Genomic DNA, 55,605 nt, shown 5'->3' on the forward strand with positions numbered 1-55,605 from the left:
CCTCTGAACGGGCAATGCATGCCCCTCTTCTTGCCTCTCGACCACAATCGCGGCGCTAACCACCTGAGTGGTCGCGACGACGTAGACCAAGAGGGCTTCTCCATCAGCTGGGGGTACCAAGATAGGCGCCGTTGTAAGAAGCGCCTTCAGGTTCCCGAGAGCTTCCTCGGCCTCAGGTGTCCAAGTGAAGCACTCGGCCTTCCTTAAGAGGCGGTACAGAGGCAGGCCTCTTTCGCCGAGGCGTGAGATGAACCGGCTCAGGGCCGCGAGACATCCCATGACCCTCTGTACGCCCTTTAAGTCCTTGATGGGCCCCATGTTGGTGACGGCCGCGATCTTCTCCGGGTTGGCTTCGATGCCTCGCTCGGAGACGATGAACCCCAAGAGCATGCCCCGGGGCACCCCGAAGACACACTTCTCGGGATTGAGCTTGACGCCCTTTGCCTTGAGACACCGGAATGTCACTTCAAGGTCGAAAAGGAGGTTGGAAACCTTCCTCGTCTTGACTACGATGTCATCGACGTAGGCCTCGACTGTGCGTCCGATGTGTTCGCCGAACACATGGTTCATGCACCGCTGTTACGTCGCGCCCGCATTCCTCAAACCGAACGGCATGGTGACATAGCAGTACATGCCGAAGGGCGTGATGAAAGAAGTCGCGAGCTGGTCGGACTCTTTCATCCGGATTTGGTGGTACCCGGAGTAGGCATCGAGGAAGGACAGGGTTTCGCACCCAGCAGTGGAATCCACGATTTGATCGATGCGAGGTAGAGGGTAGGGAACCTTTGGACATGCTTTGTTGAGACCAGTGTAGTCTACACACATCCGCCATTTCCCCCCTTTCTTTCTCACAAGCACAGGGTTGGCAAGCCATTCGGGATGGAATACCTCTTTGATGAACCCTGCTGCCATTAGCTTGTGGATCTCTTCGCCTATCACTCTGCGCTTCTCCTCGTCGAATCGGCGCAGAGGCTGCCTGACCGGTCGGGCCCCGACCCGAATATCGAGCGAGTGCTCGGCGACTTCCCTCGGTATGCCGGGCATGTCCGAGGGACTCCACGCAAAAACGTCAGCGTTTGCGCGGAGAAAGTCGACGAGCACTGCTTCCTATTTGGGGTCGAGCCCGGAACCGATCCGGATCTGCTTGGAGGTGTCGCCACTGGGGTCGAGAGGGACGGCCTTAACCGTCTCCGCTGGCTCGAAGTTGCCGGCATGTCGCTTCACGTCTGGCACCTCTTTGGAGAGGTTCTCCAGGTCGGCGATGAGGGCCTCGGACTCGGCGAGGGCCTCGGCGTACTCCACGCACTCCACGTCGCATTCGAACGCGTGTTTATACGTGGGGCCGACGGTGATGACCCCGTTGGGGCCCGGCATTTTGAGCTTTAGGTAGGTGTAGTTGGGGACGGCCATGAACTTCGCGTAGCATGGCCTCCCCAATATCGCGTGGTAGGTTCCTCGGAACCCGATCACCTCGAACGTCAGAGTCTCTCTTCGGAAATTGGAGGGCGTTCCGAAGCAGACGGGAAGGTCGAGCCGTCCAAGGGGCTGGACGCGCCTCCCAGGAATGATCCCGTGGAAAGGCGCAGCGCCTGCTCGGACGGAGGACAGATCGACGCGCAGGAGCCTAAGGGTCTCGGCGTAGATGATGTTGAGGCAGCTGCCCCCATCCATCAGGACCTTAGTGAGCCTGACGTCGCCGACGATGGGGTCGACGACAAGCGGGTATTTCCCCGGGCTCGGCACGTGGTCGGGGTGGTCAGCTTGGTCGAAGGTGATGGGCTTGTCGGACCAGTCTAGGTAGACTGGCGCCGCCACCTTCACCGAGCAGACCTCCCGGCGCTCTTGCTTGCGATGCCGAGCCGAGGCATTCGCCGCATGCCCACCGTAGATCATGAAGCAGTCGCGGACCTCGGGGAACTCTCCTGCTTGGTGATCTTCCTTTTTGTCGTCGTCGCGGGCCCTACCACCCTCTGTGGGTGGCCCGGTCCTGTGGAAGTGGCGCCGAAGCATGACGCACTCCTCGAGGGTATGCTTGACGGGCCCCTGATGATAGGGGCACGACTCCTTGAGCATCTTGTCGAAGAGGTTGGCACCTCCGGGGGGCTTCCGAGGGTTCTTGTACTCGGCTGCGGCGACAAGGTCCGCGTCGGCGGCGTCGCGTTTCGCTTGCGACTTCTTCTTGCCTTTCTTCTTGGCGCCGTGCGGAGTAGACGCCTCGGGAATCTCTTCCGACGGGCGGCCCTGGGGCTGCTTGTCCTTTCGGAAGATGGCCTCGACTGCCTCCTGGCCAGAGGCGAACTTGGTGGCGATGTCCATCAGCTCGCTCGCCCTGGTGGGAGTCTTGCGACCCAACTTGCTCACCAGGTCGCGGCAGGTGGTGCCGGTGAGGAACGCACCGATGACATCTGAGTCAGTGATGTTGGGCAGCTCGGTGCGCTGCTTTGAGAATCGCCGGATGTAGTCCCGAAGAGACTCTCCCGGCTGTTGCTGGCAGCTTCAGAGGTCCCAGGAATTCCCGGGGCGCACGTACGTGCCCTGGAAATTGCCGGTGAAGGCTTGGACCAAATCATCCCAGTTGGAGATCTGCCCCGGAGGCAGGTGCTCCAACCAGGCGCGAGCAGTGTCGGAGAGGAACAGAGGGAGGTTGCGGATGATGAGGTTGTCGTCGTCCGTTCCACCCAGTTGGCAGGCCAGGCGGTAATCCGCAAGCCACAGTTCCGGCCTCGTTTCCCCCGAGTACTTTGTGATAGTAGCTGGGGGTCGGAAACGGGTCGGGAACGGTGCCCGCCGGATGGCCCGGCTGAAGGCCTGCGGACCGGGTGGCTCGGGCGAGGGACTCCGATCCTCCCCGCTGTCGTAGCATCCCCCGCGCCCGGGGTGGTAGCCTCGGCGCACCCTTTCGTCGAGGTGGGCTCGACGGTCGCGACGATGGTGCTCGTTGCCGAGGTAGCCCGGGGCCGCAGGCGCGGTGTTGCGCGTGCGCCCGGTGTAGACCGAGGCTTCCCGTATGAATCGGGAAGTCGCAGCATGAGGCTCCGAGGGGTATCCCTGCCTTCGGGAGGCAGAGCTCTCGGCCCGTCGGGCCGCAGCGCCTTCCAGGAGATTCTTGAGCTCTCCCTGGATTCGCCGACCCTCGGTGGTTGATGGCTCCGGCATCGCGCGGATGAGCATTGCTGCGGCTGCCAGGTTCTGACGGACCCCGCTGGACGCGGGAGGTGGCCTGACCCTGACGTCGTTGGCGACGCGGTGCTGGAAACCCTGGGGCAGGTGACGTATTTCTCCGGCCGGGGGCTGGCCTGCCCATACCTGCCCGACGTCCCGACGGATCGACTCAAGTGCTCCTGCTCCCTCGTCGAGCCTGGCCTGCGCCCCGCGGACTTGCTCGAGCTGTGGGTCGTGACCCCCCGCCGGAACGGGGACCACAGCTAGCTCCCGCGGGATGTCGGCGCGAGGCGCCGGCCTAGGGAGATCACCGTCCTCCGGCATGCCGAGGTGGTTGCCTTCGGAGGGATCCCCTAGCTCGACGTGGAAACATTCGCGGCTTGGGCCGCAGTCCTTGTCGTCAAGGCTGCGGCTACCGTCGGAACAGTCGGAGAGGCAGTAGTCACATGCGGTCATAAAGTCCCGCATGGCACTGGGGTTGCCAAATCCAGAGAAATCCCAACAGATGCTGGGGTCGTCATCTTCCTCGGACCCAGAGGGCCCGTAGGTCAAGACGTCCGTCAATCGATCCCAAGGCGACCGCATACGAAACCCCAGAGGGGTTGCACTCGCCTCAACGAGAGCGCCCGCCAAAGCGAGGTCGCTAGGCGGGTTGAGGCCGAGTCGAAATAATGTAGGATGGAAATCGGTCAGTACCTTTTGGTCGACGAGGAGCGACATAGTCACGTCGGGGACTGATTGCGCCGTCGTCTCGGGTACGAGGGCGACATCCTGCAGGCCCTCCGCGAGCTCGCTGGCGTCGTCCACTTGCTCGAGATCGGCATGTCGCGGGGGGACGGCGCTCGCCTTCGTCTCGGACGCGAGGTTGATGCCCGACGCGCCCCCCGTTGGGGCGCTAGGGACGTCGATTCGCTCGATAGCCGACGAAGCGCGGCCTCCCGTTTGGCCTTGGTTGCCCCGCCTCCTCCTCCATTGCCGGGGGAGAGGACGGGGCGAGCTCGAATGTCGTTCTTCCACCACGCGGGGAAGATGTCGTCGATTCCGCCGCCGGCGGGCGGGTCGTCGGCCGCCATTGTTGTTGTCGCGCGGCGGTGGAAGGAGTATCATGTCGTAGCTGCCGTCGAGGGACATGAACTCAAGACTCCCGAAACGGAGCACCGTCCCAGGTTGGAGAGGTTGTTGGAGACTGCCCATCTGGAGCTTGACGGGAAGCTGCTCGTCAACACGCAGCAGGCCCCTACCTGGCGCGCCAACTGTCGGCGTTTCGAGACCGGGGGGTCCCTAAGCCGACGAGTGAGTGTGCCGCGTGCCCCAGCCCAGATGGGTCGAGCGCGTGGGCGAGCGCGAAGGGGGGAAAGCGAGGTGGCCGGAGACGGACGTGAGAGAGGTGGAAATCCCGCGGCCTTCGTGTTCGTCCCGCGCCCAGGTCGGGTGCGCTTGCAGTAGGGGGTTACAAGCGTCCACGCGGGTGAGGGAAGCGAGCGGCCCCAAGAGAGCGCCTGTCCCCGTCCTCGTCCTCGCGCGGCCAACCTTTTTCTAAGAAGGCCCTGGTCCTTCCTTTTATAGGCGTAAGGAGAGGATCCAAGTGTACAATGGGGGTGTAGCAGAGTGCTACGTGTCTAGCGGGGGGAGAGCTAGTGCCCTAAGTACATGCCAATGTGGCAGCCGGAGAGATCTTGGCACCCTGCTGGCGTGATGTCGTGGCTATCGGAGGAGCAACGGAGCCTGGCGGAGGGACAACTGTTGGAACGGTTGTGTCCTTGCTGACGTCGCCCTGCTTTCGTAAGAGAGCTGAGAGCCGCCATCGTCACGGGGCTAGCGGGGCGCCATCATTGCCTATCTGGCGGAGCTAGCCAGATGGGACACCGGTCTTGTTTTCTGCGGCCCGAGTCGGCTCGGGGTAGGGTGATGATGGCGCTTCCTGTCGACGTGGCTGGCCTGTGCCCTAGGTTGGGCGACGTGGAGGCTCCTCCGAAGCCGGGGTCGAGTCTGTCTTCCATGGCCGAGGTCGAGTCCGAGCCCCTGGGTCGGGCGAGGCGGAAGTCGTCGGCAGAGGCCAGGGCGGTGTCCGAGCCCTGGGTCGGGCGAAGCGGAGTTCGTCGTCTTCCGGGGCCTTAGCCCGAGTCCGAGCCCTGGGTCGGGCGGAGCGGAGTTCGCCGTCTTCCGGGGCTTAGCCCGAGTCCGAGCCCTGGGTCGGGCGGAGCGGAGTTCGTCGTCTTCCGGGGCCTTAGCCCGAGTCCGAGCCTTGGGTCGGGCGGAGCGGAGTTCGTCGTCTTCCGGGGCCTTAGCCCGAGTCCGAGCCCTGGGTCGGGCGGAGCGGAGTTCGTCGTCTTCCGGGGCCTTAGCCCGAGTCTGAGCCCTGGGTCGGGCGGAGCGGAGTTCGCCGTCTTCCGGGGCTTAGCCCGAGTCCGAGCCCTGGGTCGGGCGGAGCGGAGTTCGCCGTCTTCCGGGGCTTAGCCCCAGTCCGAGCCCTGGGTCGGGCGGAGCTTCCTATGGCGCCTTTGGCAGGGCCTGGCTTCCTTTGCGTTAAATGCTCCTGCAGCTTGGCCGGTCGGTGCGGCGATTTAGTCAGGGTTGCTTCTTAGCGTAGGGGCGAGCCGGAGACGTGTTCGCCGTTAAAGGGGGGCCTCGGGCGAGACGGAAACCCCTCGGGGTCGGCTGCCGTTGCCCGAGGCTAGGCTCGGGCGAGGCGTGATCGAGTCGCTCGTACGGACTGATCCCTGACTTAATCGCACCCATCAGGCCTCTGCAGCTTTATGCTGATGGGGGTTACCAGCTGAGAATTAGGCGTCTTGAGGGTACCCCTAATTATGGTCCCCGACAATAGCATTTGACAACAAGTCCCAACAGTAACCCAAAAATATTACGGTTTGGTTGATTTCGGTTTGTTCGGTTCTGGTTCTAGTTTTTTCATTTTTCGTGTTCGGTATTTTGGTTTTTATGCCTAGGCCTAATTTTTTTACCATGCTAAGCACCGTATGGTTGCACATCTTGTAACACCCAAAAATCATATTTTTATGATTTATGGAAATTATCTAAATATTTAAAATTTGAATTGTCAACAACAACAACAACAAAGCCTTTTGTCCCAAGCACGTTGGGGTAGGCTAGAGATGAAACCCCGTATGAAAACCTCAGAGCTCAACCCCCAAAGAAAACAGGGGAAACAAAGGCAAAGGAGAACCGAAAACGACGAAACGGGGGAACACATAAAAGAGATAAAACCCACAAGAACCAGCAAGGTCTAAATGGGCACAAGAAAAGGTCAAACGATTAAGGAGGAAAAGCGGAACTATAAATCAAGGTTCTGGCACGTGAATTGCACACTTCCACCCCTTCCTATCCACGGCGAGCTCTTTATCAATATTCCACTCCTTCAGGTCCCTCTTCACTGCCTCTGTCCACGTTAAGGTTGGTCGACCTCTACCTCTCTTCACATTCTCGGGACGCCTAATTATTCCGATATGCACTGGTGCCTCTTCAGGTCTTCGTTGGATATGTCCAAACCATCTCAAACGATGTTGCATAAGCTTCTCCTCAATTGGCGCCACTCCTACTCTCTCTCGTATGTCATCATTCCGGACTCGGTCTCTCCTTGTGTGGCCACATATCCAGCGCAACATACGCATCTCTGCCACACACGTGAATTTAAAATTTGAAGTGTATTTCTAATAAAGTTATGAATTGGTACTATTTTCCTAAAGCTAAATAAATGGGAAATATATAATTTTAGCTATGTGTTTAAACTATTTTCTTGAATAAATAATATGGTAAAATACATCATTTGAAGCATTTGCTTAAATGGGTAAATTAACTAATAAAAATATACTTTGCATGCCATGCTAGAATTTTTATTGTTGCATTTAAATGGAGTTTGAAATTTAAATTTTGTTTGGAATGAAAAATAGAAGAAAAGTGAAAATAATAAAAAAGAATGTAGTGATAGAATGTATAAGCCCTTATGTTATCGTAAAGATGTTATTGTTGTAAATCTTTTCACTATGCTGTAAAATTTATATTTACTTAGTGTATAAATTATGATCTATCTTAAGGATGACTCAGCCTTTCGAAATCATAAGACTTTATCTATAGATATGCACTACCACCTAAAAGGCTATCTTCATCCGTTGCCTATTGTGCACTAATTAATTTAAAACAAAGTGTGAGGTATTAATGTATGTTTAACTGTTTGTGTTGCTTGTTTATACGTGACGTTTCCTAGGTAGAGTCCATGCAAATCAAGATATTGCAACAATATATTTAATAAAATCCTCCTTCCAACTCGTGTGTAACAACCAAAATTCTAATTTAAAATTTAAATAAAAATATGTCATCAGATTTATTTAAATTGGAGGTCTAATATGAGTAGGACTCTAGAAATATGATAAAGGTATTATTGGAATAGAAGAGACATATTAGAGTTCTAAATAGATAGGATAATATTCCAACATACAAGATAGAGTCCTAGGTAGATATGATAGGATTCTAACTAATAAGAAAGGTTATAGAAATTGGATTCTCATAGGACTAGGTTACCAGATTAGATCTATCATGTCACCTACCCATATGCATCCATGTAACCGCCCACCTCCTTGGACTATATAAGGTGAGGTGGGAGAGCCCCGAGAGAGACATCCCAGAACACAACAAATTGATAGTCACACAGAGGTGGTGAATAGGGGAAACCTAAAATTTACAACTTTAAACAATACTTGATCCCCTGGTTAGTGGTTAGAACAAGATAAACAATAATCGGAGTATAGGACTAAGTCATATTCTTGCAAAAGTATTGCTTTCAAAGAATACGGAATAAACACAAAGCAACAAAATTAAATATCTATGATGAATAAAGCAAGAAGACTTAGTTAAGAAGGGAAATAATCACAAGTTCTTTCTTGCAAGGAGTTGCTTCTATATATGAGAATTTAACTTGAGGCAACACAACGTACGTAATATCAACAAAGAATAGCGCAAGAGAACTTAGAGAGAGAGAAGACAAAGAAATCATAAGCAATAAACACAAGAGACACATGTGATTTGTTTTACCGAAGTTTGGTTCACCAAGAACCTAATCCTCGTTGAGGAGTCCACAAAGGATGAGTCTTTTTCAACCCTTTCCCTCTCTCCAACGGTCACCAAGACCGATGAGTGTTTCTTCTTCTTTGTCAACCAAAGACCAAAGTCTTCGCAAGGCTAACCACAAAGATAAGAGGCTCTTGCTAGCTTTACATGAATGTGAGTCAAAACTCCATGCTCAAATGATCACAAGAGGTAGCACACACTTTCTCTTAAGGATTCTCATAAGGCACTATCGCTCAACGCACACAAGTAGCTTTTCTTGCTTGATCTTCTCTTTTGTGACACTTGTAAGGCTTTGATGTGTATAGAAGTGTTGCACTAGTAGATAGGAGTGAATACCCAACTCTCGTGTATGATATGGATCAATGAATCATATGAATGGGCTGGTTGGGTGGCTTTTATAGCCCTAACCAACCATATAGCCGTTATGGCGCATCTGCCAAACTGGCACTAGCGGACGGTCTGCGACCCTCCAATGGTTGGATCTGACACTACAATGGTTATGTCTGACAACCCAATGGTTAGATAAACGTCTGTCTTTCCTCAGTGACGACGCACGAACGATCTTCCCTTTGGTCGCAGACAGTCCATGCCAGCTCTAAAAATCCTTTCAACTTGTCACATTCGGGCTAAAGCAAATCAACACATGCGCATAGTCTGCGAATTATAGTCGAACGGTCCACAAATTATAGCCGAACGATCCACGATTTATAGCCGGACAATATGCATTTTATAGTCCCTTTTCGAAGTCATTGCGATGGCATGGACGATCCGCTGGAAGGGGTAAGAGAGTTTGAAGCCAAGTGGTATTTTCAAAAACAAAAGGGCCTCGAACAGTTCGCACTTGGCAATTTTGGAACTTGGGTGTCAGGGATACGATCCTCGATCCCAGGGTCCCATCGGTCATGGAGCATACTAGGGGGAAGGCCTCTAGCAACTAGGGCACGCTGGTCAATCGGAGGAGATAGGTAAATGTCTACCCTGGAAGAACCCACCCACGGGCAAACCTTGCAGCACCGAGCTCATGGTCGGGCATGGCGGAGCCTAATTGGGGGGTCGGGCGTGCTGAAGGGAAACCACTCGAGCGGATCCCGTGCCTGGCACCGGGCCACAATGGAGGCACCGGTCTGCCTTCCACTCATGACCTACAAACCCCTAAGGCCACAGAGCACTCATGACCTATGAGCCCCTCGGACTGTGATGCATTTATGGCTCGCACATCTCCGGCAAGCGGCACACTCATGACCTATCGAGATTAGGCCTAAGTGCGTAGGCCACTGGCAGGGCGCAACACGACAAGCCACGCTGAGCCCCAGGCTATAGAGGCCAAGGGTCGGCATAGCTCGAATGATGGCACTTATGCCCCATGCTATCCACGTAGTCTGGCATAAAGAATATAGGACAACCAAGTGACCGCAAGCATGTGTGGCTTTACACCATGGTAGGACGCACAGTTTTACCACCACCCGGTGGCTTCCTTAAGTTTACACCATGGTAGGACACAGTTTTACCACCACCCGGTGGCTCTTTCTTAAGGAAGCCACCATAGGCCGACCCCCTACTTAGCCTATAAAAGGAGGAGGTCAGCCCTCGAACATAGGAGGTTATTTCTAGGGTATCCGAGAGTTCTCTCGCACACATGAGGGTCGTAAGGACGGATCCTAGGCAAGACGATGCCCAAAAGGACTAACGAACTGGAGGAGGACCCTGAAGTTGAAGCCTCGACGGTAAGCCACAACTTAGCTAGGACTCCATCTTGTAACCACCTCTGACGAGGCGCATCTTGGGAGAGAGTGGGACTTCGACGAGAGCTTCGCCGACTTCTCTGACGAGGACACCACCAACATCGCCGTCAACAAGGGACTTCTCTTCCCCAACATCGGCCACAAGTGCATCATGGCCAAGGAGCGCAAAAGGAAGGTACAACCTAGATCCACCCCAACTATACTACTTTCGATGATGAGGGTGATTCTATGATAATGAAAAAAGACATGTCTTTGCTCTTTAAAGGCCTCAGCTTCAAACAAATTGAGAAAAACAATGAATTAGTAAAATCCATTATCGAGAAGGATGAAGTCTTGGAGTGCCAAGAAGATCTACGCATTAAGGAAAATGAGAAATTTGTGAAGCTTAAAGATGCTCTAGCTCAAGAGAAGTAAAAATGCAAGAATTTGACTAATGAGCTAAAAACTTGCAATGATTCAATTCCCTATCTTAAATTTGAGAATGTCAATTTAATTGCTAAGATTAAGGATTGAATGATTGCCATGTTTCTACATCTACCGTTGAGCATGTTACTATTTGCACTAGATGTAGAGATATTGATGTTGATGCTATTAGTGATCACCTTGCTTTAATCAAAGACCAAAACGATCACATAACTAAATTAGATACTAAAATTACCGAGCATGAACATGAAATAGAAATTTAAATTTTCTCATAGCATGTTTTATAATGGGAGACGTCTTGGCATTAAGGATGGTGTTGGCTTCGAACCTAGGAGCAAAGGCATCACTAAACTTAATGCCCATGGAAACAAAATTCCTCAATTAGTCAATGGCAAGGCTCCTATGGTACAAGATAGGGAAGGTTATATTTTATATCCTGAGAACTATCCTGCACATAAAATGGCTACACCTAAAAATGCTTATTATATTGTTCATCATGCTTATATTTACAAAAATGAGGCGTTTAGCTCTAGGCATTCTACTTCACATGCGAAAACCGTTAAAATGCCTAATAACAAGACGGACGATGCATCACATGAGTCTAAATTATCTTTTAAGACTTTCGATGCATCTTTTGTGCTAACTAACAAATCAGCAAAGTAGTTGCCAAATATGTTGGGGACAGGCACAAGAGTCCAAAGACTTTTCTCTAGGTATACAAGGTGCTTGTTTTTAATGTGAAAGAACCCAAGACCGTTTCGGTACCTAAGGACAAGGCCTAAATCTGTGTTGTAGGTTTATGCATCCGGTGGAACAAGTTGGATAATTGATAGCGGATGCACTAACCACAGGACCGAGGAGAAGAAGATGTTCTACTCATATGAAAAAAATGATGACCACTAAAAGGCAATCACATCCGGGGATGGAAATCAAGGTTTGGTAAGAGGACTAGGTAAAATTGCTCCATTTCAAATGTATTCCTTGTAGAATGTCTAGGCTACAATCTGCTTTCTATGTCTCAATTACGCAAAATGGGCTATAACTATTTATTTACTGATGTTGATGTTATCGTCTTTATAAGGAGTGATGATTCATTAGCTTTTAAGGGAGTGTTAAAGGGATAAGTACATTTAGTTGATTTCACTGATGAAAATGTTGAACTAGACACTTGCTTAATTGCTAAGACTAATATGGGTTCGCTATGGCATCGCCGACTTACCCATGTTGGGATGAAGAATCTTCACAAACTTCTAAAGGGGAACACTTTTTAGGACTAACAAATGTTTATTTTGAGAAAGACAGATTGGAAAGCAGGTTGGAGTTCATCATCCACACAAGAACATCATGACCACCGAGAGGCCGCCTGAGTCACTCCACATGGATTTATTCGGCCCAATTGCTATCATAAGCATTGGCGGGAGTAAGTATTGTCTTGTTATTGTGGATGACTATTCTCACTTCACTTTAATGTTCTTTTTGCAGGAAAAATCACAGACCCAATAAACCTTGAAGAAATTCTTGAGTCGGGCACAAAATGAGCTTGAATTAAGGATCATGAAGATTAGAAGCGATAATGGGGTGGAGTTCAATAACTTACAAATGGAAGGATTTCTTGAGGAGGAGGGCATCAAGCATGAGTTCTCTTCTCCCTACACACCTCAGAAAAATAGTGTTGTAGAGAGGAATAATAGAACTCTAATGGATATGGCACCATGCTTGAAGAATATAAAACCTCGGATCGGTTTTGGGCGGAGGCGATCAACACTACTTGCTATGCCCTCAACCAGTTCGACTTTCACCGAATCCTCAAGAAAACATCATATGAACTCCTCACTAGTAAAAAACCTAATCTTTCTTATTTTCGTGTATTTTGGAGCAAATGCTTTATTTTGGTAAAGAGAGGTAGAAATTCCAAATATATTCCTAATCAGTAGAAGGCATTTTACTTGGTTATGACTCAAACACAAGGGTGTATAAAGTATTCAACAAATCTACTGGTTTAGTTGAAGTTTCTTGTAACGTTGTGTTTGATGAGACTAAGGCAACCAATGTTGAAGTTATAGATCTTTTAGAGTACTACAACTTTTGCTCAAATCATGTATTCATCTAAGATCATTTCAAAAATTTAAAAAATGATTTCAATTTTTTATAGTGGTGCTAGGTTAAGAAACCCACTAGTATAAATACATTTTTCTTACTTGTTTTTTAAGTCTATCGTCACTAGACTTAAAACACCAGTAATATACTTATATTGATGGTTTTAGATGTAGACTTAAGAAAACGATCAATAAAAAGGAATTTACATCGGTACTATAATTTTAATTTTGTTGGCGCCAATCTCTTCTTACTAAATTTAATCGTGAGTTTCTTCATGTGTTGCCTTCTCCAACGAGCGTAGCGAGCGAAAAAATGGGATGTGGAGGATTTAAACCATGCTCGCTTGGTATAAAGCGCTTGGCTTCTACTACTACAACTCATGTCTGCATGTGTCATATAAAGGAGAGATATTATAAATATATACATATACTAATAATTTAAAAATAAAAAATAAATTATGTTTCAATAAATATCTCATTTAAGTAATGTCTACCTATATAATGTATGGAAACCGTAGCAAAGAGCGAAAAAATTACAACCATCAACAATAAAAATTCAATTGTGTACGGGTGATTCTCACTTTCCGAAAAAACAAGTATTTTAAACACAATTAATATCATTAATGGATCATTAAATATATTTTATAATAAACTTATTGTAAGACATAAATCTAATATATATATATATATATATTATAAATAAATTAAACTTAAAAATTGATCAGTACGAACTTTATAGCAGACACCTCCGGCAAAAATGTGTGGAGGCAATGGAAGAAGCCCTTAAATGATGTGTAGCTGAAGAAATTGGAAATGGGTAGTCATCGTGTCATTGTATATATGGAATATGAGTGTGATTGATGCCTCATACGTAGGTACTGTCGGGAGGATCTGCATAGCGCGGCGCGTGAACATCACATGGGCGCACGTGCGGATCATTGTACTCCGATCGTGTGAGTCTATCAGCTGCTGCTAACAGTACCCGCCTGTTGAGAGAGAGAGACTTGAGCCGCAGCCACAACCGCAGCAGCAATTTAACTGATAGATCGTCGGTTCTACTTTTTTTAGTGTCGACGAAATTGGACCCTTTTCTTCTTATTATTATATATTTATTTATTTGTGGCCTAGCCGAATCATAGCATTAGAATCTAAACTAGTACTTATAATTAAGACCAGAAGAGACACTTATGTGCTGTTTGGTTTAAGGAATAAGCTAGTTTATCATCTTTTTACTCCTCACTTTTATGTTTGGTTTGTGAAATAGAATGATTTGTTCCATCACAATCTCGTTCATCATAGTTAGTTAGTACTAATATAAGGAATGAGGTCATTCCACCGAATTTGACAAATGAACCGACGATGCACCACCTTATCTTAGGTGGAGTGATTCCTCAAACCAAATACCCCTTAACTACTGCAGAAATCAATAAAAACCTTACAAGAATCAAACAAAATACTAAAAACTGCTAGTATATATGTTTGAGCATAAAATGATGAATTTGTGTTGGAATAAATGGGTCATCCTACTTAAGACAATTAATATCTCGTGTCCCATATTAAATACTAGGGACTTAAGTTTAATCCCATGTTGCTAGTTAGATAAGACTTTGACCAACTTTAAAGGTGGATTCCAAATATATCTGTTGTGAAATTAGGAGAAGGAGATTGGCGTGCCACATGTGTGCACGCTCACTCGCCTTGAGGCCAGACATGGCGTCAGCCGTAATGATGATTGGTGCAGCCCAACAACGCCACACGCGTGACTCTGGACCCTAGCCACACGTCGCCCTAGAGCAACCCACACCATAGCCACCGCCAAAGGCCACCACACTCGATCGTCCAAATCCACACTTGATCTAGCTCTCACCAACACCCCCATCCCACCTGTTGGCTTTGGCCCTAACCTCCAAACGTCGTTCATGCATGTACGGGAGCACGACACCACGACGCTCCCCCACGTTCATGAGTGGTTCGGCCACCCGACGCCCATGCCCTCTTCTTTATAAATACCACCGCCACTGCACTATGCTCGAGGTCCTACCCTCGACCGCTAGGCTGCCTCTCTGCCCTCTGCTCGTGCCACCACCAATGTCGTAGCAGTTGTCGACAGGTTTCTCGTGTTTGTAGCCCGTCGCCATTATCGAGTTTTGTCGGGTAAGTGTCGACTTCAAAACCTGCACCCAAAGCACATCATAGTTCGCTCTTTTACCCATCCTTTTGCCCTAGTTACCACCATCCTAGTAGTTGGATCGCCGCTCGTGTTTACACTCGTTCCAATGATGCTAGACCACTTCTAGAATCAAAGGAATCCCCGATAAGTTTTCTAGTCTAATCTTGATAACCGTGCACTCATTAGGTCGCCATTGGCACCTTTCTAGCTCACTGTTGTCATGGTTCTGCATATGTCGAACCCCAGCACCACCGAACCCCACCCCTAAGCCATGTACCAACTCACACAACCATGCTCCGAACTTCACACTGAGGTAAGGAACACACTAGACCCACTCTTGCATTCAATTACTCGCTTGTGTATGCTCAATTGCTCACTGGAGTAGCCAAACCCAGCTATTGTTAAAGCAAGAGCCGTGTTGAAGACGTCATACCCTGTTGGCAGGTCCGGATAGGTATGTCAATGGCTCATTTTACTCATGTGCCCACGGGTAAAAACCCTATAGGGTGCAAGTTTGTACTCGCGGGTATGGGTGTGGGTTTGATTGTCAACCCGATAGGTTTTTCTCATGGATATGAAAAAACTATACTCGTGCTCACGAACTCGCGTACCCGCATTGTATATATATATGTATATTTATATTTTATATATGTATATGAATATATGTACATTTTTGTATATATATATATAGGTAAAAATATGTGTACTTATGTGCCTGCAGGTACCGAGTACGAATAGGATATTGTACCCGTCGAATGTAGCAGGTGCGGGTTTGGTATTATCCTCATGGGTATGTGTTTGTAAACCTTGTACATGGGGTTCCAAACCTATTGCCATCCCTAGGTCTGACCCCAACCAAACCTCTCTACTAGGATCGCCATGACCTCGACTGTCTTTCCAAATGAATCTTGTACGCCCTACTCCTAAGAGCTGAGAAATCATGCTCTCCGGTGATCCCCAATCGCCTCTGCTAACCATAATTGTTGTTCCCTCTTTTTCTCTAATGCTCAAGCCCACTGTGATGAGTTTACCATGACACGAGATCCCTCTAGACCTCGTTAGAGTTAGTCAAACCTCACCAGACTCGACCCTCGATTTGCTTGACCCCTCTCTTTCGGACCCAACCCTTTGTTTCACCCAACCCCCATTTCTATTAAGACCCTAGCCATTCGATCTACATCAAACCGCTCGAACCCGATCAATGTTTCACTTGAACCCACTTAGTTCACCAGACTCCCCTTCCTGGGAGGACCTTCGGCCATTCGATCTAGATCGAAATGTTGCTGACCCCTTTGTTCACTGCTAAAACCTGCCCTGACTGATTTAATCTAGAACGCCAAACTTAGATCCACTACCGGACATAGCTGTCCTTTCGTCGAGTGTTTGACACTCGGCAAAAGGGGCTTTGCCGAGTGTCTGTCTATGTTGACTGCCTCACGCTCGGTAAACGAGGTCGTTGCTAAGAGTGTTATTTCGCCGAGTGTGGCACTCGACAAAGAATTCTTTGCCGAGTGCCTGGCAAAATGCACTCAGCAAAGAGCTAGATTCTGGTAGTGATCCAATGGCTGAGGGAGACCGATACCCTTTCGGCCTTAGCCTTTTATTAAATAGATCCTTGACCCTTAGTTTTCCCTTGCATGGTCCTTTTCTATTGTAGAGAGATCCCTAGACCTCGATTTTCTGCACTCCAACCCCTATTTTCAAAAGTAAAACCCCAAAGGCCCCTGCACTACGCAGATAGACCCCTATAATCGGGTCTTTATCGATGAAAACTTGTTTTATTTTATATTAAACTAATCCTAGAGTTTTGAACATAACCGACACACCAAGTATTTATCTCAAATAATCATAAATCTGTAGGTCCCATAGTTTTATGCAAAGATTTTCCAAGATGTTTTTGTCCTCTATTGCATATGTTTGGTGTATTATTCTTTTCCTTTTTGGTATATTGAGTGCATGTTTGTATCCCATAGACAATGACCATTTTGTAGAGCCTGAAGGTGTTGTTAGTGAAGACCATGTGCAACAGTTTGGTGAAGGCAAGTGTGCTTAGACCTATTTATGTCCTATTTTCACCTGTGAACTTACATTTCCCTGCACAACATCATAACCATGGGAATGGGTTGTGATGTTTAGCTTCAATGCTAGTGTTTGAACATAATAAATGAACATGATGTGATAATGAAACTGTAATTAATGATACGATGTTCTAATGCTTTGGAAATGGATTTGTGGTAATCTAGAGGCTTGGGCTATTTCCCAAGTGCACCACCCAAAGGACTGGTTCATTGAGTGACCACCAAGGAAAACAGTGTTGCCATGAGGGTGGTATGGTATGCCCTAAGCTGATTAATGAGAGAAACTAAATATGTATTTTGTTTCGATGTCGTGTTGTAAATGGGGCCTAGGGCATAGTCCTCGCTCTGCTAATGGTGAGTGCTGAGGTTTTTTCATTTGGTTTTGTTAGTCACCACCTTGGAGAGGAGTCATGTGCTTTGAAACTTGGGAAACCTAACAGACGACTATACCTTTCGAACATCTTTATAATGGCTTCATAGTGAGATCCTGCCAGTTCATCTTGGATGTGATCAAATGGGGATTCATGATCCTTGGGTAGAAAGGAAATCACGACAAATTGGTAAAGTGTGCAACCTTAATAGAGGGTTAATTGAAACTGGTATATGAGTTGTGCTCACTGTTAAGAGCAGCCTAGAGCTCCTCTTTGATTAGTGTTTACATATGGTTTGAGATATGATGAAGAGGAAGAAGATGATGGAATAATGATGATATACTCTTATGTTCATGGTGTTAATCACCTTGTATTGGTGCTAAGAAAATTTAATGATAATAAATACCTGACTAACTAAAACCAATTGCTATCAACCAAACCCCATATAAAGTTAGTCCACCTTGGCCAAATGGGGCACTTGTTGAGTACGTTGCCTACTCACCCTTGCTTTCATACAAACACTAGGTTGCCCTCGGTGCAACCCATGCTCAGGAGAAGTTGCTAATGTGGATCTCTAGAAGTTCCAAGACTTCGATGAGTTTGAAGACTAGGTTAGTGATCTCCCCCAGTTAGTTGCACGTGGAGGGTCAAGTTATCTTAGTTTACGTTTTCGTGTGAGTATGTTGAACTATATGATGGTAATGACAATGGTTTGTAATGCAGTTTAATACTCCTTATATTCGAGGATTGCGCAATGATATGTCATTTGTGTAATTGTGTGTATGTGATTCAGATCCTAGCACGTACATAGTTAGCATTCAGTTTGTCTTGCGAAACCGGGTGTGGACATCTTGTCAGTGCCACATCTTCCAAGAAGCCCTAGAATGCCCTCAGGAAGAAATTCATCTCATCCACAAAGGCATGCAGGGTGTAAATCCATGTGGAACTTGCTACATCGAAGTAACATGAATTGTCTACCGCTGACTTCTTCTAGAAGACCATAGGACTCGCCATCGCTGACGCTCCTCTACGCAATGAGGAGATCCTTGCCTATATGCTAGTGGTGCTCCCAGCTGACTACGACCCATTTGTCACCTTCATGAGGATCAAGATCGAGACACTCTCCCTTGACGACGTGTTCGCACATCTAGTTGCGTTTGAGGCTCGCTAACTCCAACACGTGGTGGATATCATGACTAAGCCTTTGAGTGGTCCACCATTTAGTAAAATTTGCAGCTATCTAAACTTGATTTCATAATGTATAAATTAAGAGGAACATTAAAGACAGGATGTTATATATATTAAAGGTAGAAGATTATATATAGTAGAAAAGGAACATGTACTCCCTCCGTTGTAAAATAGTATTTGTTTAGCTCTTGATTTTTATGTCTATATTCAACTAAATGATGATGATGAATATAGACACATATATAGAACACAAACAGGGCTGAGATTGACGGCTGTAAGTATACTATTATTATAGAGATGAGAGATCCATGGCATTAGGTAGTGGTTGGTGCCTCGAGCAACACGTCGTACATATGCAGATAGATAGATAATAAGACAACTTGTGTGACTGCTGCAATGAAACAATGCGCTGCAGTTGCTCGATGGGCTGGGATTTCCACCGGACCCCCACACGGCCACGATCACCATCCATCGCAGAATATTTTGACCATCAAATTCCGCAGATGGATGTTGACATACCATGCTTGCAAACTGGCCGCCACATCCTATCCATGAAATGACATTATTTAGCTACTTTTTTGTTACAGTTCTAGGGATTAGTTCTGTGTGATGCCTCTATATATATATATATATATATATAGATATAGTATTTAGAGCCCTGGGCTCTCTCTAACTACAGGAAGCCCCGACCAGACACCGACCAGGTGCTCTGACCGGCGCGCACGCTTTACTGGTTTACTGTAATACACCGTTACGTCAATTATAAATACGAGTTATGCTCCTTTTTGTTACCGTTTACACTCTTTCGGTGTGCGCACGTCTCGCGACATCCGGGCCCACGAAAAGATCGTGTTCCCGCATTCTAGGCAGTTTACGTAATCCGGGCCCACGAATCAAGGAACTGAGCCGTCGTTTTCTCAGCTCAGCTCTCCCGTAACTATCGCTCCCGCCGAACCCTAGCCAAATCCGCCGCCGTATGCTGCTTCTCCTCGGCGCCCGGCGAACCCTAGACTAACCGCCGCCGTCGCATTAAGATTCTCCCCCGCAGTTCCCCCGCCGTCGCATTCTCCTTCACCCCCGCAGAGACCCGCCTTCTCCGCCGCACGCCCTCGCCTTCTCCGCCGCAAACAGGCCGTGGCCTTGTTTTTCGTCTCCGGCAAGGGCCCCGGATTCGAGGAGGCGGTTGTGCCGCCCCTGCGTTCTCCTACTCGTCAGAGACCGAGACCTCGATCTTCTCCACCGCGTCGGCCGAACGGCGAGTCCCCTACCCCGTCGCGAGGTCCGTCCTCAACGTCGAGTCCCCGACGCATTTGGCACTGCCCCGCGTCGCGTTGGGTTGTCCCCTGCACAGCTGTATCGGATTCAGCCGCCCTCCAGGCCCATCCACATTCCGGTAAGCCATCAACAACTCTTCCAATCTGAATCGTAGATAGAGTTCACATTATTATTTTGCCAATTGCTTGATTTATCAAATACCAATTCATTATAAATTTATAGTTAATTGGAGACACAAATGTATACTATGCAATCTATCACACCTTTATGCAGTTTACAATATTTTGTTTATGCTGATTTGTTGACAGAAGTATGATCCATACATCAATACATTATGCCATAAAACCTATTGCTGTTCAATTTGGGCTAGCTCACACGAAATAACCAGGTTATACATTAATTAGATGTCGCATATGAGCATAATTTTTTTGATCAAGTTAGTCTCACAAGTTTATGCAATTTACAATATTGTGTTATGCTGATTTGTTGACAGAAGTATGATTCATACATCAATACATTATGCCATAAAACCTAATGCTGTTCAGATTGGGCCAGCTCAAACGAAATAACCAGGTTTTACATTAATTTGATGTCGCATATGAGCAGATTTTTTTTATCAAGTTAGTCTCATAAGTCTATGCAATTTACAATATTGTGTTATGCTGCTTTGTTGATACATTTATGCAATGTATGGTCATGAACTGATCTGAATTGACTTTGTGCTTATCTTTTTTTTGATCCTTTACGTATTTTATGTATATGTGTTGTTTCATTTTGGTAGGAACATCAGTGATGAAGAACGTAGACCGACCACCTTCCAATCCAAAACGCATCATAATCCAGTCTACTCAGGAGTGCTTCAGCGTTGACATACCCCGTGCTCCGGCGGGGACTGTTAGACCCGAGACAAGGCGTGCTGCTGATGAGGATGATGACTTTATGCCATCATCCAAGAAGCGTAACTTGGACGACAACCCTGGTAAAGTTTTGAAGAAGGTAGTCACTAAGCGGCGGAAAGCAGTGCCCCCACCCCGACAGGTTAGATATTTATGTCTATGGCAATATATCCTTTTTATGCGTGAAATCATGTTGTCTTGATGTCTGAGTTAAACATTGTGTTGCGATTATGCACATGTAAATGTTTACAATATTCATTTTATATATTTTCCCCAGCAGAAGCTGAACGTCAGATGCAACCCCCAAGATGTGTTAGTAAGCATACAGATATTAAATGACAGACAGCAACAAGCAATTGCACGTAGGGGATTTTCTAGTATTCTTAATATGAGACTGGATGCACTCGACAGCAGATCACACTTAGCTTGGCTGATGGAAAAGCTCGACCCCAATGACATGACAATTCGAGCTGGCCCTGGAAAGGAGCTGAAAATAACAAAGGATACGGTGCACCTAATTTTGGGTTTACCGAATGCTGGGGGAGGAACTGCATTGGGCATCGATGAAGCTGTTGTTGCCAACAATTTGAGAGCTGAACTTGGGCTATCGAAAGAAGATTTTGGGGTTACAGCTCTACAAGATCGTTTGAGGAAAGGTTCTGACGATGATTTAAGCATCAGATGCTTTTTCTTGATATTGTTCAATAGGTTGTTGTTCCCTACTGCCAGCTGGGGAATAACGAACCATGAGGTTCTTTTAACCGAGCAGATGGATCGTTTCCACCAGATTGACTGGTGTCAGCTTATTTTCAATGATTTATGCCAAGCTGCCAAGAAGTGGCATAACAGGAGCGTTACGAACGTTTCTACAACCATCTATGGATGTTCCATCGTTATTCTTGTAAGCATATCCTTTTTTTGTCTGTTACATGTACCCATAATCTTGTATGCAAAATCCATATACACGTAGTTTATGCTTTTGTTATGTCTTATAATGACTCATGTTATGCCTTTTGCAGCTGTATTATTTGGATCATTTGCATGACTCAGCGGCACCCCTGAACAAACGTGGAACACCACGAATCAAATACTTTGATAGGAATATTATTCAAGCCCTGACAAGAGCTGACAAGGGCAAGATACGCAAAGGAGAAGAAGCATTTGGACATTGCTCGGTATTTTTTCTTATGTGTCAATCATTTTTTTTAGTTTTACTCCATATCTCACACATTTTTTTTAGTTCCGAAGCTCCTCAGAGACCTGCTACACAGATGTACCACCCGTTCATGCACAATTCAAGGCATGATTCTATTTATATATTTGTTTGTCATAGAATTTCAACACAATATCCAGTTATATGCTATACATTTACTTAATAATTTTCAATTTACAACAGCATAAGACCAGGACCAACGCTTTTGATGTTCCTCGTCCTGACCCATCTGGACAGCACTCAATTCACATCGAACTCCCGCTCATCAGGGATTTGATATCAAGCAAGCTTAATCAGCTTCCATCCCGCCACCGCATGGGTTTCATAGAGAAGCTGTCACATTTTGATGCGGAGGTTGGTAAGGCGTGTTCAGTTATTAAACAGAATCTTCAGCAGATTGTTGAGAAACAATTCAATCTATCTGATGTTTTTGGCGAGTTAATTGATGAGGTCCTCCGTGCCGAGGCGGGTGACAACGAAGATGCTTATGATGTGCAGAAAACCACATCAAAATCAGATGATATTCTTCCCCAGACAGCTGGTTAGTCTGTTTAATGTATTTACGTCAATATAAAAAAGTTATGCAATCATTTATCCATATGGTTTTGATGCCATTATTTTTAACAATGTTTTATTTGTTTACATGACACGTACAGAAGGATGTACGTGTCCGGCCCCCCCAACTGTACCCGATATGTCTACTCCAGTTTCTCAGCTGGATACGCAGTTTACAGACACACAGGTACATGAATTACTGTTAAGGCAACAGCATATTCGTGTACTATTAGAAAGTTGTCCCGATGAAGCTGATATTGATCTACTGGTTCATACAAATATAACGAAACAGAACAAAACACCTACAACCTCAGTGGTAATGTTTTTACAATCATTGTATTTTTCATTCTAGGGTTGTATTAATCGTTTTATGTAAATAGCATATAACCATTACAATTCTTTCAGGGTAAACATGGTGACGGTGGCAAAAACATGCCGACCAATACAAACGTCACTCCTAAAGCAACACCACACATGGATCCTGACGCGCCGATATTTGATGCGACACCGCAAATCAAGGTATGTCTAAACCCCCTCGTGTTTTTTCTATATTCTCATTAGCAGTTTACTAAATTTGTAATCCATTTATACCATCATTTGTTAGTCTACTGGCGGCGTACAACAAGTGGCAGAAACAGACTTGCCTGACAGTGGTCCATGCTTTGATCAGACTCCATCTGAACATGTCAGCTCAGTAATTTACATTTTCTTTGTAGTGTTCAACTTATCACAGATTTTTTACAGCCATGCTTCACAGTCTAAATTGGTTATGCATCTTACAAATCAGTGTTATGCCCATTTACATATACATATATGCTGTGTAGATGTACATGCAGTTTTTACATAACTGCTAGCTGACTATGATAAATTACACATTCATTTATGCAGTTTGCAAGAATATTTCTTTCTCTTGATATGTATCAGTAATGGCAGCTCATTAATTTTATGCCAGTTTATGACACTTCATTCCACATACGTATATTCCACTTTATGTCAGCTCAGTTATTTTCATTTTCTTTATAGTTGTCAAAATTGTTCACAGAGTTTTATGTATATTTTCATATATATTTTTAGGTTTATGTTGAAACCGATCCAGCTACAAACACTCCACAGGTTGGCCAGGCTTCTCTTGATTCGGAGATGCAAACTGTGTTAGCTCTACGCGAATATTTGTGTGGTCTGCAATCTGACACCGGCAGGTACGAAGTTCATACTTAATCTAAATTTGTTTATATGCTTGTAGATTTACGCCACCTTTCTAATTGATTTAAAAAATTCACTAGGACCATAATAGATTATGGTGAATATTCAGCGACATGTTCTGACATATATGAATCTTTTGCCGATGGGAAGTGTCTCGACAATGGATTCATGCAGTGTTTCATCCAATGTGTTATTCATGATGCAAAAAATCAGCAGACTTCCATGAGTTCAAACAGTTTGGTTCTTGATGTTAATGTTGGGGTAAACTATTGTAACTTACATACACCATTTTCATATACAAATTAGATCAACCCAAGTACACTCACTCCATTTATATTGTTTATTGCAGTCAATACTCAACTTTGAGGAACAGGAACGACACAGTCGCAATCCTCAACCTTTTGATGAATCTGTACTCCACACACTTCTAGATAATTCATTGCCTGAGACAGATGAGTTGGACCAATACAAAGCGGTAACAATCCTATTTCATAATCCAAACACAATTCCTTTTAAATGTAACATATCACATTGTTATGCTTTTGTAAGTTACCCTGTTAATTTTATGCTTTTTTTACACGGTCAGATCATGGTCCCCATGGTAAGCAGGGGGCATTGGACATTGTATGTTGTCAACAAGGTCAAGAAGTGCATTCATATTTTAGATTCCAACCCATATGGACCAACACTTGGTGGAACTACATGGAAGGACTATCATTTTGCACATTTGGGCTCAGGTGGCAGAAAGTTACCCTGGGCTAAGGTTATTATGAGCAGATTAAACAAAGCAATACAACATGTGCGGCCCAGTTCATGTTTTCCCAAGTTTGGTAACTTCACAATTGACTTGTGCCAAAATTGTCCTAACATGGTAGCTGGATCAAATGACTGTGGTTTTTATGTCATGGGTTACATTCTATTTTATCAATGCGACGAAGGATCTTTGCGGTCAGACATAGAAGCAGTATGTACAAATTTACCATTTAATTCTACAGTTGGCCCATGGCAACACATGGAACAGAGGTATAACTAACTCAGTGTTTTTGTATTGCAGGGCAACACCAGTGAGATACGGTCTCTTGCGCTGCATTACATCACATTCCACCCGAAGAACAAAGCATTATCGCTGCTCCAAGACATCCAAAGATTCAAGGTCTAAAGGATGTAGTTTAGTTTGGTCATGTAATATATTTTGTATACAATGGTTCCCTAAACTCCAGATCAGTCATGTGTGTATATTATGGCCAAAGTCCGTAAACGTTTCTTAGTTATGTCATTGACAACTTTGGGATCAGCTTTTTTCTAAACTGGCATGTTGTTCCAACCTGTTTGAAATGTAATGTCTGTTTCTTGCATTTGATTCTTCCAGGTTTCTGTACAATATTGTTATGTCAATAACCTCGAAGTATGCATCTTTTTTGACCGGACTTTACGATATAATTATTGAAAGGCTTATGCATGTTTGTACAGTCAGATTGCTGCATATGTACAGTCAGATTGCTGCATAAATGTACAGTCAGATTGCTGCATAACTGCATAACCTATATGGACGTATGCATGTTCACGATATAATTATTGACCGTAGTATATGTTCAGTCAGTTTGCTGCATAACTGTTAAAGCTTATGACAAATTACACAGACATTTATGCCAGTTTGTATTACAAATTACGCAGAGTCATTTTTGTACAGTCATGGTTCACAGGCTTACCCTCTTATGCATTACACAACGCATAGTTACGCAGTTTTTCACATACATTTATGCTAAGTACATATACAGTCAGACTACTGCATTATGTTGAAGCTTATGACAAACTACACATCCATTTATACCAGTTTGCAAGTATATTTATGATTCTTTCTGGAAGTAGACAAACGAACACAGGAATCACATTTACACAAGGAAATATTTGTATCTTATGGTCTTTTACTCTCTACCAGATGAATCATCATCTCCGACATCCACCGTTCGTTTTTTCGACGTTGATGTCTCATTCCATTGCGGGGCTGCAGCTATGAGTTTGTTCCTTGAACCAGGAGGCCGTCCTCGCTTACGTCCAGATAGGTTAGCCAATCGAACCCTATTATCCTCGACAGTTAAACACGTACGGCTGTTGTGACCATCAGCTATGCCACATTTCTGGCATTTCCTGCTCATCTTCTTAGCTCCTTTCGCACCCAATTTTAAAACTTGTTGCTCACTACTTTTGATTGTTCTTCCCTTAGGCTTGGCCTTATCTGGTCTCGTCAAGTTTACACCTTCCATATGAAATTCCAGTTTCTACAAAACAAAGATATCAAGTCAGATTTTACTTTCTCGTATGTCATCATATATTGTAGCAATGTTTTCACCTTTCTAGCTTCCACATCCATAGAACTACTCTCAACCAGCCGAATGTCAGTGTTATGTTCCAATGTTAATATCTGCATATTACATTGATCATCCTTAGTATTGCATTCATTTGTATTAGAGCCCATTAAAATTTCCTGTGAAATAAAACAAAGTCCAGTGAGGACACAAATTTTATAGTGCAGTATATGTAATACATTATAAAGATCTGTTCCATACCTCGTTCCCATCATCTAATTTGCGTAAGTTGTCTATAGCCATTTCTTCTGTTTCATACGCTTCGACCTATATCATCATTACAATCATGGATCATATTCGACAAGTAATTATGCAAAATTCATAACATCACGAGGTGCGTACCTGGATGTCATCGCAAACACTTGTGCCACAACTCTCACCAGTACCTATATCAGGCTCCACACGCATCAATAACCCTAATAATTCGTCCATCATCTCTAGGGCTTTATCATTCCCAGCTTTAGACATACTCGCATGGTGTACTACTTTCATTGCTTTTTTAAGCAACATCTTCTGTCTATATGATCTAGTTTCTCCATCTTTTCCTTTCAAATTCCTATCGTCTCTTGAAAAAGCCACATCTTGATGCGCGGAGTATGTGTATCGTTGCAAAATATACTCACTTGGGATCCTTTCAATTTGTAGATGCATGAAAGCGCGTACAAGATGAACACAAAATAGACCTATAATTGATTAAACATACATTATGTCATATATTCATCGTAAACAGCTATGCATTCGTAATAATTTATAATTTTTTATAGTATAACATACCTGTATGCTCCCAATGCTTGCACTCACATGAATACTTTCCGGCATCCACATCAGCCCTTATCTTGAATTGGTGTTGACCCCAAACAATTTTATTTGATCTTGTAGTATGTTTCACCACCCAATCATGTTCCTCACCCTCTGTATCACGGTCTATTCGGTATGCAGTTGCATATTTTACTGTCTCCTGAAACCTTGTCATCACAGCTCTAGTGTATGCCCTTGCTACTCTTATTTCAAACATATACAATGTAGTTGTATCCTTTTGACCCTGCAAATTACACAATATAGTATTAATACTGTTTTGGTTTTAATAGCATAAAACATATGTTTTATTAATTTTTTTCACTTACCATGCATCCTAGTGCCTCTTTGGCCTCTTTCATCTTCCTACTATGCAGTAGCTTCATCATTTGCTTTGCAAATTGATGAAGCGGTGTGTTTGCATCCACGTGGGCACTCTTCACCAACTTGTTCATGCTCTCGCTTCGTTGTGTAGAGACCATAAGACCACAATAATCTCCTTTGAAAAATGCAGGTACCCAATCTTTGCGTATGTCATATAATCTGGCAAGGGTGTTGTTCTCGTGTAGATGGAAATCATCAAGCATCATTTGCCAGGCTGCCTCGAACTCCATTTCATTCAATGGATGATGTATTATAGATTGGAACCTTGTTTTGAAATCCATGTCCTCAAATCTTGCATATAATTCATTCAAGTGGGGCATATACCTGTTTTTCACATGCCACAAACACAATCGATGTATTGTGTTTGGGAATACTCTGCCAAGTGCAATTGGCATGGCAGGGTCTTGATCTGAAATATATAAATTTACATAACATCATGCAAGACAATATGATATCATATAGTACATGACATAATAAATACGAGCCATTTTATTACAACATACCTGTCAGCATCACTCGTGGTCCGTCACATCCCATGCATGTTTTGAATGCATTGAATACCCACTCGAATGTATCAACTGTCTCGTCTCCTAGTAAAGCAAACCCAAATATTGTGCATTGTAGGTGGTGGTTCGAACCAACAAACATGCCTAATGGCTTATCATACATATTAGTCTTATGTGTAGTATCAAAAGTAACTGCATCACCAAAATCAATGTACTCGGCTTGCTGGCTAGCATGGGACCAAAATATGCTTAAAATTTTCCCTTCTTTGTCCAGTTGAAAGTCTGAAAAAAACTGTGGATTATCTTTCTTGCATAATGAAAAAAAAGATAACAGTTTTGACACATCATTTGCATTTCTCTCCCTTTGCCATGCTTTTTTCCTGTCAAAAAATGTAATGATTATGCACTATATCTAACTCAACACATTACGATTGTTTATGTAATATAAAATACAATTATTGTCAATGCATAATACACTTACAGGTTACTCATGTCCTGCACGGTTATTGGAACATTTTCTGGGCCACCATGCATTTCAGTAACAAAATCCATAATGCAATGTGGTGGAATCCTGCTTTCTTGCATCGCACTAAGGAACTCCATATATTCACGATCATGTGTTTTGTTGCATTGCAATTGCCCTTTTTCTGTATCCTTCTTCAAAAATTCATGATTATGCTCATAGTTTACCAGATCAATCCGAACAGAAATAACATTCTCCTTAGCATCATCGTAGATTTTTTTGAGTTTCATCCCAGCCTTGCACTGTGTTCGTTTCGAACATGTGTTACGTATCCTTGGATTTCCAGCTACCCTTTCAGCATTCTTTCCTTCCATTGAACAGTTCAACCATTTACAATTCTTCCGCTCCCTATATTTCTTCAACGGAAATCCTACCTCGTATGCATATTGACTATAAAAATTATACGCCTCATCCACGTTACTAAATGTCATACCGACTTTAGGTATCAATCTTATATCAATATTGTCCGGCTGCGCACAGAAATTTAACATTTACGATTCAATATCGAATAAATTTAACGTAATACGGGAGTACTTACGTGGCTTTGAAGAATATGAGGTGTGTCCTGTTCATGTGGCCCAATATGTCTCATGGGGATGTGCTTCTCTGCGCCGACCACGTCTGCTGTTTTTGTGTGCTCTTCGATATGTCCAGGTGCCCTCAATGCCGCCGGAGGAGTCACAGATACACCCTCTGTGTATGGGGCGATTGCAGACAAAACAGGTTGCATGTCCATTGAAACAGACGTACCTACTGCCTCATGCGCAGATGTTACAGGGAGGATGCCATCGCCAGCGCCGGTGGTGGACATATTATTCGCCGGCCGGACCTCTCACTTCCGCCGCCGGTAACCGCCGCCAATAATTCAGATGGACGAGCGAACGTGGACGCGGCTGTAAAGTTGTTTTAGTTTCCTGCCGTAACTGTGCCTTTATTTTCGCGCACGAAAATCACGTCTTGCCTTATTCCAAAACCTGCCGTGAACGTCTTGCATGGTTTACGCTATTATGTCTCACAACGTTATGCAGTCGTAAACATCTATCACATGCAGATATTCGTGCGCGCGATTCCTGGCATGCAAAGATTCCATTTATGCATGAGTTACGCACATTTGTACACAAATTTATGCTTGCGTAATCGCATGTTGCGTGTACGGCGGGATACGTGGTTATCCTTTGCATAAATGGCGCAGGCTGGCGTCCAGTGGGCCTAAAGCGACCCGTTCGGTCTCCCTGGCTGGGGCTTCGCCCACTAATGGAAGCCCAGGGCTTCCATTACCTCTTCCCTATATATATATATATATATATATATATATTCTATTATGGTGAGCAACAAGAAGACTTGAGGATAGTTGCTTTTCTTATTGGATTTTTACAACCGTTCACTCGAATGGAACAGAACCGCCATTTGCATGTTCCCGTTGATGCTCTTACGAAGCACTTTCGTCCTTTAGTGACGTCATTACAGGTACGACAAATCGCTTCCACCCTCTTAGGCCTTGTTCGGTTGTGTCTGGATTAGAGTGGATTGAGAGGGATTAAATTCCCTTCTATTCAATTTTGACTAGAGAGGGATTTAATCCCCTCCAATCTCCTTCGATATCCAGACGCAACCGAACAAGCCCTTACCCGTGGGATCCATCGGTCAGGTCCTCAACTGTTGAGCACCCTTTGTGTCCTGCGGATGGTCCGCGCGTGTCCAAAATCAGTTACAGTTCCTCGTTGTCGGCGTTTCGAACCCGGGGGGTCCGTGGGCCGACGAGTATATTGTCGCCGCGTGCCCCAGCCCAGATGGGTCGGCGCGAGACGGAGTGCGAAGGGGGGGAAAAGCCGGAGGGAGACAGGCGTAAAAGGGGAAACCCGCGACCTTCGTGTTTGTCCCGCGCCCAGGTCGGGTGCGCTTGCAGTAGGGGGTTACAAGCGTCCACGCGGGAGGGAGCGAGAGGCTTACGCGAGCGCCGTCCCGTCCTTCCCCGCGCGGCCAACCTTCTGTAAGAGGACCCTGGACCTTCCTTTTATAGGCGTAAGGAGAGGATCCAGGTGTACAATGAGGGGTGTAGCAGTGTGCTAACGTGTCTAGCGGAGGAGAGCTAGTGCCCTAAGTACATGCCATCGTGGCAGCCGGAGAGGTTTTGGCACCCGGTTCGTGTGGTGTCGTGGCCGTCGGAGGAGCGCTGGAGCCTGGCGGAAGGACAGCTGTCGGGGCTGTCGAGTCCTTGCTGACGTCTCCTTGCTTCTGTAAGGGGGCTGAGAGCCGCCGTCGTCATAGAGCATGCGGGGCGCCATCATTTCTTGTTTACCGGGGCGAGCTAGATGGGACGTCGGTCTTGTTCCCCGTAGCCTGAGTTAGCTTGGGGTAGGGTAATGATGGTGCCTCCTATGACATGGTCGGTCCGAGCCCTGGGTTGGGCAAGGTGGAGGCTCCTCCGAGGTCGAGGTCGAGTCTGTCTTCCGAGGCCGAGGTCGAGTCTGAGCCCCTGGGTCGGGCGAGGCGGAGACCGTCGGCTGAGGCCAGGGCTGAGTCCGAGCCCTGGGGTCGGGCGATGCGGAGTTCGTCGTCTTTCGGGGCTGAGCCCAAGTCCGAGCCCTGGGGTCGGGCGAAGCGGAATTCGTCGTCTTCCGGGGCCGAGCCCGAGTCCGAGCCCTGGGGTCGGGCTAAGCGGAGTTCGTCGTCTTCTGGGGCCGAGCCCGAGTCCGAGCCCTGGGGTCGGGCGATGCGGAGTTCGTCGTCTTCCGGGGCTGAGCCCGAGTCCGAGCCCTGGGGTCGGGCGAAGCGGAGTTCGTCGTCTTCCGGGGCCGAGCCCGAGTCCGAGCCCTGGGGTTGGGCGAAGCGGAGTTCGTCGTCTTCCAGGGCTGAGCCCGAGTCCGAGCCCTTCGGGCGATGCGGAGTTTCCTATGGCGCCAGAGGCCGGACTTGGCTGCTGTCAGCCTCACTCTGTCGAGTGGCACAGCAGTCGGAGCGGCGCAGGCGGCGTTGTCCTCTTGTCAGGCCGGTCAGTGGAGCGGCGAAGTGACTGCGGTCACTTTGGCTCTGTCGACTAAAGGGTGCGCGTCAGGATAAGGTGTCAGGCCACCTTTGCATTAAATGCTCTTGCGATACGGTCGGTCGGCGTGGCGACTTGGCCAAGGTTGCTTCTTGGCGAAGACTGGGCCTCGGGCGAGCCGAAGGTGTGTCCGCTGCTGGAGGGGGTCCTCGGGCGAGACGTAAATCCTCTGGGGTCGGCTGCCCTTGCCCGAGGCTGGGCTCGGGCGAGGCGAGATCGTGTCCCTTGAGTGGACCGATCCTTGACTTAATCGCACCCATCAGGCCTTTGCAGCTTTGTGCTGATGGGGGTTACCAGCTGAGATTAGAAGTCTTGAGGGTACCCCTAATTATGGTCCCCGACAGTAGCCCCCGAGCCTCGAAGGGAGTGTTAATACTCGCTTGGAGGCTTTTGTCGCACCTTTTTGCAAGGGGACCGACCTTTCTCGGTTGCGTTTTGTTCCGGTGGGTGCGCGCGAGCGCACCCGCCGGGTGTAGCCCCCGAGGCCTCGGAGGAGTGGTTTGACTCCTTCGAGGTCTTAATGCGTTTCGCAATGCCTCGGCCGGTCTGGTTGTTCCCTCATGCGAGCTGGCCGTAGCCCGGGTGCACGGTCGGGTCCCAAGTTCTCGGGCTGGTATGTTGATGCTGTCAACAGTTTGGCCGGAGCCGGGTTTGTGAGAGCAGCCCCCGAGCCTCCGCACAGGGCGAGAGGACGGTCAAGGACAGACTCGACTTTTTTACATACGCCCCTGCGTCGCCTTTCCGCAAGGAGGAGGGGGGAAGCGCCATGTTGCCCTCGGAGGGCGCCGAACATGCTGTCTCCAGTGAGCTGCTAACGGGTAATCCGAGTGGACGCCCGTGCCCCATTTGTTAGGGGTCGGCTAGAGGCCCGGAGGCGCGCTCCAAAAGTACCTGCGGGTGATCTGCCGGACCCGGTCCCCTTTTGACGGGGTCCGAGGGCTCGATGCTTCCCTCTGATGGGATTCCGTTACAAGATCGTTCCCGCTGGTCTCGGAAATGTCCTAGGGTACCTTGGGAGCGTAGCCCGAGCCTTGGTTATGTATCGAACGTACCCAGGGTCATCCCTCGCTCTGCGTCTGAGGCGGCTGTGAACCCTTCGAGGGCTAGCCTACGAACCCCTGATCAGTAGTGGGCACGGAGCCTGAGTGGCCTGAGGCGGCCGTTGAACCCTTCCGAGGGGCCGGCCTTCGAACCTCTGACCAGTAGTGGGCGCGGAGCCCGAGCGCTCTGAGGCGGCTGTTGAACCCCTCCGAGGGGCCAGCCTTCGAACCTCTGATCAGTAGGGGGGCTCGGGGCCCGTTTCCTTCGCGGAGAAGGATCCCTTTCGGGGTATCCCCCTTTCCCGGTCCCTGTTGTAAGAGAGAGAAAGAGGAAAAGGAAAAGGATACGAAATCGAATGACGTGGCACACCTTTTTTGACGCGGTCATTATGGCGAAGGCGAAGCGTCGCCCGCTTCTCCTGCCAAAGGTGCCGCCTGTCCCGCCGCGGAGTTAATGCGACGGGGCGAGTGGTTCGCGGGGCAGCCGTTGCGCGTGCGCGAGCCGTTCGAGGAACGGAACACGGGTGCACCGTCTTCACGCCGTGGGAGAGGGTTCTCTCGCTGTCCCATGAGGGGACGTGAGCTTGGTTGACGACGTGACCGCTGCTTCCGCCCGCTTGCCACCGCCATTACTGCCGGCCTATTTTTGGCCGCATCGACCGTCGCGTCTTCTCCCGCGGCTGACTGGTCCATGACCAATGCGCCTGGCTGGCACTGTTGGGTCATACACAGGGTTGCCTCGAGTCACGGTACTGGTTCCGCAGTCGAGGAGGCGCGGCAGTGGCGTGAGGGGCGGTGCAGTTGCTCGCACGTAGCATATGGCACGCCGGTTGCATGACGCGTGGGCCTGGGCCTCCATGCTGGGCGCGTTGGGGTCGAAGGGGTGCGCCCACTTGGCGCGGTTGCATGCCGACTGCATGGCTGTCCGCCCTTTCACCCGCTGGTCTGGGCGAAAGTGGAGGAATGCTTGTAACCGCTGGGCAGTTGCGCGCACCGCGCGCGGCGGTTTGGCTTCTTCTGCCCTCGGCCAGCTTGCATGATGCGTGGGACCCAGCCCCCGTGTCGTAGGGGGAGGACCTTGGAGCGTGTTGGAGAAGACTCAGCCCGCGATGGCTGAGGACGCAAGTGGGGAGAGTTGCCTTTAAAAGGAGGGTGGCCCCCTTGAAAGGCAACCATTTCTTTGCGCTCCCTTATGCGTCGCGTCTTTCCACCTTTCGAGCCCCGGGATGGGGAACACTCGTAGTCTTTCCGCCTTGTCGTCGGAGGAACGCAACTTCGCGGAAGTTGGCACCTTTCAGCCACGCCCCGTGCCCCAGCCCAGATGGGTCGGCGCGAGACGGAGCGCGAAGGGGGGAAAAGCTGGAGGGAGACAGGCGTAAAAGGCGAAACCCGCGGCCTTCGTGTTTGTCCCGCGCCCTGGTCGGGTGCGCTTGCAGTAGGGGGGTTACAAGCGTCCACGCGGGAGGGAGCGAGAGGCTTACGCGAGCGCCGTCCCGTCCTTCCCCGCGCGGCCAACCTTCTGTAAGAGGGCCCTGGACCTTCCTTTTATAGGCGTAAGGAGAGGATCCAGGTGTACAATGGGGGGTGTAGCAGTGTGCTAACGTGTCTAGCGGAGGAGAGCTAGTGCCCTAAGTACATGCCATCGTGGCAGCCGGAGAGGTTTTGGCACCCGGTTCGTGTGGTGTCGTGGCCGTCAGAGGAGCGCTGGAGCCTGGCGGAAGGACAGCTGTCGGGGCTGTCGAGTCCTTGCTGACGTCTCCTTGCTTCCGTAAGGGGGCTGAGAGCCGCCGTCGTCATAGAGCATGCGGGGTGCCATCATTACTTGTTTACCGAGGCGAGCTAGATGGGACGTCGGTCTTGTTCCCCGTAGCCTGAGTTAGCTTGGGGTAGGGTAATGATGGTGCCTCCTGTGACGTGGTCGGTCCGAGCCCTGGGTTGGGCGAGGTGGAGGCTCCTCCGAGGTCGAGGTCGAGTCTGTCTTCCGAGGCCGAGGTCGAGTTCGAGCCCCTGGGTCGGGCGAGGCGGAGACCGTCGGCTGAGGCCAGGGCTGAGTCCGAGCCCTGGGGCAGGCGATGCGGAGTTCGTCGTCTTCCGGGGCTGAGCCCAAGTCCGAGCCCTGGGGTCGGGCGAAGCGGAGTTCGTCGTCTTCCGGGGCCGAGCCCGAGTCCGAGCCCTGGGGTCGGGCTAAGCGGAGTTCGTCGTCTTCTGGGGCCGAGCCCGAGTCCGAGCCCTGGGGTCGGGCGATGCGGAGTTCATCGTCTTCCGGGGCTGAGCCCGAGTCCGAGCCCTGGGGTCGGGCGAAGCGGAGTTCGTCGTCTTCCGAGGCCGAGCCCGAGTCCGAGCCCTGGGGTCGGGCGAAGCGGAGTTCGTCGTCTTCCGGGGCCGAGCCCGAGTCCGAGCGCTGGGGTCAGGCGAAGCGGAGTTCGTCGTCTTCCGGGGCTGAGCCCGAGTCCGAGCCCTTCGGGTGATGCAGAGTTTCCTATGGCGCTAGAGGCTGGACTTGGCTGCTGTCAGCCTCACTCTGTTGAGTGGCACAGCAGTCGGAGCGGCGCAGGCGGCGCTGTCCTCTTGTCAGGCCGGTCAGTGGAGCGGCGAAGTGACTGCGGTCACTTCGGCTCTGTCGACTGAAGGGCGCGCGTCAGGATAAGGTGTCAGGCCACCTTTGCATTAAATGCTCCTGTGATACGGTTGGTCGGTGTGGCGACTTGGCCAAGGTTGCTTCTTGGCGAAGACTAGGCCTCGGGCGAGCCGAAGGTGTGTCCGCTGCTTGAGGGGGTCCTCGGGCGAGACGTAAATCCTTCGGGGTCGGCTGCCCTTGCCCGAGGCTGGGCTCGGGCGAGGCGAGATCGTGTCCCTTGAGTGGACCGATCCTTGACTTAATCGCAACCCATCAGGCCTTTGCAGCTTTGTGCTGATGGGGGTTACAAGCTGAGATTAGGAGTCTTGAGAGTACCCCTAATTATGGTCCCCGACAGTAGCCCCCGAGCCTCGAAGGGAGTGTTAATACTCGCGTGGAGGCTTTTGTCGCACCTTTTTGCAAGGGGACCGGCCTTTCTCGGTTGTGTTTTGTTCCGGTGGGTGCGCGCGAGCGCACCCGCCGGGTGTAGTCCCCGAGGCCTCGGAGGAGTGGTTTGACTCCTTCGAGGTCTTAATGCGTTTCGCAATGCCTCGGCCGGTCTGGTTGTTCCCTCATGCGAGCTGGCCGTAGCCCGGGTGCACGGTCGGGTCCCAAGTTCTCGGGCTGGTATGTTGATGCTGTCAACGGTTTGGCCAGAGCCGGGTTTGCGAGAGCAGCCCCGAGCCTCCGCACAGGGCGAGAGGACGGTCAAGGACAGACTCGACTTTTTTACATGCGCCCCTGCGTCGCCTTTCCGCAAGGAGGAGGGGGGAAAAAGCGCCATGTTGCCCTCGGAGGGCGCCGAACATGGTGTTTCCAGTGAGCTGCTAACGGGTAATCCGAGTGGACGCTCGTGCCCCATTTGTTAGGGGTCGGCTAGAGGCCCGGAGGCGCGCTCCAAAAGTACCTGCGGGTGATCTGCCGGACCCGATCCCCTTTTGACGGGGTCCGAGGGCTCGATGCCTCCCTCTGATGGGATTCCGTTACAAGATCGTTCCCGCTGGTCTCGGAAATGTCCTAGGGTACCTCGGGAGCGTAGCCCGAGCCTTGGTTATGTATCGAACGTACCCAGGGTCATCCCTCGCTCTGCGTCTGAGGCGGCTGTGAACCCTTCGAGGGCCAGCCTACGAACCCCTGATCAGTAGTGGGCGCGGAGCCCGAGTGGCCTGAGGCGGCCGTTGAACCCTTCCGAGGGGCCGGCCTTCGAACCTCTGACCAGTAGTGGGCGCGGAGCTCGAGCGCTCTGAGGCGGCTGTTGAACCCCTCCGAGGGGCCAGCCTTCGAACCTCTGATCAGTAGGGGGGCTCGGGGCCCGTTTCCTTCGCGGAGAAGGATCCCTTTCGGGGTATCCCCCTTTCCCGGTCCCTGTTGTAAGAGAGAGAAAGAGGAAAAGGAAAAGGATACGAAATCGAATGACGTGGTGCACCTTTTTTGACGCGGTCATTATGGCGCAGGCGAAGCGTCGCCCGCTTCTCCTGCCAAAGGTGCCGCCTGTCCCGCCGCAAAGTTAATGCGACGGGGCGAGTGGTTCGTGGGGCAGCCGTTGCGCGTGCGCGAGCCGTTCGAGGAACGGAACACGGGCGCGCCGTCTTCACGCCGTGGGAGAGGGTTCTCTCGCTGTCCCATGAGGGGACGTGAGCTTGGCTGACGACGTGACCGCTGCTTCCGCCCGCTTGCCACCGCCATTACTGCCGGCCTATTTTTGGCCGCATCGACCGTCGCGTCTTCTCCCGCGGCTGACTGGTCCGTGACCGATGCGCCTGGCTGGCACTGTTGGGTCATACGCAGGGTTGCCTCGAGTCACGGTACTGGTTCCGCAGTCGAGGAGGCGCGGTAGTGGCGCGAGGGGCGGTGCAGTTGCTCGCACGTAGCAACCGGCGCGCCGGTTGCATGACGCATGGGCCTGGGCCTCCATGCTGGGCGCGTTGGAGTCGAAGGGGTGCGCCCACTTGACGCGGTTCCATGCCGACTGCATGGCTGTCCGCCCTTTCACCCGCTGGTCTAGGCAAAAGTGGAGGAATGCTTGTAACCGCTGGGCAGTTGCACGCACCGCGCGCGGCGGTTTGGCTTCTTCTGCCCTAGGCCAGCTTGCATGACGCGTGGGACCCAGCCCCCGTGTCGTAGGGGGAGGACCTTGGAGCGTGTTGGAGAAGACTCAGCCCGCGATGGCTGAGGACGCAAGTGGGGAGAGTTGCCTTTAAAAGGAGGGTGACCCCCTTGAAAGGCAACCATGTCTTCGCGCTCCCTTATGCGTCGCGTCTTTCCACCTTCCGAGCCCCCGGATGGGGAACACTCGCGGTCTTTCCGCCTTGTCGTCGGAGGAACGCAACTTCGCGGAAGTTGGCACCTTTCAGCCATCGTTCGGCTTCAAGGATTTTCATCAGGCAGCCCGGCCGCACCCCTTCGCCGGTGGTCACCCAAGACGGTGACCACCAGCCCCTGGGTAGGGAGAAGCAAGCCGGGCTGCGATCTTGGTCCTGCCCTCAGCTTCAAGGATGTTCATCATCCTGGCTGGGGCGGAGGCCAGGCTGAGCCGGAGCTCTACCTCCCGCGCGGGTCGGCGGGCCACCTCCTCTTCCAGCTTCTGGTGGTGGAGACCATCCTCCAACTCTGCGAAGGAGGCGTCCTCCAGCCATGCCGGGGAAGGCGAACTGTTGCTGCCCAGCTAGGATGCAACATTCCGTCCTCCTCCTCGCTTTCGTGGCGAGGACGGGAGCGAGGACCTGCCGGTGCGCTTTGGAGCAGCCCGCGCTCACTGGTGCGGCGTTGGTGGAGAGGCGGACACTGCCGTCGGTGCTGACGTGGTGGCAGCTGGAGGAAGCTTCCCCACCGTCGAGGCCGTTAGCGCCGCCTACGGACCGGCCCCGGCTCTTTGGCTTTAATATCTGGTTCGCGTCCCTTGAGTGGGGACGCGAACGAGAGTCTTCCTGTGGCTGCGTCCGTCCCGGGACCATGGTTGCTGCTACAGAGGTCGTTGGCGAGTCGCCCGGAGCTTGTCGCCCCGCAGGCTCCCCGATGTGGAGGTTGTTCATACCCGCGGGGACGGAGCCAGAGTTCCGTTTGTAATGGCACCTTGATTGCCGGTGTCTGTTCATTGTGGCTGTCGGGGCCTGAACATGTATGTATCTTCGGCACGGAGCTGTGTTTTTTCCACATTTCGAGCACTAAGACTCGTCTGTCGGCTATCTGAACCGCTTCACCAAGCGTGAGTTGCCTCGTGCGAAGGTGACGAGTGAGGTATCCGTATCCCGGAGGCGTAGGAGTCCCTCGGCTCGGTCGGCCTTGCTATCCGAGGCTTCTCTTGCTTAATTAAAGGAACCCTCGGCCGCTTTTCGATGAGCCGAAGCCGGAGGTAGCGGTGTCAGCACGGACAGAGGCAGAGTTGGCTCGAAAAGAAGACTTCGTCGGCCGGAGCCTGGCCGGGCCATCCACTGGCGGGACCGACGCCGGAGTCGAGTTGCCGAGGCCCCAAGCCTAGCTGATGTCCTCGGGGGACAGCTGGCTGAGGCTTCGGGGTGGCCGGCCGAGCCGTCTGCTCGAGCCGGATTCCTAGAGAAGACCCCGTCGGCGATGGTCCGGGCGTGGTGCTGATGTCGTCCTTCGGGGTGGAGATCCTCCGACCGCGTCGCCGTCCGAGGCTAGGCCGGACTTTGCCGAAGGTGTAGTTGACGCCGAGGGTGTTGCTGCTCCCTTCAACTGTCAATGTCCGAGCCTGCAGGATCGGGTTATCTTGTAGTGTGTGTATGTTTTCTGCGGCCGCCGAGGCCCAAACACACTGTCGTCGTGTTGTAAAGCTGCGTTTTTTTTTCCTCTTGTTTCGAGTATCTTGACTTATTTGTCGGTAACAGAATTGTTTGTCCGAGCGAGAGTTACTTTTCACGGAAGGTGATGAGTGAGGTATCCGTATCCCGGAGGTGTAGGAGTCCCTCGGCTCGGTCGGCCTTGCCGCTTACGTGTACTCTTGTTCGTCCGTTGGGTTCTGCCATCGATATAGTCGAGAAGGCCCGAAAAATCGTTTCGGCAGAAGAGTTTTCGAGTGTGAAGACTTGTTCGGTCCGCGGAATCACCTATCCGAGCGTGAGTTACTTATCGCAGAAGGTGATGAGTGAGGTATCCGTATCCCGGAGGCGTAGGAGTCCCTCGGCTCGGTCATCCTTGGCTGCTTACGTGTACTCCGTTGTTTTCAGGATCCCACTTTTGAAGTAGTCGAGAAGCACGAAAGACATTCTGGCAGAAAAGATCTTTTTCCGAGGAAAATTTTGACGCAGAGGGGGTTCCCCCCTTCTAGCCTTCGAGGGAGGGTCGGGCTTTGCCGAGGCAAGGCTGACCCTTCCTTGATGACTAGACTTTGTGTGTGAAGGAGGTGTGCGAATAACTTGAAAGCATCTTAAGGGTAGAAGAGACGTAGCTGTCGGATGTTCCAAGCGTTGCCGTAGACCTCGCCTTGACTGTTGGCCAGCTTGTACGTTCCGGGCTTCAGAACCTTGGCGATGACGAACGACCCTTCCCAGGGAGGCGTGAGCTTGTGTCGCCCTCGGTCGTCTTGTCGCAGCCGAAGCACCAAGTCGCCCACCTGGAGGTCTCGGGACCGAACCCCTCGGGCGTGGTGGCGTCGCAGGGACTGCTGGTACCACGCCGAGTGTAGTAAGGCCATGTCCCGAGCCTCTTCCAGCTGGTCCAGCGAGTCTTCTCGGTTAGCTCGATTGCTTTGGCCGTCGTAGGCCCTCGTCCTCGGGGAACCGTATTCTAAGTCTGTGGGCAAGATGGCCTCGGCCCCATAGACTAGAAAGAACGGTGTGAAGCCCGTGGCCCGGCTCGGTGTTGTCCTCAAACTCCAGACCACCGAGGGGAGCTCCTTCATCCATCGCTTGCCGAACTTGTTGAGGTCGTTGTAGATCCGCGGCTTGAGCCCTTGTAGGATCATGTCGTTGGCACGCTCTACTTGCCCATTCGTCATGGGGTGAGCCACGGCGGCCCAGTCCACCCGGATGTGGTGATCCTCGCAGAAGTCCAGGAACTTTCTGCCGGTGAACTGGGTGCCGTTGTCGGTGATGATGGAGTTCGGGACCCCAAAGCGATGGATGATGTTGGTGAAGAACGCCACCGCCTGTTCGGACCTGATGCTGTTTAGGGGTCGGACCTCGATCCACTTGGAGAATTTGTCGATGGCGACCAGCAGGTGCGTGTAGCCCCCGGGTGCCTTCTGCAAGGGGCCGACGAGGTCCAGACCCCACACAGCAAACGACCAGGTGATGGGTATGGTCTGCAGAGCCTGAGCGGGCAGGTGGGTCTGCCTTGCATAGAATTGACACCCTTGGCAGGTGCGGATAATTCTAGTGGCATCGGCCACCGCGGTCGGCCAGTAGAAGCCTTGTCGGAAGGCGTTTCCAACAAGGGCTCGAGGCGCTGCGTGATGACCGCAAGCCCCCGAGTGTATCTCTTGTAAGAGCTCCTGGCCTTCGGCGATGGAAATGCATCGCTGGAGGATGCCCGAGGGGCTGCGGTGGTAGAGCTCCTTCCCGTCTCCCAGCAAGACGAACGTCTTGGCGCGCCGTGCCAACCGCCGAGCTTCGGCTCGGTCGAGGGGTAGCTCTCCTCGGTGGAGATATTGCAGGTACGGGGTCTGCCAGTTACGATCAGGCGTGACCCCGCTCCGCTCCTCCTCGACGCGCAGCGCCTCACCCTCGGGGGCCGAGGGTACCTCGGGCCGAGCCGAGGGTACCTCGGGCCGAGCCGAGGGTGCCTCGGGCTCGGGCGTATCGTCGGCCTTGACGGAGGGTTGATGCAGGTCTCGGGAGAAGACGTCTGGGGGGACCGTTGTTCGCCCCGAGGCTATTTTAGCCAGCTCGTCCGCAGTCTTGTTGTAGCGTCGAGCGATGTGGTTGAGCTCGAGCCCGTAGAACTTGTCTTCTGGGCGCCGAACCTCATCGCAGTAGGCTTCCATCTTCGGGTCGCGGCAGTGGGAGTTCTTCATGACTTGGTCGATGATGAGCTGCGAGTCACCGCGAGCGTCGAGGCGTCGGACCCCTAGCTCGATGGCGATGCGCAACCCGTTGACCAGAGCCTCATACTCGGCCACATTGTTGGACGCCGGGAAATGGAGGCGTAGCACGTAGCGTAGGTGCTTCCCGAGGGGCGAGATGAAGAGCAGGCCCGCGCCTGCTCCTGTCTTCATCAGCGACCCATCGAAAAACATGGTCCAGAGTTCCGGTTGGATCGGAGCTGTTGGGAGCTGGGTGTCGACCCATTCAGCCACAAAGTCCGCCAAGACCTAGGACTTGATGGCCTTCCGAGGGGCGAACGAGATCGTCTCGCCCATGATTTCCACCGCCCACTTTGCAATTCTACCCGAGGCCTCTCGGCACTGGATGATCTCCCCCAGGGGGAAGGATGACACCACAGTTACCGGATGAGACTCGAAGTAGTGTCGCAACTTCCGCCGCGTCAGGATCACCGCGTACAGCAGCTTCTGAATTTGTGGGTAGCGGATCTTGGTCTCGGACAGTACCTCACTGATGAAGTAGACTGGTCTCTGGACGGGCAATGCATGCCCCTCTTCTCGTCTCTCAACCACGATCGCGGCGCTAACCACCTGAGTGGTAGCGGCGACGTAGATCAAGAGGGCTTCTCCGGCAGCGGGGGGCACCAAGATGGGTGCGTTTGCGAGGAGCGCCTTCAGGTTCCCGAGGGCTTCCTCAGCCTCAGGGGTCCAAGTGAAGCACTCGGCCTTTCTTAAGAGGCGGTACAGAGGCAGGCCTCTTTCGCCGAGGCGCGAGATGAAATGACTCAGAGCCGCAAGGCATCCCGTGACCCTCTGTACGCCTTTCAAGTCCTTGATGGACCCCATGCTGGTGATGGCCGCGATTTTCTCCGGGTTGGCCTCGATGCCCCGCTCGGAGACGATGAACCCCAAAAACATGCCTCGGGGGACCCCGAAGACACACTTCTCGGGATTGAGCTTTACGCCTTTCGCCTTGAAACACCGGAATGTCGTTTCAAGGTCAGAAAGGAGGTTAGAGGCTTTCCTTGTCTTGACTACGATGTCATCGACGTAGGCCTCGACAGTTCGACCAATGTGTTCGCCGAACACGTGGTTCATGCACCTTTGGTATGTCGCACCCGCATTTCTCAAACCGAACGGCATGGTAACATAGCAGTACATGCCGAAGGGTGTGATGAAAAAAGTTGCGAGCTGGTCGGACTCTTTCATCCTGATTTGGTGATACCCTGAGTAGGCATCGAGGAAAGAAAGGGTTTCGCACCCAGCAGTGGAATCCATGATTTGATCGATGCGAGGTAGAGGGTAGGGAACTTTCGGACATGCTTTGTTTAGACCAGTGTAGTCTACACACATCCGCCATTTCCCTCCTTTCTTTCTCACAAGCACAGGGTTGGCAAGCCATTCGGGATGGAATACCTCTTTGATGAACCCTGCCGCCATTAGCTTGTGGATCTCCTCGCCTATAGCTCTGCGCTTTTCTTCGTCGAATCGGCGCAGAGGCTGCTTCACGGGTCGGGCTCCAGCTCGGATATCCAGCGAGTGCTCGGCGACATCCCTCGGTATGCCGGGCATGTCCGAGGGACTCCACGCGAAAACGTCGGTGTTTGCGCGGAGGAAGTCGACGAGCACTGCTTCCTATTTGGGGTCGAGCTCGGAGCCGATCCGAATCTGCTTGGAGGCGTCATTGCTGGGGTTGAGAGGGACGGACTTAACCGTCTCCGCTGGCTCGAAGTTGCCGGCATGGCGCTTCACATCTGGCGCCTCCTTGGAGAGGCTCTCCAGGTCGGCGATGAGGACCTCGAATTCGGTGAGGGCCTCGGCGTACTCCACGCACTCCACGTCGCATTCGTACGCGTGTCGGTACGTGGGGCCGATGGTGATGACCCCATTAGGGCCCGACATCTTGAGCTTGAGGTAGGTGTAGTTGGGGACGGCCATGAACTTGGCGTGGCATGGCCTCCCCAGCACTGCGTGGTAGGTTCCTCGAAACTCGACCACCTCGAACATGAGGGTCTCCCTTCAGAAGTTGGAGGGTGTCCCAAAGCAGACGGGTAGATCGAGTTGTCCGAGGGGCTGGACGCGTTTCCCGGGGATGAACCCGTGAAAAGGCGCAGCGCCTGCCCGGACCGAGGACAGATTGATCCGCAGGAGCCCAAGGGTCTCGGCGTAGATGATGTTGAGGCTGCTGCCTCCGTCCATGAGGACCTTGGTGAGCCTGACGTTGCCGATGACGGGGTCGACAACGAGCGGATATTTCCCCAGGCTCGGCACGCGATCGGGATGGTCGCCCTGGTCGAAGGTGATGGGCTTGTCGGACCAGTCTAGGTAGACGGGCGCCGCCACCTTTACCGAGCAGACCTCCCGACGCTCTTGCTTGCGGTGCTGAGCCGAGGCGTTCGCCACTTGCCCACCGTAGATCATGAAGCAGTCGTGGACCTCGGGGAACTCTCCTGCCTTGTGATCCTCCTTCTTATCGTCGTCGCGGGCCCTGCCACCTTCCGCAGGTGGCCCGACCTTGTGAAAGTGGCGCCGAAGCATGGCGCACTCCTCAAGGGTGTGCTTGACGGGCCCCTGATGATAGGGGCACGGCTCCTTGAGCATCTTGTCGAAGAGATTGGCACCTCCGGGAGGTTTCCGAGGGTTCTTGTACTCGGCGGCGGCGACAAGGTCCGCGTCGGCGGCGTCGCGTTTCGCTTGCGACTTCTTCTTGCCTTTCTTCTTGGTGCTGCGCTGAGTTGACGCCTCGGGGACATCTTCCGGTGGGTGGCCCTGGGGCTGCTTGTCCTTCCGGAAGATGGCCTCAACCGCCTCCTGGCCAGAGGCGAACTTGGTAGCGATGTCCATCAGCTCGCTCGCGCTGGTGGGGGTCTTGCGGCCCAGCTTGCTCACCAGGTCGCGGCAGGTGGTGCCGGCGAGGAACGCGCCGATGACATCCGAATCGGTGACGTTGGGAAGCTCGGTGCGCTGCTTCGAGAATCGCCGGATGTAGTCCCGGAGAGACTCTCCCAGCTGCTGGCGGCAGCTTCGGAGATCCCAGGAGTTTCCAGGGCGCACATACGTGCCCTGGAAGTTGCCGGTGAAGGCTTGGACCAGGTCGTCCCAGTTGGAGATCTGCCCCGGAGGCAGGTGCTCCAGCCAGGCTCGAGCGGTGTCGGAGAGGAACAGGGGGAGGTTGTGGATGATGAGGTTGTCATCATTCGTTCCACCCAGGTGGCAGGCCAGCCGGTAGTCCGCGAGCCACAGTTCCAGCGTCGTCTCCCCCGAGTACTTTGTGATAGTAGTCGGGGTTCAGAACCGGGTCGGGAACGACGCCCGTCGTATGGCCCGACTGAAAGCCTGTGGACCGGGTGGTTCGGGCGAGGGACTCCGATCCTCCCCGCTGTCGTAGCGTCCCCCATGCCTGGGGTGGTAGCCTCGGCGCACCCTCTCGTCGAGGTGGGTTCGACGGTTGCGGTGAGGGTGTTCGTTGCCGAGGCGACCCGGGGCCGCAGGCGCTGTGTTGCGCGTGCGCCCGGTGTGGACCGAGGCTTCCCGCATGAATCGAAAAGTCGCGGCGCGATGTTCCGAGGGGTACCCCTGCCTCCGGGAGGCAGAGCTTTCGGCCCGTCGGACCGTGACATCGTCCAGGAGATTCTTGAGCTCTCCCTGGATACGCCGCCCCTCGGTGGTTGATGGCTCCGGCATCGCGCAAAGAAGTATTGCCGCTGCAGCTAGGTTTTGGCCGACCCCACTGGAAACCGGTGGCGGCCTTACCCTGACATCGTCGGCGATGCGGTGCTGGATGCCCTGGTGTAGATGACGCACTTCTCCGGCCGGAGGTTGGCCCACCCATTCCTGCCCGATGTCCCGGCGGAACGGCTCAAGTGTTCCTGCTCCCTCGTCGAGCCTGGCCTGCATCTCGCGGATTTGCTCGAGCTGTGGGTCATGACCCCCCGCCGGGACGGGGACCACAGCTAGCTCCCGAAGGATGTCAACGCGAGGCACAGGGCTAGGGGGATCACCGTTCTCCGGCATACCAAGATGGTTGCCTTCGTCGGGACCCCCTAGATCGACGTGGAAACATTCACGACTTGGGCCACAGTCCTCGTCGTCGAGGCTGTGGCTACCATCGAAACAGTCGGAAAGGCAGTAGTCGCATGCGGTCATAAAGTCCTGCATGGCACTGGGGTTACCAAGTCCAGAGAAATCCCAACTAAAGTCGGGCTCGTCATCTTCCTCGGAACCCGAGGGCCCGTAGGTCGAAACGGCCGTCAGCCGGTCCCAGGGTGACCGCATACGATACCCCAGAGGGTTTGGACTCGCCTCTATGAGAGCGTCCACCAAAGCGAAGTCGCTTGGTGGGTCGAGGCTGAATCCAAAAGGCACGAGATGGGAATCGGTCGGTACCTCTTGGTCGACGGGCGGTGATGAAGTCACGCCAGGGGTAGACTGCACCGTCGTCTCAGGTATGAGGGTGACGCCCAGCAAGTCCTTTGCGAGCGTGCTGGCGTCGTCCGTTTGCTTGGAGTTGGCGTGTCGCGGGGAGACGACGCTCGTCTTCGTCTCAGACGCGAGGTCGATGCCCGACGTACCCCCCGTTGAGGGCGCCGGCGCCGTCGACTCGCTCGACAGCCGACGAGGTGCCGCCTTCTGCTTGACCTTGGTTGCCCCGCCTCCTCCTCCGTCGGCGGGGGAGGGGACGGGACAAGCCCGAATGTTGTTCTTCCACCACGTGGGGAAGACGTCGTCGATTTCGTCGACGGCGGGCGGGTTGTCGGTCGCCATTGTCACTGTCGCGCGGCGGGGGAAGGAGTATCATGTCGTAGCGGCCGTCGAGGGACATGAACTCAAGACTCCCGAAACGGAGCACCATCCCGGGCTGGAAAGGTTGTTGGAGACTGCCCATCTGGAGATTGACGGGAAGCTGTTCGTCAACACACAGCAGGCCCCTATCTGGCGCGCCAACTGTCGGCGTTTCGAACCCGGGGGGTCCCTGGGCCGACGAGTAAATTGTCGTCGCGTGCCCCAGCCCAGATGGGTCGGCGCGAGACGGAGCGCGAAGGGGGGAAAAAGCCGGAGGGAGACAGGCGTAAAAGGGGAAACCCACGGCCTTCGTGTTTGTCCCGCGCCCAGGTCGGGTGCGCTTGCAGTAGGGGGTTACAAGCGTCCACGCAGGAGGGAGCGAGAGGCTTACGCAAGCGCCATCCTGTCCTTCCCTGCGCGGCCAACCTTCTGTAAGAGGGCCCTGGACCTTCCTTTTATAGGCGTAAGGAGAGGATCCAGGTGTACAATGGGGGTGTAGCAGTGTGCTAACGTGTCTAGCGGAGGAGAGCTAGTGCCCTAAGTACATGCCATCGTGGCAGCCGGAGAGGTTTTGGCACCCGGTTCGTGTGGTGTCGTGGCCGTCGGAGGAGCGCTGGAGCCTGGCGGAAGGACAGCTATCGGGGCTATCGAGTCCTTGCTGACGTCTCCTTGCTTCCGTAAGGGGGCTGAGAGCCGTCGTCGTCATAGAGCATGCGGGGCGCCATCATTACTTGTTTACCGGGGCGAGCTAGATGGGACGCCGGTCTTGTTCCCCATAGCCTGAGTTAGCTTGGGGTAGGGTAATGATGGTGCCTCCTATGACGTGGTCGGTCCGAGCCCTGGGTTGGGCGAGGTGGAGGCTCCTCCGAGGTCGAGGTCGAGTCTGTCTTCCGAGGCCGAGGTCGAGTCCGAGCCCCTGGGTCGGGCGAGGCGGAGACCGTCGGCTGAGGCCAGGGCTGAGTCCGAGCCCTGGGGTCGGGCGATGCGGAGTTCGTCGTCTTCTAGGGCTGAGCCCGAGTCCGAGCCCTGGGGTCGGGTGAAGCGGAGTTCGTCGTCTTCCGGGGCCGAGCCTGAGTCCGAGCCCTGGGGTCGGGCGAAGCGGAGTTCGTCGTCTTCTGGGGCCGAGCCCGAGTCCGAGCCCTGGGGTCAGGCGATGCGGAGTTCGTCGTCTTCCGGGGCTGAGCCCGAGTCCGAGCCCTGGGGTCGGGTGAAGCGGAGTTCGTCGTCTTCCGGGACCGAGCCCGAGTCCGAGCCCTGGGGTCGGGCGAAGCGGAGTTCGTCGTCTTCCGGGGCTGAGCCCGAGTCCGAGCCCTTCGGGCGATGCGGAGTTTCCTATGGCGCCAGAGGCCAGACGTGGCTGCTGTCAGCCTCACTCTATCGAGTGGCACAGCAGTCAGAGCGGCGCAGGCGGCGCTGTCCTCTTGTCAGGCCGGTCAGTGGAGCGGCGAAGTGACTGCGGTCACTTCGGCTCTGTCGACTGAAGGGCGCGCGTCAGGATAAGGTGTCAGGCCACCTTTGCATTAAATGCTCCTGCGATACGGTCGGTCGGCGTGGCGACTTGGCCAAGGTTGCTTCTTGGCGAAGACTGGGCCTCGGGCGAGCCGAAGGTGTGTCCGCTGCTGGAGGGGGGTCCTCGGGCGAGACGTAAATCCTCCGGGGTCGGCTGCCCTTGCCCGAGGCTGGGCTCGGGCGAGGCGAGATCGTGTCCCTTGAGTGGACCGATCCTTGACTTAATCGCACCCATCAGGCCTTTGCAGCTTTGTGCTGATGGGGGTTACCAGCTGAGATTAGGAGTCTTGAGGGTACCCCTAATTATGGTCCCCGACACTCGTTTCTTGTAAGATTTGTTAACGATCTTCGATCCGATCAATTTTACTTATCATTTTTACCTTAAGAATTAGGAGTAGCCCTAGCTTAGCCTTCCTCTACCTCGAATCTTCACTTCTCTTCGGCTCTATGTAGACTAAAGGCGTCTTGGGTGGCTTGTCGACCTCAAGACACATCCTAGAATCTCTTCTACCGGACAGGGTCCCTCTCGGGAGGCAGGATGTAGGTGTGCTACACTGCTACGAAGAAGATCTCTGTGCCAGTCACAGACCATCCGAGCCCTAGGTGCGGACCGTACGTCGGACGTACGCAGAGAAGGAGCCACTCCTACGAACAGGTTGCAGACCATCCTTGCCTCCATAGAGAGCACTGTCAGGCGGTTCATCTCCCTGTATTTGGCACCTAGATTGGCGCCAACATACTTTTTAGCGACTACACTGGTGAACATGTGTCTAGATATACTAAAAATTAGGCCCCTCAAATGACCGGTTCTAAAGATCGCACCGATATCTCCCCAAACAGTACCCTTAGGCCGGTTGTTGAAAGCATGTCGACTGATGAGCAACAGCGATACAAAGACTACATGCGTCAAGCGAAGGAGAATTTATTGTCACAATTCATGGTGGATCGTCACCAGAAGGTTGTTAAACAAGGAGAGATCGAGGCCGCATCTCTTCTACCTTCGCTTCAAATCTCCAATGTAAGTAAACCCGATGACATCCAATCTATTAAACAATATGTAGATCAACAACAAGAGCAAATGAAACAATAGATTGGAGGGTTATAAGAATCAATTAGAAAATTAACACTTCGTTGGAAAAATCTGTAGCTCCTAGTTTCCCATCATTTGAAACTAGTAACATGATGTCTGTGTCTAATACATCGGCAATAAATGAGGATTTGTAGCCCCAACGATTATATGGTATTTCCAATGAACTCATATCTAGGGCAAATACCCCCACTGTCATCCCTGCTTGGCAAATCGGCGCCCCTAGACACGGTCGGACCGTCCGAGCCTTTGCTCAGATCATCCGGCTCCTACGCGGATCATCTGGCTTTTCATGCAGGACAGTCCAGGGCTACACTAGGACCACCATGTGGCACCCCTACAATAGCGAACACAACCGGATAGTCCGGATTTACCATCGGACGGTCCAGCTTAGCATCGGATCGTCCGACCGCCTGGGTCGAACACTCCGGATATGCATACGTGGAGCCTACTGTTGCACATCATACACCAATTTATTACACACCACATCAGCAGTAAGTCCCATATAAATGAACTAACTTTTTATTATTGACTATCATAATAATCAAGTTGTGAATAACTCCACATCTCAATTCCACACATTACAAAGAAGCTAATCAAACATGAGTTCACCATAACGAAGCACATGAACACAGTCTAATAGAACTTAGGACTAGCGACTCAGAACTAAAGACGTCTAACATAAATGACTCGACTAGACTAGATATCTAAGCTAGTCCTATAGGTGTGTGATCCATGTGTACACTGCTGACATGGCGGTGACCTATAGCAGTGGTGCACTCCAAAGCGAGTGGGAAGTCCTCCACCATGGTGTCGGTACTCAACAAGCTCAGTCTCTATCTTCTAGAGTCGATCATGGGTCTAGCACAACTTGTCCAAGGCATGGTCTAACTCTACATTGAGGACAACAGTGAGGTTGGTCTATGCGTCTAGCCTCGGATTGTCTTCACCCATGGGAGAGACAATGAAGCTAGTCATACTACCACTAAGGCGGCGAGGGTAGTACTTGATGTGAATACCATCTCCAACATTCCCAAACTCGTAGCTGTAGAAGGACAAGGCTCGTTATGTTGCATCTTGTGTGGAAGACCCCACACATTCCCTCTCGAAGATCAAATGGAGGTCTACGAGAATCTCCATGCCTTGAAAGTTCCTCCTTGGGGTAGAACCAAACAAGTTGCCTCCCGATGATCCAGGTACCACCTGTGACTATGCTGGATGACAAGGCATCAATACTCTATCGACAAGTGGTGCCTCCCATAGGCTCGGTGTAGCAGTCCGCAAAGCTCCTCATGGAAGCGGCTCCTAGTGGTTGCATCCCAAGAGATGGGCAATGATCCACTCCTCGTACTCGTGGTCCTCGGTATAGTTGTTGGGAAGAGGGTCATCCTTGTTGACATCGACATCATCATCCCCATCTCTAGGGTCTCCTCCAGCAGTAGCATCCGATGTCAGTGTAGGGGTGCCTCCTGCTAGGTGGTCGGGGTGGGGTGCTCAGCAGTAGCTAGCTCCTCCTACTCTACTTTGTCCTACTAGAGACTCTCCAACTTATGCGACTATCCTGGCACGATCAATCGTAGCAAGTACTCAGCAAGGCAGGACAGTAGGAATGAAATGGTGGACTCACGAGGGGTTTGCTTAGTACGAGCTATCTACAAAGACATCACAAGCACAAGAGTGAGAATAGATATAGAAGGAAGGAATAAATAAATTGATCATAAAACATTTTACATAACATAAGCTTTTAGCAAGGAAATCAATAGAGACAATAATATAGAAAATAAGCAGTTTAAATGACAAGTTTTTGAAGGAGCATCAAGAATAAGATGAGTCAAAAGTCAATAGGTCCTTAAAACAACCATAACTACTATGTCTAGCGTTCTTACAGTCAGCACGACTTCAACACCACTTATGTCACACCTGGATTTAGAAGGAAAATAAATGTGAACAATATACATGCCAAGATCGAAATCACATGCACAGTGGTTGCATAAATGCCATCCCATTAAATAGTGCATACATATAAAGAGTATTAAACAATATTACAAACCCTTGTCTTAAACATAACCTTGTTCATAAAATTAAGCGAAAACAGAACCAAGGAAATGAAAGGTATCACGACCCTCCATAGGCATCTGACTGGGGGAGATCATTGTCATAGTCTTCAAACTCATCGAAGTCCTAGAGGTCTACTTTAGCAGCTTCTTCACCTGAGCAGTGGTTGTAGCAAGGGCAATCGAGTGTTTGTGTGAAAGCAAGGGTGGATGCCTAACATACGCAACAAGTGGCATGTTTGGCTAAGGTGGGCTAGCTTTACGAGGAATTAGGATAATAGTGGTTGCTTTAGATAAACAAGTATTTATTAGCTTTAAATAAGTTTTAGCATCATTCCCAAATTATTAACCCAGGAAATATAACTTTCAAGAACTATTCCATTATAACCAAACCACAATATCTCTAATAAAAGAGGAAAACCAGGTCACTCTTAAACATGAACATGACTGATATATCGGTTTCAAAAAACACTCTCTACAGATATTATACACTATACCCATGAGTTGTGATTCCCACTTGCCTCATGTTGTACAGATCCTTGAACACTCCTAGAGTGAGTCGACAGGGTCTCTTTACATAGCTTTTACAAAGATTCCCCAATGGTATAATTGCTCATTGGGTTTCTCCAGTTACTAAGCATAGGACTCCCCTCCAAGGTGGTGACTAACAAAACTAAATGAATAAACCTCAACACATATCCTTGGTAGAGCTAGGTGCCTAGTCCCATGTGAGAGCACCAAGAGGGGGGGTGAATAGGTGATCCTATAAAAACTTGAAACTTAATGCCACAAAACTTGATTAGGAGTTAGCACAATAAAGCCAAGTGGCTAGAGAGGAGTTCTTGCAAAACACAATAACCACAAGAAGATCAACACAGATAGGCACAGTGGTTTATCCCGTGGTTCGGCCAAGTCCAACACTTGCCTACTCCACGTTGTGGCGTCCCAACGGACGAGGGTTGCACTCAACCCCTCTCAAGCAGTCCAAAGACCCACTTGAATACCACCGTGTTTTGCTTTGTTTCACTATATCCCGCTTGCGAGGAATCTCCACAACTTGGAGCCTCTCGCCCTTACAATTTGATGTTCACAAAGAAGCACAGAAGTAAGGATGGGATGAACAACACACACAAGACACAAAATCAGAGCACAAACACGCACACAGGTCACAACTCGAGCTCACAACACAACCCGAAGAGTTCTCTACTCAAACGGAGCTCTAGTTGCTATCACAAAGAGTCAAATGCGCGGAATTGGAGTTTTGGTGCTTAGGAATGCTTAGAGAATGCTTGGTGTGTTCCTCCATGCGCCTAGGGGTCCCTTTTATAGCCCCAAGGCAGCTAGGAGCCGTTGAGAGCATTCCAGGAAGGCAATTCTTGCCTTCTGTCGACTGGCGCACCGGACACTGTCCGGTGCGGATTTCTTTCTTGTTTTGGCGCAGCCGACCGTTGGCGATTTGGAGCCGTTGGCGCACCGGACACTGTCCGGTGCACACCGGATAGTCCGGTGCCCCATTCAGACCGTTGGCCCGGCCACGCGTCACGCGCAGATTGCGCGGTCGACCCGGCTCGGCCGACCGTTGGCTCACCGGACAGTCCGGTGAATTTTAGCCGTACGCCGCCGACGAAATCCCGAGAGCGGCCTTTTCACCAGAGCCAGCCTGGCGCACCGGACACTGTCCGGTGCACCACCGGACAGTCCGGTGCTCCCAGACTGAACTGTCTTTGGCTGAACAAAGCCATCTCTTTTCCAAATTGATTTCTCCTGTTTCCAGTACTTAGACACAATACATTAGTCCTTAAAACAAAGTACTAAGTCTTAGAAACATACCTTGATGTTGATTTTCACTTTGTCCATCATTTGGCATAGATTAACACATGACTACTTGTGTTGGCACTCAATCACCAAAATACTTAGAAATGGCCCAAGGGCACATTTCCCTTTCAATCACCCCCTTTTTGGTGATTTATGCCAACATAACAAAAAGCAACTAAAGGTAGTGCAACATCAATGCAAATGAGAACACAAATTTGATTTGATTCAAATTTGGAATATTTGGATCATTCTTTGCCACCACTTAGTTTTGTTTTTGCAAATCAACCTCAATTTCCTATCTCTAAGTCAAACACACTTGTTGAGACATAAAGAGAGTTGTTCCAAGAGAAATTGATCAAAGATTTCAAAAACTCCCCCTTTTTCCCATAATCAACCATTCTCCCCACAAGAGGCCAACTTTTGACAAGAGAGACAATAAGAGAGTTTTGTCAAACCAAAAGCTCTATTCTACTATTTTCAAAATTCTCAAGTGGTAGTTGATCCATTTATTGCTTTGGCCTTAATTTCTCCCCCTTTGGCATCAAGCACCAAAACGAGATCATTTTTGGCCCTAGAACCCCATTTCCTCACTAAAATCTTCAATTAAGAGTAAAAAAAGGCAATAAGAGCATGGAGATGAACTTGGAATAAGTTACCCTCTCATCGGAGTGCAGTGGAAGTCTTGCATGGTCCAAGTCCACCTTTTCCCTTTCAAACCTCCTTTGAGACTAGATTAAGAAAACTCAAGCACATGGTTAGTCTCAAAGGGTCAAGTTGTAGCACAACTCCCCCTAAATATGTGCATTACTTGCAAATGGACTTGTGAGGTCCGAGGAGTGCTTGTACAACTTGAGCACCATACATAAACAACAAAATGTATAAGGAACATGATCAAGGCATAAAACACATGTATGCTAAGAATCAATCCAAGTTCCGCGAATCTAAGACATTTAGCTCATTACGCAGCCTGTAAAAGGTCTTCTCATCTAGAGGCTTGGTAAAGATATCGGCTAGCTGGTTTTCGGTGCTAACATGAAACACTTTGATATCCCCCTTTTGCTGGTGGTCTCTCAAAAAGTGATGTCGGATGTCTATGTGCTTTGTGCGGTTGTGTTCAACAGGATTATCCGCCATGCGGATAACACTCTCATTATCACATAGGAGTGGGACTTTGCTCAGATTGTAGCCAAAGTCCCGAAGGGTTTGCCTCATCCAAAGTAGTTGCGCGCAGCACTGTCCTGTGGCAACATACTCGGCCTCAGCGGTGGATAGGGCAACAGAAGTTTATTTCTTAGAACTCCACGACACCAGGGACCTTCCTAAGAATTGGCACGTCCCCGATGTACTCTTCCTATCGACCTTACATCCAGCATAGTCGGAGTCTGAATATCCAATCAAGTCAAAGGTAGACCCCTTTGGATACCAGATCCTGAAGCAAGGCGTAGCAACTAAATATCTAAGAATTCGCTTCACGACCACTAAGTGACACTCCCTTGGATCGGATTGAAATCTAGCACACATGCATACACTAAGCATAATATCTGGTCTACTAGCACATAAGTAAAGCAAGGAACCTATCATAGACCGGTATGCTTTTTGATCAACGGACTTACCTCCTTTGTTGAGGTCGACGTGTCCGTCAGTTCCCATTGGAGTCTTTACGGGCTTGGCGTCCTTCATCCCAAACCGCTTTAGCAAGTCTTGCGTGTACTTTGTTTGGGAGATGAAGGTGCCATCCTTGAGTTGCTTCACCTGGAACCCGAGGAAGTAGTTCAACTCGCCCATCATTGACATCTCAAACTTTTGAGTCATCACCCTGCTAAACTCTTCACAAGACTTTTGGTTAGTAGAACCAAATATTATGTCATCGACATAAATTTGGCACACAAATAAGTCACCATCACAAGTCTTAGTGAATAAAGTCGGATCGGCTTTCCCAACCTTGAAAGCATTAGAAATTAAAAAGTCTCTAAGACATTCATACCATGCTCTTGGGGCTTGCTTAAGTCCATAGAGCGCCTTAGAGAGCTTACACACGTGGTCGGGGTACCGTTCATCCTCAAAGCCAGGGGGTTGCTCTACGTACACCTCCTCCTTGATTGGCCCATTGAGGAAAGCGCTCTTCACATCCATTTGGAACAACCTAAAAGAATGGCGAGCGGCATAGGCTAACAATATTCGAATTGACTCTAGCCTAGCCACAGGAGCAAAAGTCTCCTCAAAGTCCAAACCTACGACTTGGGCATAACCTTTTGCCACAAGTCGTGCCTTGTTCCTTGTCACCACCCCGTGTTCGTCCTGTTTGTTGCGGAACACCCACTTGGTTCCCACAATGTTTTGCTTGGGACGTGGCACCAGTGTCCAAACTTCATTTCTCTTGAAGTTGTTGAGCTCCTCCTGCATGGCTAACACCCAGTCCGGATCTAGCAAGGCCTCTTCTACCCTGAAAGGCTCAATAGAAGATACAAAAGAGTAATGCTCACAAAAATTAACTAATCTAGAGCGAGTAGTTACTCCCTTGCTAATATCACCCAATATCTGGTTGACGAGATGATTCCTTTGAATCGTCGCTCGAACTTGAGTTGGAGGGGCTTGAGGTGCTTCTTCCTCCATAGCATGATCATCTTGTGCTCCCCCTTGATCACACGCCTCTTCTTGATGAACCTGTTCATCGTCTTGAGTTGGGGTTGCACCATTGTTGAGGAATAAGGTTGATCTTGCTCTTGGTGTTCCTATGGTCGCACATCTCCAATCGCCATGGTGTGAATTGCGGCCGTTGGAACGTCTTCTTCATCTACATCATCAAGATCAACAACTTGCTCTCTTGGAGAGCCATTAGTTTCATCAAATACAACGTCGCTAGAGACTTCAACCAAACCCGATGATTTGTTGAAGACCCTATATGCCTTTGTATTTGAGTCATAACCTAACAAAAAACCTTCTACAGCCTTGGGAGCAAATTTAGAATTCCTACCTTTCTTTACTAGAATATAACATTTACTCCCAAATACACGAAAGTACAAAATGTTGGGTTTGTTACCGGTTAGAAGCTCATACGAAGTCTTCTTGAGGAGGCGATGAAGGTAGACCTAGTTTATGGCGTGGCAAGCCGTGTTCACGGCTTCCGACCAAAACCTCTCGGGCGTCTTGAACTCTCCAAGCATCGTCCTTGCCATGTCTATGAGTGTCCTATTCTTCCTCTCTACCACACCATTTTGCTGTGGTGTGTAGGGAGCGGAGAACTCGTGCTTGATTCCTTCCTCCTCAAGGTACTCCTCCACTTGAAGATTCTTGAACTCGGACCCGTTGTCGCTCCTTATCTTCTTCACCTTGAGCTCAAACTCATTTTGAGCTCTCTTTAGGAAGCGCTTGAGGGTCCCTTGGATTTCAGATTTATCCTGCAAAAAGAATACCCAAGTGAAGCGGGAAAAATCATCAACTATAACAAGACCATACTTACTTCCTCCTATGCTTAGATAGGCGACGGGTCCGAAGAGGTCCATATGAAGCAACTCCAAAGGTCTTGATGTGGTCATCACATTTTTGGTATGATGAGAGCTTCCCATCTGTTTACCTGCTTGACAAGCTGCACAAGGTCTATCTTTTTCGAAGGTTACATTTGTTAGACC

At 50.6% G+C, this 55,605-nt stretch overlaps 3 protein-coding genes and 1 long non-coding RNA gene across 5 annotated transcripts; 2 read left to right on the forward strand and 2 right to left on the reverse strand.

Moving 5' to 3' along the window:
* The first annotated feature begins 19,571 nt into the window (after nt 1-19,571).
* Nucleotides 19,572-20,844, forward strand: LOC109942389 (uncharacterized). Its single transcript, XR_002265156.1, has 3 exons — nt 19,572-19,705; nt 20,369-20,625; nt 20,764-20,844. It is a non-coding gene; the product is annotated as an uncharacterized lncRNA (long non-coding RNA).
* A 54-nt stretch (nt 20,845-20,898) lies between these two features.
* On the forward strand, nt 20,899-24,817 carry LOC103639626 (uncharacterized). 2 transcript variants are annotated; one of them, XM_020544091.2, is made up of 9 exons: nt 20,899-21,384; nt 21,503-21,658; nt 21,724-21,783; nt 21,880-22,237; nt 22,353-22,770; nt 22,856-22,936; nt 23,326-23,450; nt 23,535-23,715; nt 23,804-24,031. In XM_020544091.2, exons 1-5 carry the CDS (start codon nt 20,917-20,919, stop codon nt 22,601-22,603), a joined length of 1,293 nt encoding a protein of 430 aa, XP_020399680.1. In that variant the 5' UTR covers nt 20,899-20,916; the 3' UTR covers nt 22,604-22,770; nt 22,856-22,936; nt 23,326-23,450; nt 23,535-23,715; nt 23,804-24,031. The 2 variants fall into 2 exon arrangements, with proteins under 2 accessions (XP_020399680.1, XP_008660590.3); XM_008662368.3 differs by lacking the exons at nt 20,899-21,384; nt 21,503-21,658; nt 21,724-21,783; nt 21,880-22,237 and adding an exon at nt 24,509-24,817 and having other exon boundaries at nt 22,474-22,770; nt 23,804-24,418.
* Nucleotides 24,818-25,330: 513 nt separating this feature from the next.
* LOC103639625 (protein FAR1-RELATED SEQUENCE 5-like) lies at nt 25,331-27,320 on the reverse strand. Its single transcript, XM_008662366.2, has 6 exons — nt 26,945-27,320; nt 26,595-26,862; nt 26,163-26,503; nt 26,022-26,087; nt 25,805-25,939; nt 25,331-25,733 (listed from the first exon to the last, which is right to left on the reverse strand). Exons 1-6 carry the CDS (start codon nt 27,317-27,319, stop codon nt 25,380-25,382), a joined length of 1,539 nt encoding a protein of 512 aa, XP_008660588.2. The 5' UTR covers nt 27,320; the 3' UTR covers nt 25,331-25,379.
* Nucleotides 27,321-28,040: 720 nt separating this feature from the next.
* Nucleotides 28,041-28,804, reverse strand: LOC103640469 (uncharacterized). Its single transcript, XM_020544823.1, has 3 exons — nt 28,567-28,804; nt 28,196-28,498; nt 28,041-28,094 (listed from the first exon to the last, which is right to left on the reverse strand). The coding sequence occupies exons 1-3, from the start codon at nt 28,762-28,764 to the stop codon at nt 28,041-28,043; spliced, it is 555 nt and encodes a 184-aa protein (XP_020400412.1). The 5' UTR covers nt 28,765-28,804.
* Between the last annotated feature and the right edge of the window lie 26,801 nt (nt 28,805-55,605).

This window comes from Zea mays, chromosome 9 (genome assembly GCF_902167145.1).
Source record: "Zea mays cultivar B73 chromosome 9, Zm-B73-REFERENCE-NAM-5.0, whole genome shotgun sequence".
In the NCBI taxonomy this organism is placed as follows: Eukaryota; Viridiplantae; Streptophyta; class Magnoliopsida; order Poales; family Poaceae; genus Zea; species Zea mays.

What these genes read in the sequence shown, in the direction of transcription:
- LOC103639625 (XM_008662366.2), bottom strand. Translation starts at nt 27,319, where the DNA reads ATGCCCCACTTGAATGAATTATATGCAAGATTTGAGGACATGGATTTC. An exon ending in AATTAGATGATGGGAACGAG is followed by an intron (nt 25,940 to 26,021) that starts GTATGGAACAGA and finishes TTTATTTCACAG; the next exon opens with GAAATTTTAATGGGCTCTAA. An exon ending in TGGATGTGGAAGCTAGAAAG is followed by an intron (nt 25,734 to 25,804) that starts GTGAAAACATTG and finishes TTTGTTTTGTAG; the next exon opens with AAACTGGAATTTCATATGGA.
- LOC103639626 (XM_020544091.2), top strand. Translation starts at nt 20,917, where the DNA reads ATGGAAAAGCTCGACCCCAATGACATGACAATTCGAGCTGGCCCTGGA. An exon ending in GATGTTCCATCGTTATTCTT is followed by an intron (nt 21,385 to 21,502) that starts GTAAGCATATCC and finishes TGCCTTTTGCAG; the next exon opens with CTGTATTATTTGGATCATTT. An exon ending in CCGTTCATGCACAATTCAAG is followed by an intron (nt 21,784 to 21,879) that starts GCATGATTCTAT and finishes AATTTACAACAG; the next exon opens with CATAAGACCAGGACCAACGC.
- LOC103640469 (XM_020544823.1), bottom strand. Translation starts at nt 28,764, where the DNA reads ATGGACATGCAACCTGTTTTGTCTGCAATCGCCCCATACACAGAGGGT. An exon ending in CTCATATTCTTCAAAGCCAC is followed by an intron (nt 28,499 to 28,566) that starts GTAAGTACTCCC and finishes TTCTGTGCGCAG; the next exon opens with CCGGACAATATTGATATAAG. An exon ending in TTTCTGTTCGGATTGATCTG is followed by an intron (nt 28,095 to 28,195) that starts GTAAACTATGAG and finishes GGAGTTCCTTAG; the next exon opens with TGCGATGCAAGAAAGCAGGA.